The sequence below is a fragment of the Mytilus californianus genome, unplaced genomic scaffold (genome assembly GCF_021869535.1).
Source record: "Mytilus californianus isolate M0D057914Y unplaced genomic scaffold, xbMytCali1.0.p SCAF_27, whole genome shotgun sequence".
In the NCBI taxonomy this organism is placed as follows: domain Eukaryota; kingdom Metazoa; phylum Mollusca; class Bivalvia; order Mytilida; family Mytilidae; genus Mytilus; species Mytilus californianus.
In genome coordinates this window covers 1,480,585-1,552,673 of record NW_026262676.1, presented here as the reverse complement: position 1 = coordinate 1,552,673, position 72,089 = coordinate 1,480,585, and the positions used below count along the sequence as shown (strand labels likewise).

Genomic DNA, 72,089 nt, shown 5'->3' with positions numbered 1-72,089 from the left:
TTGTGTGTCGCTTCTCTTTCTTCCACAATAAATTAATCACCAAGCCTCTGTGTCCTATAGGTATCATGCATAATCGCATTTATCAATCTCGCTTATGATTATTCAGTTTGGGTTATTTTGGGAGGAAAACGAAAATAAAGGCGTCCGGATATTGTTTCCGTCATCGGACGGACTTTTAAGTCATAGACAAGACTTGCGTTTAGACACATAATTTTCATAAGTACTTTGGGGCAGGACAATTATTTTCGCATTTTTCTGTATACTATGATCATACATATGCTATAAATAAAGTGTATTTGCTATTTACTATCAATTCCAAGCTTACTATCCACGGCGGTCACTGATATATTATATAGAGACAATTATTTTCGCGTTTTTCTGTATACTATGATCATATATACATGTATACTATAAATAAAGTGTATTTGCTATTTACTATCAAATCCAAGTCTTCTATCCACCGCGGTCACTACTATATTATATAGTCAGAGACTGCGGTCATTGCTATATTATATAGTCAGAGACTGCGGTCACTGCTATCTTATATACGTGTAGTCAGAGACTGCGGCACTGCTATATTATAAATAGAGAGTCTCTATATAATATATCAATGACCGCCGTGGATAGTAAAATAAATAGCAAATACAATTTATGTATAGTATATGTATGTTCATAGTATACAGAAAAACGCGAAAATAATTGAAATTAACAGAAAAACAAAACATAACGGACTTTGGAAAAAAGTGGGAGGGCTAAAAAAAATTGTCCTGTCCCCAAGTACATGTACCTATGACTTTTGATACCTTTGTTGAAATTCTCCAGTCATAAAATCTTTTACAAAAATTCATCCTACAACAGTTTACATACTTAAAAGCACGCTCTAAATGCCCGCGATTTCGCGGTGTGGTCTAGTCTACATAATTTGACAGATACTGAAATGAAGACAAGATGTTTGGTAGAGACTCTATTGCTTACATATGTTATATTGTGGTAAATAAACTGAGGAGATCCGCAACAAAGGCAACTGCTGTAAATATGGAACAACAAGTTTGTATAGCCTTGAGGTTTTTAGCCTCTGGGTCATTCTTACAGGTGATTGAAGATACGATTGGGTACAATAAAGCAACTGTATCGAGAGCAGTGAATGATGTTACTATGCTTAGGTCGATGCTAAAGACAACTTTACCAAGTGGGCAAAAGACGTTAATTTAAAAAACAGAATGAAATGTGGTTACCACAGACAGTAAAAAAGTACAAAAAAACTTTTAAGTGACTGAAATGAAAACCTCACCAATTACCGGAACTTCTACAGAAAAATTTACAATATTATCCAACTTCACCACACAGATGTAAGACGACAACTAGAACAATTATTTTGAGAAAATTTGGACAAAATATATCTCTTTTGTAGATATCAGTATATCCGCAAAATGCTGAACAATGTTGTGAAAAAGATATCATTGTCTAAAGGAGTGGAATGAGGTAAACAACTGAAGCCAACATCATAGCAAAAAAGTACTCGGAACAGTATGCTAAGCATTTTGGTAATGACAAGCCAGATGTTCTAGAGATTCATTTGCCTTCATGTTTGACAAAGAAATTGGTGTTCAAAGATTACAGCCTCCACTGTATATACAAACCAAAAACAGTGAAGAGAACAAGGCTCCTACAGATATGGAGAATGGAGTTTCCAAATGTCAAAGTTAGGTAGGTATATTAGTTGTGATTTTTGTGATATTTTGGTGTGATCAGAGGTGTACAGGATTTTAAACCCAAAGAAATCCATACAGCCTCATTATGTACCAGTTTCTAACACCTGTGGTAAATTCCGTTCACCCCTGATCTCACAAAGATAACGAATTTATTTCTTAACTGTCTTAGAAAACGTAAATACACTAATAACCTCCATTTAACAGACATAATACCAAAACAAAGCATTGTAACAAAAATGACTATATTACTCAAATTATTTTTTATAATTATAGGAATCCATTTAAATGTATCTAATGTCTGCACACAATTAAGTATTTATTATAATATTTATCCCTGCCACAACTAGGGTGGAGTATTATATACTTCCTCATAATCAACCAATCAGATTCTCATAAGAAAAAAACGATAGCGATTTAAGAGCTATACACGTCTACTTATTTATTATAAGTGTCCAGTGTACTTAAATATGATCGATGATATTTTTCTACCTAGCTTTATTCTTAAATGTTAAATTGAAATAACACCAAGTATTATTGTTTAAGAATCATCTGTCTTTTTCTACCAGTTGGTCATACCAAAGAAGACATAGATGCAGCTTACAGAAAATTTTTAGATCAACTGCGAAAAAAATGATGCTGAAATATTGATAGGGTGTATGCATCCTTTACCTTCCTGTTAACCAGTGGAATTTGTGACATAAAAGGATGGTTAACACCGCACAAAACCCCTCTGTCATATCAAATATAACTTCATTTTCGGTTTCCAGTTAATGAAGCTAAAAAAGTTCGATCAGAGTACAAAGGAGCCCAGCGCAGATCTTGAATTGCTATGAGAAAACCAATGCGAAAAAAAAATTCCAACTGGAATTTAAATAGTTGTACACCATTTTTTTTTATAAAATAAGTGTTGATGCCTTATCCAAAATATAGAGAAATGCAAATATTTGTTCTCAGATATTGTGCAAGACACACAATATAAATGGTGGAAAAGATATGTAAGCCATTTACAAGAAACATCAGCTAGCAAAGAAAAGACGTTATTTTACAGCAAAAGAAATACAAGATGGCTTTTACCACTTTTGCCATGGAGGACAAACAACCACTAGTAGGGAGGTCAGCCAAAATATGAAGTATAGAGAAAGTGCATAAAATTATATTATGATGAAAGCGCACAAAAAAAGAAATTCATTGGTGCCAAAATTTTGGGAATCGGTCTAGCGGTTCAAAAGTTATGACCATTTAGATTTCAAAAATTTGGCCGTTTTTCTTGCGAAGGCAAAAATATCATATTTTGGGCTATTTTTCAGGCCAAATATAACAAATGGGTTAGGAACTGCAAGCAATCTATATGCATTATTGCAATGAGACTCTTTTATGCTTTGATTTAAGCCACTATAGTCCTTTGTAACATCAATATTAAGAAAACTACAATATCTCAAACTTTGTAAAAAAACACTTTGGACTTGAGTTTTTTTTTTGCTATGTGTCAAAGGCATCTTTGAATAAACTGCTATGTTAAGACATTGATATCTTGAAATGGAAAGCAGGCAGAGGTCTGGTTGTTTGCAATTATGTATAGATCTAAACAGTCAACATAAATATATTAACAGTTGTATTGCCAACATATCTGAATTTTTTTTTAGCTGACTCAAAATCATGCCGGCAGGCCCCCCTTTTTTTAGGTAGTTTTTTTTGGGAAAAAATACATTTTTGGTCAGACAATGCTGGAAAAAAATCCCTAATTTTTTCTACTACTTGTTTTGTATTGGTATTTAGTTGTTTCACAAATAAAATAAGCTCTGAAAGCTAATAAAAAAAATTTGAATTAGAAAATCAGCATTTTAACGTAAATTTTTGAGCTATTTTTCGCCCAAAAAACACTAAAATTTACACAAAAACTTAATTTCATAATTTGACAGTAATTTTTCATAGAAGTTAGTGACTGTTACTGTGACTTTACAAGCACCTTTTTGTCATATATTAATAGAATTTAATACAATACAAATTTAAAAAATGGTCAAAAATAAGAAATGTTTTGACAATTTTGAAAATCGCAGATTTTTTCAAATATTTGCGCAGTTATGCAAAAATTAAACGGAAAATTGGAGTTTTTTACACGTTTGGTATCATATTAAAGCTTACAATCTTAGCTTTCAGATGAACCTAATTTCATTGTATTTGGCTGATTGATATTTATCCTAGATGGAATTTGGTTAGCCCTATACCTGCACGAAAAAAAACTATAATTTTGAAAAATCCCAATTTTGACCGAGAAAATAAAAATAATCCATTTGAACTCTAAGAGTTAAGTCATTGCTTAGTCAGACATTGCTATAATGATGTTTTCTCTTGGAAAATGTATTATTTACACTAAAATATTCTCATTATTCAAAAAAAGTGGTAAATATTTTACGAAAAACCTGTTGTTCCAATAAAAAAGGGATATGTCGAGAACTTATTATATATAAAGACCAAGAGCAATGCAGTCTTTAAGTCTAATAGTCCATTGGGATTTGCAATAGTGACCATCTGAACTGTATAATAATGATATATAAACTATTCATCATTTGACTAAATTTATTGAATGTTCTAAAGTATATATTTTCAGGTCCGAGCTGTTTCTTCACCAGAATTTACCATATCTACAATAGACAATATGTACATTATACAAATTAAATATTTTGTATTTGTTCAATTAACTTGAGAGTAACTGCAGTTTCTTACAATTCATATAAAATCTGGTTTACATGCAATCTGAAAAAAGAGACTTTTTATTTTTGAGATTGGCTGCTAACAAAGTGTTATTTCTGGATTAACCGTCATCAGGGATGCTCGATGTCAAAATAAACAAATAAAACTCAATAAAGGTCAAATCAATTTGCTGCAACCATTCTACAAATAAATCATTACAATGATAATTAGTACCCTGGATACATTTCTACAAGAGACGAAAAATAGGTTGAGAACCTAAAAGAAAACTAAAAGAACTAGATATCATTGAGATGGGAGCCATCTCTGTGGGCCCTGCTGTGAATAATGTGTGGTAAAAAAATTGTATCTTTAACATTGGACATGGGGTTGTCAACTGAAACCGAAGTTTATGACCTTGGCCTTTGACCTAGGAAGTTGTACATAAATTTTGACACACCCTCTGGTGTTGGTTTATATACATGTCAAGTATAAACATTGAAATCATAACGGTTCTCAAGATATAGAGCGGACACGATCTTTACCATAGGACATGGGGTTGTCAACTAAAACCAAAGTTTTTGACCTAGGAAGTTATACATACATTATGACACACCCTCTGGTGTTGTTTAATATACATGTCAAGTATAAACTTTGAAATCATAACGGTTCTCTAGATATAGAGCGGACACAATTTGTTAAGGACGGACGGACAGACTGATCACTATAGGGCGTCCGCCATTCGGCGGGGCCCTAATTAGTGCTGAAAGAAAAGAAAACAATCATTAATCTTGCTGAAAATAGTTTGTCTACAATAAAATCCACATATCTCCATTCTGGTATTTCTCTATATATATAGTAGGCTTCTTGAAAACATTGCTGTTGCTGTCATTGACATCATCCCCCTTCTCAAAGTCGTATGCAATATATGACAACCCTGTTTCTGCATCATGCCCTGTGTTTTAAAACTCCTTCCCATCAGCCTCTCGACAAAATCTGTGGTCCACTCGTCTAACTACAATAAAAGCTGGATCCAGGGGTGCAATCTCAACTCGATCCTCTCCATGTCGTTGTTCCCTAGAGAGTGCCCTGTCCTAGTGGAAAACCTTAAGTTAATCAAAATAAATCTAGACTGTTAAAAGTAAGTTTTAAATCTTAAACAAAATGAAGAAATTTATTTATGTCAACTCATATACATGTGTGTCCCAGTAATAATTTTTTTTGTGGAGATATCGTTGCTCATTTTTACACTGTATTTAATTCTTTTTAATCCGTATCATATTATATTTCTGAATCTGTTTTCTATGCTTCGTCAAAAAATTTCTTATTTTTTGCAGTTTGGAAAAAAATGAAAACACGTTATAAATTTTGTGCGTCCAAAGCGCTTTTCTGGATTTACCTTCATCAGGAGCATATTAAGATGCTTGTAAACTGTGATTCCCTATAGAGAACCCTTTATTTTACTTCTATTAAATGGCTTGACTGGTGGTATTATAGCACTATCTTTAAGCATTGTATAAATTATTTTGTTTTTAAAATTTAAAACATTGTGCAGAAGAAATTTATTTAGCTGAGCTGTAGAATTATATAATATTAAATTCAAATCAAACACATACACATACATGTTCAGGATGTGATGCATCCAAACTTTCTAACCAATTCACTGTATGAGTTTTGAGTCCAATTGGTATTTCCCTCCAAGGCGTTGGTAATGACTCTCCACATGACTCTGATGAGACTGTCTAACTGGGAGAAGATCCTTTCAGGCAGATGGATGGACAGACAGTATCATTCCTATAAACACAACAAAACTTTATTGTATAATAGACTAACAAATTCAATCAAATTTCAAATAATCTGAATTTTTATTATTTTAATACAAAAATTGTTCAAAGGAAAACAGATTTTTAATCCTGATCATATATGTAGGTAGTCATAAGGTACATGTGTTATAAGTAAACACAGCATCTGCAATTCTGTTTATTACTTAACTGTCAGTTAATAGGCATCAATATTAAATTACATAATAAAGTAAAAGTGATATATTAAATTCAAAAGTCAAGAAATAAAATCAAAAGTTTGAATATAAATATAAATAAAAGATGCAAATATCAACTAAAATTCTTTTTAAACAGTGTGCATATTTAAGAAAACATCTACAATATTGTTTATTATGACCAATTAGTTAAAATAACATACTCATGCTACTGTTGAAAAATCATAAATATAAATTTTTAATGTACATGTATAAATGTGTGCAAATTTTCTTCCAAACTGTCATATGTATACATTTTTGACAGAAAGCATTTTTGAAAAAGAAAATTTTAGTTCATTATGCCTAATCAATAAGTTTAGAATAATTAATATAGTTAGTAATATACTAATCTATGGTTTAAACAACATATTTCTGTCTCAAAATGAAAAAAACAAATGTAATGTGTTCAAATTATACCAACTATCATCAAATGCAATGTAAAGCACCGAAAAATCCGAGTATTATCAATGAATAAAACCCGAGAAATTCCGAATGGATCACATTCCAACGTTAGGAGAATTTACCTCATTACATATTCATAGCTTGATAAAAAGGCCATGGGGAGCGTTTAAAAAAAATTGCTAGTAGAAAGTCCCTTTCAATTTATAAGTTTAATATATTTAAACAAAAAAATACATCCTGGAAATAATTTAAAATTATTTTTGTTGATTTTATGAAACAAGGAATTCCCCTCCCTGAAATATGGCAAATTTGCTAATATAAGATATAATAAAGGTACTTACCATACGTGATTGGCCTCCGTGGCCTATTTCCAACGTTGTCTGTAATCTCAGTAAGCAGTCCGTCCAAAAAATAGTCGGTAAAAGTCATTTTGTTACAAGTTTCAAATTTCATGTTAGACACAATGGCGGATACGTCACTTCTGGAAGTCAAGAACAGATAACTCTTCTCGCAGATTTTTTGCGTGAAAACCACGCCCTGCTCATACAAATATCCAATCAATTCGTCAAGCCGCTATTGTTTTCCATGTGAAACCATGGATACGTGTGGAAGGAGAGAGTTCTGGAATTGATGAATCCGAGTGTCAGTGGTGTTAACAAAGTCGTAAACGATTTTTTTTTCACATCTATTTCAAAGATTTTTCATATCTATACTGAAAATCGACCGTTAAGTATGACTGACAACCGGATCATAAAACTTGGATATATTTCCAAAATTTTAAGCCATCAATGAAGAAAATCTGACGAGTATTAGCTTGCGGAATGAATTTCAAAATCAGTAGTACCTTTGACACATAGTTTTTCCGTCGGCCATTTTTTTCAAAACAACTCCACTTCAAACATTTTTTATATCGAACCAAATCACTGCAATACCCATAAAACTTATATATTTAGAAAGATAAATGTCTGAACTTTAATTACATATCAATTTTTTGCTCATACAATATATTTTTTACCTTTTTCAAAGCAATTGAACTTGGGTAAAATCCGATATTTTTGCCGTCGCAAGGAAATCATTACGTTACGATAATCGCATTGGCGACCTCCCTACCACTAGCCTCATGAACAGATTCAAGAAATGATAGATTAAGAAATAGATGATCCTGTGGCAAGTTCAATTTTATGAGAATTGGTTTATGAAAAAATATTCATATTGAACCGTTGAAAGAGATAAAGATACCAATTTAACCAAATCATACGAGTTATTTTCTATGTTTCTTGTAAATGGATTACAACATTGTTAGAAGAGATTACAGGATTTGGTGACCTTCACAATGATAAAGAAAATAATTGTTTCAAATATGAAAGGTAAAGTACTTAAATGAAATGTGAGTCAAATAAAGAATTGGATATCAACTCAACGAAAACAAATAATGGAAAGAGATCTAAGGGCATTATACTATCGCCCACTAGAAACATAAACACTGTGGCAAGCTTTAAACCCTCTTAAGTATAACACATATATATTTCGTCCAGCTACTCGAATTTGTTTTATCTGTTGTGTAATCGCCCCACAGGTCTAGGGGGTTTCCTCTGTCTGGTGTGCTGTACTGGTAGAGAGCAGAGAGACCCAAATAGAGACGTACATGGACTGGTAGAGAGCAGAGACACCCAAATGGAGACGTACATGGACTGGTAGAGAGCAGATAGCCCCGAATGGAGACATGACACAAGAGTAACGCCTGACCATGCTCAGCCTCGGACAGAATGTATCCCTTTGCCTTTGCAAACAGCAGAGGTTAAGCACAAGCGGCTATCAATAAATTTTTCTCCAGATTTGGATACCCGTTCGAAATTTTCTCAGATCAAGGTCGAAATTTTGAGTTCCTTGTTTAAGGCAGTCTGTGACCTGCTACAGATACATAAGGCCAGGACTACACCATACAGACCTTCTGCTAATGGCCAGGTAGAACTTCAGAACAGAAGTTTAATGGATGCTGTGAGGTGTTTTGTGGACAACAGCAAGATAGCTTGAATGAACACTTAGCTCAATTAGCAGGGGCTTTAAGGGCCAGTGTAAATAGAAGTACTGGCTACACTCCTAACAAGTAATTGCTAGGACGGGAGACGAATCAACCCGCTGAACTAATGTTTGGTACTGCTGAAGATCACAAGTACACTGGGACTGAAGTATTTCCCAATTTTACAGTAAGTTTTTTTTCTGTTGGCAAACATTGATTACAACTATTTTAATCGGATTTTCGAAAGAAAAAAATGATAATTAATTTAGTGGTGTGCGGGCGGGTGGCAGCCACATGTTGTCCGTGCATTTACGCATGAACTGTTCAACCAAAGTTTTTTTAAATTATAATATGATGTTGCTGACAACAAAATGGTGGTCAGGTTTGGTAAACGGTTTGGTAAACGGAGCATTCCACATTGCCTTAAGTTGTAATAGTCATTTGGTGACTTACAATACAGGGACAGACAAAGGCTTATTATTTTACTATCCCACCTTTGATTAATGTCAAGGTTATAATTACAGTTTTGTAATTGGGATTCTAGTAAAATTCTAAAAAACTTCTGGAGCTCCTGTTGATAAAAGTTTGTCTATAAGATCATTCACATCAACGTTTTTTTGCGTTTTGCTTTTTAGGTTTTTGTCACCTTTATTTTCATCGTTTCTGGAATTTTGGCATAGATTTTTTTTGTGTACTTATCTGCTCTTTAATCTGTGGGAGCTCTTGTTCCATTTTGCGTTTCACGGTACGTCTCACTAGTCGAGCACAGATTCCACAGAAGTCATTTTTCTCGCATGCTTTAGGACAGTCTCTCATCTACCTGTTGTTCCTTATATATAAATGACCATTTTTGACTTATTGCAGATTTTATTGCTACATGTACATTCTCTAACTGCATTCCTTTGCAAAATTTCAAATTTTCGAAAAGAAATATGATTCCGTCATCAGTTTCTTGGTGAGGTTCTTAAATTATGTTTAAACTAACTTTATGTCCTAAAATCTCTGTACTTGTTAAATTGGGTGCAACAGTTGCTGTGCATTGCAATCTTGCTCGATTGTGGTAATAATCCCGTGCACAAGTTATGGTTAGAACCAAGTTTTCTGTCTTGACTTGGCAATGAGGTGGAATTTTCAGTTCATTGGTATTACTGGAATGATTCTGTTCTACGTATGTATCAAAATAGGTAAATGGTTTGTTGATGTATTTGGTCCTTGAATTTGTCTTCAAAACTTTAGCTACTATTTTTCTCAGCATTATTTTAGTTGGCATTATTTTTTGTTGATCATTAAAAAAATTGGTGCATTCTTAACATATCACCCAGAAGAACTCCCTGCTTACTAATAAAAGTTTTTGTACTGTAATTGGTTACCAACTTGTTAAAAAAAGTACACGTTCTATTAATTAAATAAATTTTCAACTGGCCCAAATTTGAACAAACTTTGCCGAAATCATTACTAGGGTATCTAGTTAAAGAAATTTAGTCCGATGATTCCACCTGCCAAACAAGATGGTCGACATGGCTAAAAATAGAACAACGGGGTAAAATGCAATTTTTTGCTTATATGTAAATCTGACATGAAATAAAAATGTTTATCAGGTTAAGATATATTTGCCCTGAAATTTTCTGACAAATGCGACAACCCGTTGTTGGGTTGCTACCCCTGAATTGGTGATTTTTAGGAAATTTTGCAGTTTTTGGTTATCTTGAATATTATTATGGAAAGAGATAAACTGTAAACAGCAATAATGTTCAGAAAAGTAAGATCTACAAATACGTCAACATGACCAAAATTGTCAGTCGACCCCTTAAGGAGTTATTGCCCTTTATAGTCAATTTTTAACAATTGTTCGTATAGTTTTGTTATCTTTTACAAAAATCTTCACCTCTGAAACTATTGAGACAAATTGAACCAAACTTGTCCACAATCATAATAAGGGTATCTAGTTTGAAAAATGTGTCGGATGAACCAGCCTGCCTACCAAGAAGACCGACATGGCTAAAAATAGAACATAGTAGTAAAATGAAGTTTTTTGCTTATATCTCTATAAGTAAAGCATTTAGAGCAAATCTGACACGGAATAAAAATGTTTATCAGGTTAAGATCTATCCGCCCTGCAATTTTCAGAAGAATCTGACAACCCGTTGTTTGGTTGCTCCCCTGAATCGGTGATTTTTTAGGAAATTTTGCAGTTTTTGGTTATTATCTTGAATATTAGTATAGAGTTAAACTGTAAACGGCAATAATGTTCAGCAAAGTAAGATCTACAAATAAGTCAACATGACCAAAATTGTCAGTCGACCCTTGAAGGAGTCTAAGGTACGGCAACTTGCTCATGTTGACAAATTTACTGTATGGCAACTTGTTTTCAACTGTATGGCAACTTGCTAATTTCAAAATATTTATTTGCCGTCTTTTTAAAGAAAATAAAGTATTAGGTTCAAATATCTAATCCCCCCAAGGGTGACCGGGGAATAGAAGTATGGTCACCATTGGTCTTCCTCCGACCGGCAGTAAAACCCGTGCTAAAGTGGGGCGTCCGTTTGGCTGTGCGGGATGTACAAATTTGCAGCCACGTCCGGTCAGAATGGGGACGTTAAATCCGATGCCTCGTGTAAAGAGAGTGCCACGCTCTTTGCACGTTAAGAACCCTTGCAACAACTCTTTGAGGGGTCCGTAGGTGACCTGTTGCAAGGCTAAATTTCTGTCCCTATCCAATATACCCTCATTTCCGGTGGCAGTCTAAATTTCTCCGACCTTGACCCCTTAATCTATTACAGAACCTACCTATTGTATTTATTGTGAACTTGTTCTCGTCCTGAATATGCATGAAATATTTGCCACTGGACGTTAAGCAACCAACAATCAATCAATCAAATATCTAATTATGCATTTGATAAAAATACAATTCGCTTGACAGCATTTAAGATGTTTGCACAATATCAGGCTTGAACACAGTCCTATTACATCTTTTACATACCTGATTTATACAATATGAATACGGCATATACAAAAGCTAGCAAATGTTCCGGTAACTTTCGGAAAGGCATGTCACTGTTTTACTGACCTTTTGTTATGCCCCTGACGTAGCGTTAAATGTTACCCATGTCCGTCCGACCCGTCTAACCCGTCCGTCCAGAAAGTCCCAATAATTCGTTTCCGTTCTCTAATTTGAGAATGCCTTAATCAAATGTTTTGAAACTTACACGAAATGCTTATCACCACAAAAACACAGATCAAGTTATAAATTGGGTAGCGTCACTGTTACCGTTCTTGAGTTATGCCCTTTTATAAATGAAAAAAAGGTAAAGCTGTCGTTTCTGTTCTCAAACTTTAGATTGCCTCAACCAAATGTTTTAACCATGCAACATTAGTCAGCATTTGCATATAAGTGATAAACATTTCGGGGATGGGTTGTGGGTGGAGGGAAGGAAGGAGGTAAGGGCAGGAGAATTTTTCCGCATTGAATATTTAGAACCATTTAGTGAATGAATTCTCTTTCAACTTTCAGATAAAATGAAATATAAATGAATTATCATTCTCTGCAAAAAAAATGTTGTATTGCTACACCACGGCACCATGTTAAGGGAGGTTTGAGTGCTCACAAACATGTTTAACCCCGCCTCAATATTTATGTGTCTGTCCCTGGTCAGGAACATGTAATATAGCGGCTGTCGTAAGTTGCTGCCTGACATATTTGTTTATGATTTTGTCATAAATCAGGCAATTTTGATACGGTATGGGTTTTGTTCATTGTGAAGTGTATAGTAACCAATAGTTGGTCAAATCTATTTCATTTGGACTTTGTTTGAAAGTCCTCTCAGTGAAAACCATTCCAAGTCTCCTTTTTTAATTAATGTTATTGTCTTATTTGTAAAGGGCAGATACAGCCAATATATTAGAATAAAGAACATTAATTTTCTAAAAAAAAACTTCATCTCTATATAATAAGAAATGAACAAGCTCGGTGGCTAACACTGCTTGAATTTAAAAAAAATATTAACCCTAGATTAATCATTTTTGGAAAGAATGTAAGAAGAATCCGATACAAGGGATACAAATCCGGCTGTGGCTACGGCATAAACTATTTATATAAACTTTCTACTTCAACTTCACTGTCTTGAGAATAAAGATGACCTTGTATGAAGTTTTTTTGGTTGTCATCTTAATATTATATACTTATTAATACAATTCACAAAAGCTAGCATCTTCGACTTGTAAGTTTAAAGAATTATAATGAAATCATATCTAATAAAGACAGGTTGAAATATTTTTGAATCCTGATGGTGCATACTCATAAATTTCTTTTGGAAAAATCCACGTAAATTTAAATGTTGATTTGATAGCGTTCATTTATTTATTTGCCCTTGTAAACAAATTTGTTAATATACCAAAATCGGTAAATTCTTATCGTGAACGAATAAGTCGGGTACACCTTTTTACATTCAGGCGTGCTTAAGTTGCACTTTTTTCTTCTTATTAAGAAAAATGATTTTAATTTTAGCATCTATCTAAAGATTAGATTATTTACACACACACAAAAAATAGGGCGTACTGTTGATTTTGAAACTCTATGAGTTCACATTTATATTAAACCAAACAGATAGGCCGAGATCCATACCTTTATAAGTTTCAAAACAGAGAAGGTGTGTTTGAAAACAAATAATCACGTACTGCTATATCTTTTAAGGCAAATGCAAGTCTTACTTGTATTAATTATATAATTTTAATTGGCACAATATCACATTAAAATTTACTAAGAAATATTATACATAGTAATCATGAAAATGTACTACTGTAGCAATGAAAATTCGGACGAATACACTCCTTTTCACTACCCCTCCATCTACTCATTTAAGTTTAGGCCAAACAGCCTTAGCAACAGTCTTTTATTATTTTTTCCCTGTAAATAAAAAGATTGATTGAATTTGCTTAAAGTAAAAAAAATACAATCTTATTTTGAATAAGAAACGAGAAAATTAATTCGAAACACAATTCATGATTTATTTCTCCTAATTTTCAATGAAAACAAAAGTATTTTCTTCACTTTTCTTTTAACAAATTATTCATTTCAGAAATTTAAAAAATAAACAAACAATGTTGAAGACCGTACCTTGACCTATAATGGTTTACTTTTATAAATTGTGACTTGGATGGAGAGTTGTCTCATTGGCACTCATACCACATCTTCCTATATCTATTTAACCCAGCACATTCTTTATGTGTCTGTCCAAAGTCACGAGCCTGTAGTTTGGTGGTTGTCGTTGGTTCATCTCTATCATATTTGTTATTTTTTGTAAATTGTTTTGTTATGAGTTAGGCCGTTAGTTTTCTTGTTGAATCCTTCCACAATTTTCCTGTCGGGGCTTCTTATAGCCGACTATAAGGTACGATTTTTCGTTGTTGGAGGCCAAACGATAGCATATAATTGCTTACATACACTTTATTTGACACTGGTGGATAGTTACCTTATTTGCAATCATACAACATCTCCACTATTTATATTTAAAAAAAAAAACAAAAAAAAAACAGCACCAACAAAAGATGAATGGTCGGTTTTTTTATTGAACTTACAAAATTTCACCCTGACAACAAACAAGACAACAGTCGTTAGTATTATAACGATATATGAATGTATTTATGATAATATGGTTGAAAAAAACCTTTTTGTCTTTAAAAACACAAAGTCAAATAGAGGTACGCAACGACGACTTCTGAACGAAATTAACGGCATATATTTTATAATATTTGATAAGTAGTTTATTTTGTATATTTGTAAGCCGGTAAAGCTTTAATACAGCCAAAATATCGTCACTTGATATTATCTAAACAGTGATTAATTTCATCTTTAAATTACAATATATTGCAGGACGCCGTACAGACAAAAGTTGTAATTTTGCAATTCGCCGTTCAACGTCCTGCAATTCGCCGTACAATAAACAAACAATGTTTTGGTCCATATTCTTTAAAAAACATCTTTATGACAACAGATTTCAGTCAATATGATGTCACGCTATCATAATCTAAAAACGTGTCTGGAAAAATAATGAAAAACAGTTGAATATCTTGCCAATGGGGCGACAGAGGACAATCGACCTCGAAATTTTCAGGTACTAAGTGGCAAGCTTTGGAGTATAACACAAAATATTGTCTTAATTTTGTACTTATCAGCCTAATAATTTAAAGAATTATAAATCAGAAAATCATTTCTTAAGCGGTACCCTCGTCAAATCAGTAGAAATGCTTTAAATTGAATGAATTCTTACCTTGTTTACTTTTTTTTTCCATTTCTCTCCGCTTCGTTAGTACCAAATTTCCGGTGTCGATGATACACAGTGGTTATACTCAGGTGTCGAATTAGGCAGGTTATACAGTAACTCCAATTTTTAAAGATGAGGTTAACAAGGACATAATTTATATTTTTAGATTAGATATTAGATTTTTGCACCTTGCAAAAGTTATGTAATTTTCATCATTTTGTGCCTTGAATATCTGAGCATATATTACATTGATAAATTTCTGTAATGTTTATGGATAGGATGTTTAAAATGTTATGATCAATGCACTATATTTTGTGTATCGAAAAAGGTAGTGATAAGCCTTGGAACATTTAGATATCAAGTCAGTCCCATAAGATTTTGATTGCATTTCATCTTTACCTAAAACAAAGCTGTCTTAATTATCTCCTTGTATACATTTACAAACTTATCGACCCACATGATCCTTTATTTCAAATACAGTAAAAGATACATGAAGTCTAGTAGCATACAATATATTCACTTACTAAATCAAATGTGTGACCAGAAACTCCAAGGAGCCTGAAATGGAAATGATCAGACCATATAAGTATATCTACAAATCTCTACCTTTATCAGTTATTGGGTGTGGACATTCAGGCAGATGTGGATTTGGATGATAAATAAAAGTTCTTCATCAACTTCTTTCAAGCCAATTAAGCCACTTTAGTTGTACTGTTACACTTCTGTCCCAGGTTATGGGAGGTATGAGCGTTCACAAACATGTTAAACCCCAGCAAATTCTTTGTGTGCCTATTCCAAGTCAGGAGCCAGTAGTTCAGTCGTTGTTGTTGGTTCATGTCATCATATTTAGTTACTTGTGTTGTTATAAATTAGGGTTTAGTTTTCTTAATTGAATTATTTCACATTTTTCATTTATAATCCTTTTTAAAGCCGACTATATGGTACGGATTTTTGTTGAAGGCCATACGGTTGCCAATATTTGCTTATAACCACTTCATTTGAACACTGGTGGATAGTTGTCTCATTGGCAATCATACCACATCTCCTTATTCTTATAACATTTGACCTTTCGACCGACAAGACAATTTTCTTCAAAGCTTTTTTGTTATAGCCCGAAACCGTCACACATCTTGCCTTCAGGTAGTTCTGTAGCTCAGTTGAACGGAAATTGTTTATTATGTCAGACATAACGATAAATTGTAGGATACAGGCAAGTTAAATAGGCGATGAATACGTAGTCAAGCGATTGTTGTTTGTGGTAGTGAAGCGACTGATGTCCTGTGGAGCTCTCCTGTGTTTCAAGGGAAAACAACTCATTTCCGCTTGAATATGAAATACCCGGAACAAAGTCGGTAATTAGCACCTGGCCTATTGCGTAAACGACATTGGCTGTGAAACAGTCCATAGGGTCCGCAGATTTAGTACAAGTTTTCCTAATAAGGTTCTCTTGAAAGCAGGATTTATAAATTACTTTTCTGACACGTTTTGTAAGTTTACAAGAAGAAATATTGGAGTTTATTTACTTGGAGCAGATTTTCTTAAACAGTCAAAATTAGTAATATAATATGGTTTTGATTTATAAAAAGGATCTGAATTTTTATATACGTTATTACCTTCTGGTTAAACATAAGTCGAATCAGGGGTATCCCGAAAAATATTCCGTGGAACACACACATCAAATGCTATAGTGTTCCGTGTAGCAATAGAGGAATTTGCTTATCCGGGCGACGTCCCAGCAGGTTTATTCTTTGTATTCATCATGCATTAAGCTACCAAGTTAATGATGCCCTAAAGTTGTAATCCACAAGTAGTAAAGTTTTTCTAGGAAGAAACTTTACATCGACTTGGTTGTAGTATATACAATATTGGATTTGTTTTTACCTGTATCAATTTCGTGTATAATCGCGCTTTTAATTAAACCTTATTATTGACTCCTAAGCTTTACATCACATCGTATACAACTGAACAATTATGATAGATTGACCATTGAGGTCCCATGAATTGTTTTGATTGTAGTAGGACATTATATGCATTTCCCACATTATTCCAGTCCAGTGGGATACAAAAGTACATTACTTAATTTACAAAATGTGATATCTTTGGTTAGATTTTATGACAAAGATGATGGCGATGAGAGATTTTAAATTGAGAATTCAAGGCTGTACATTCAAAAGTGAAGTGCTAAACTGTGCCTAAAACAATTTGTGAATCCAACACGCATAGTTGGTTTATAATGATGATGCATTAAACACCTAAGTGTCTGTTCATATTTTCAATGTTGTGTTTAGTGTACTTTTGTTTCTGTTTGTTTTCTTTTTTGGCCTTGGCTAATGTTAATGTAAGTTATATGTATGATTTATTTAATAATGTTTCTGTTGAAAGAATTGTTTCTTGTATAAAGGAGATAGGAATTTATTCCAAAATATGTATGTGTTATATAAGTTTAAAATAATTTTTAGTTCTTATCATATCTTATTGGTGAAACATTATTTGTAAACAAGTGATTTTGCTTTCAACTAATGTTTTATTAAATTGAAATACCTTTAGTCTGATTAAAAAACGCCTCTTGTAATAAAATTTAAAATAGCTCTCACCGCGATATAGCTCTTTTGTGCTGATGCGCATAAGGCAATCACTAATCAATCAATCAGTCTTACCCATTTAAAATTTGGAAATGTCTATCTGTCACTTCAGTTCTGATCTTCATGTTATGGTGCGTAAAGAATTGGACACTCCTCCGAAGGCCTTTTTTCTCGATATGACAGCTGCTTTTGACTTCATTGCTCTAAAAGGAAATAAATAATTCGAATATAAATAAATTTCCAATACAAAAGAATACCTAAACAATACCATAAATATGACATAACCTACTAGATTTGTACAGCCATTAAAATATTTTATGCAAAATTTGAATTTAAATTCTAACCTGAACAAGTTGAATGTCAAAACAATTCCAGCATGGTATAACTGGCAGCTGAATCCATGAGTGTCAGCTCAACCATCTCCTACAAGTATCTTTGTTGCTGCTGAACATCATGGGCATAATCGTTATGGTAATTGTGCCATACATGTCCTAATTCAAGGTACAAGTAAAACTATTGGTGGTTGATATTAAAGGACATGCTAATTCCAGAAATTTTCATAAATTGAAACATCATATGACGATATTGATTAATTTCCAGCTAGTTTGTTCCCGCACCCGGAGGCGTCCTTCAGCTGGCCCCTAAACAAATATATATACTAGTTCAGTGATAATGAACGCCATCCTAAACTCCAAATTGTACACAAGAAACTAAAATTAAAAATAATACAAGACTAACAAAGGCTAGAGGCTCCTGACTTGGGACAGGCGCAAAAATGTTTATGAGATCTCAACCCTCCCCCTATACCTCTAGCCAATGTAGAAAAGTAAACGCATAACAATATGCACATTAAAATTCAGTTCAAGAGAAGTCCGAGTCTGATGTCAGAAGATGTAACCAAAGAAAATAAACAAAATGACAATAATACATAAATAACAACAGACTACTAGCAGTTAATTGACATGCCAGCTCCAGACTTCTATTAAACTGTTTGAAAGATTATGTCTTCATCATATGAATATCAGGCACAATCCTTCCCGTTAGGGGTTAAATATCATACTATCATAACATATATGAGAAGAACATAACATGTGTCATGCCAACAACTGGTTTTTAGATAAATGTGTTTAGTGCCGATGCAAGTATAGCTTGCATCAATTATTTCGATTCTGATTAGGAAAATTAAGGAAATTTCTATGTCCGATGTGTATAAGGGTAAAACGATTGTGTAGGCTCTTCCATGAACCTCCCTTTTTTGTTTGTTAAGAAGCAAACAGCTGGCACTGTGATTTTTCAGAGGGAGGAGTTTTTGAACAGCCAGCATGAACGGTTGTCATATCTAGGTCAAATATGTCAATTTTGGAATGCAACACATTACAGTCATAGTAAATGAACTAGTAACAACATGTGCATCAGTTAAGAGTTTGGAAGTGTTTTAAGTTAATGAAATACATTAAATGCATGCCATTTTGATAAAATTCATTATTCTGCAGTAGTCAATATACGCATGTGCAAAAAAAAAATATTGGATTTAGAGCATGGGTTTATTCGTAAAGCGAAAGAAGCACATCATATTAGAATTGTAGTTATATGTATGCATATATTCAGATACTTTGTTCCATTTATTCTTTATGTGTATGTTGGATTCTTCCAATTCTTTATGTTTGTTTAACACTAACTTTTTAGCTGAAGGAGTCCATTGCAAACCTGCAAATAAATTTGTTTTTTTTATCAATCACCTAAGTATGTATATATGTGCAACAGCATATAAAGAACTGTACATATAAACTTGAGTGATAAATAAGTGTACATATTGTGATAAATAGATACAAAAATACAAAAAAAAATATGTGTACACAGTAATTCATGCAACCTTATTCACTATCACAGTTCCCACGTACAGGGCGAACAGTTATATCACAAATTACTGAACTCCGAGGAAAATTTAAAAAGAAAAGTGCCTTATCAAAGGAAAAATCTAAAACTCAAACACATCAAACGAATGGATAACAACTGTCGTATTCCTGATACAAGCATTTCCTTACGTATAAAATGGTGGATTGAACCTATTTTTATTGCTTGCTAAACTTCTCACTTGTTTGACAGTCGCTTCAAATTTCGTTACATTGACAGCGATGCGGTGAACAAAACAAACAGACACTATAGGCAATAAAGTGAAACCACGCTTTTTGTGCCTGTTGTTAATTGACATACTTAAAATAGCTAAAGGGAAGTTGTCATTTTCAAGTATAGTTCAAAAATCATCAAATAAAGGCAAAAACTCGGGGTTATTTACTTCAATGTATAATCGTCACAACAATTTGGTATTTTTGGATCATGCAAATTTCTTCATTACGTAATTCATTTTCTGTTCACTCTTCGGTTCAATGCCATTATGATTTTGATTAGACCAAAATCGTGTCTAGTTTATACAAATATATCCTCGGTATTTTGATGGCCTTTCAACATGTTGGAATGGTATGATTTGCCCGAGTCATAAATAGATGAACGACCTTTTAACTCGTAAAATTTTATTTCAGCCCTGGATTAAACATAATAGTCTGCTCTGTACTTTTTTGCAACTATTTCAGTTAATTTACAGAACATCACGTGTTAACCACCAATAATAAGTTCGGTCATGTTAGTACAAATAGGTTTTCAATTACCGCAGTTAGTTACCAACTATCGCAGTAAGGTATCAAACACCGCAGTTACATTACCAAATTTATGTACAGAGAATTTCAAATTTGAGAAGAGAAGTTGCCTATAACATGTTCTCGGATTAATTTGCACTTCTCGTGAGTGCAAATTGGAACCACATTTTTTTTTAAGGTAGAATTATCAAACTTGGCAATAATATACCTATGCCTATAGGTAAAACAATTAAAAAAAAAGTTTTGATATGGCTCGCCCCGTTCGGCATTACGAGTGAAATCAGTGTCAATATCCTATAGGATATTTTTTTTTCCCATAGGATTTTTTAAAATCCTACAGGATTTTTAGAAATCCTATAGGATAAAGTCATAATCCTGTAGGATATTTTTAATATCCTGTGGGATATTTAAATCCCTTAGGATAAAAATATCCTGTAGGAGATAAAATATCCTATGGGATAAAATTAATATCCTACAGGATTAAAATTCCTGTGGGATTTTAAAAAAAAAATTTCAATCCTATAGGATATAAATTATCCTATGGGATTATCATGAAAGACTATTTTCCATAAAAAATGTCCCTTAGGATTATTTATTTCTCCTAAGGGATTTAATTTGTCCTATGGGATATTTTTTCTCCCTTAGGATTATTTATTTCTCCTAAGGGATTTAATTTGTCCTATGGGATATTTTTTCTCCCTTAGGATTATTTATTTCTCCTAAGGGATTTAATTTGTCCTATGGGATATTTTTTCTCCCTTAGGATTATTTATTTCTCCTAAGGGATTTAATTTGTCCTATGGGATATTTTTTTTCCCTTAGGATTTTCTTCTTTCCCTTAAAATTTTCTTCTCTCCCTTAGGATTAATTTTGTCCCTTTGGTTTTTTTTTATCTCCCTTAGGATATCTTTTGTCTTGTATGATTTCTTTCAATTTGATAAATGTTAATTTTGTGCTGTAGGTCAGTTTTATCCGATTTGCTTTTTTTCTATAAATATATTTATGGTGTTGTTTGTATCAGTGTTTTGATTTTGATTAAAAAACAACCGTGCAAGACCCTCACAGGTAGTCAAGTCAAGTAGGAAAAACCTTGTTGTTGATTAAAAAAATCTCAATATACTACATCATGCACTTCAAATATTACAATACTTTTATGCTCATCTATGCGAAAAAGTCAAGAATACAGAATATTAAACATCATTAGGAAAGGTAAATTTAGATCTAGTGACAATAAAGATTTTTTTTAACTTGTATTGATAGCTTACAACCTCATAGATATATATTACTCCAACCAAGAGTTACAAACTATACCTCAGAATATGCAACAGAATACTGTGGATTCATTTGTACGTCAGAAAACAATTTTCTGTTTTGGTGGGTACTGAGTACAAATTATTGACAGTGATATGTTTTGTCCGACTCAATTTTTATATTATAATGTGATTGTTTAAAATTAAAATTGGGCAAATCATTCAGTCAATTAACCACAACTGAAGGTGCAGGGCTAAATAACCATCTTGGAAATGAGAAATGACAATTCTTAATATACAATTGCATACCAAATTTCACAAGTGTTTACTTTCATTAGAAATGACATAGACACAAACTTTAACATTTAGACTATGCAAAAGTTTCAAAGCAAAAAGACCATGACTGAAGTAGAGGTGCTAACACTATCCCTGGAAATGAGATTTGCCAATGTCAACTCAACTGCATACTAAATATATTTGACTTTAGTACAAACAAGTAAAATAAAGGGGAATATTTCAAAGAGACAACCCGACCAAAGGGCAGAAAACAACTGATGTCCACCATTGGGTCTTAAACACAGCTAAAAAGTCCTGCACCTAAAGGCGTGTGTCCGTGTTTCCTAATATTTCATCAAAATGTTTCTACCCAACATCCATTCTATCCAATAGCAAGGACCACATTTCTCATGAATTGAATTGAAAGAACATTTAGAATATTTCAATCCTAAACTATTTATCATATTTCATTTAAAATTAAAAACTTTACAAATATATCACACATTCTCTTTTTTTCTTTTAATACACAAGCTATAGCACAATGAGGTTCATTGGTCATAAATTGAAAATGAAGGACCAGTAAGTTGATGAAAGGCCAACCTAGAAACTTTTACAAACTATAAATTAAAACCTATTCTATTATATTAAGACAAACAAATAATAAAAAAGACAATTGTTTTTGACATAACATATTTATTTTGTATTTACAAAAGAACTATGCAAAATATACATATAAACACATTTCTTTCTATTTGAAAGTTGTTTTTTACACAGGTAAATTATCTCAGATATATATATTTTCATTAAATGTCAATACTTCAATGCAAAAAAGCATGACTAATAAAAGAAATACATGTAAGAAAAGTATGTTCTATTGTCTACAATGTTACATGCATACATTTCAATTGAAGATTTCCATTTCTCATCTTGTACAAAAGAGAAGGTTCAATAAGGCTCGGACTACTAAATCTTATTACAATTCTCATTGAATGACTAATTAATACAATGCATTCTAGTTAAACGATGAATCAATCAATAGGAAAATATGTATCAGTATTGATTTAAGCATAAGAAATAAGCATTACTTTTTCCCTACCAATTAAAACAGGCTAATTTCAATATGTTTTAATCAGCAACTTAAAAAGCTTTTAGCCAGAAAATTGACACTTACCCAATCTACTTTCAGAATACAAATAACTTTTCAAAATTTTAAAAATAAATAATACTAACATTGACTTAACTTGTCAAAACACTTACTGTAGCAATTGAAATATTATTTACAAATTAGTTTTTTATATTAACATTTGTACATTTGTGAACATTAAAGATATAGCACTGCTATACAAAAACACTTAGTTTTCAAAATAATCATGAATCAAAATTCCATACGACAATTGCAAACTACAGTACTGTACATTAATGTGAATGATATTTAGTTTCATACAGTCAACTGCTTAAACATGTTGTCACTTATCATGCTTATAAAATGCTGAACTGTCTTCACTAAAGGACAGCAGCTACAAGTTTCTACGAATTAATCTTTGAAACAAACATACAGAAGTCATTTTATTTATAGACACAAAATTTGGTGCTCATATGACATAAGAAGATTATCTATCAAATGTTCCTAGGAGGTAAATATATATACAAAATATACAAAATATACAAAATAGAATTAGTTTTGAGGACTTAAACCCGTGGTCGGTGTGTAACAATCCTAACTGCGGTGTTTCTCTCAAAAGTCTGGATATGGTTGTTGATCGCAGCCAACAAATTACCTTCCATAGCTGGTTGTTCATGTTGTGGTTTCTTGTAACGTCCCATATTTTGTGGCAAAGGAGTCTTTGGTGCAGGGCGTCTTGTTTTCTCGAGGGTAGATAGGTAGTTGATCCACCAAAGTTCATCTTCTCTGTTTAACTTTCCATTTTGAACCCATTTTGGAAGATCTCGTCTCATCAACTGTATGATACCACCAATCTTTTCCATGTTTGGTTCCACCTTCCTCGGCATGTCGAGATTCTGTAATATATTAGTCAGCTCCAATGTTTTGTATGGTGCTGACTCCAATGGCCATTCTTTCATTGCCAAGAAAACTTTGTCTCCATCCTTTGTCAATTTGAATACGTGCTGACTTTTGATTCCAGCTAGACTGGATGGATATGCCATCTGATCCCGGAAATCATACAGTGATTCTACATGCTTTGCAATAGGTTGCGGTGTGTAAGACCTTTTGATCAGATCCAAAAGGCTTGGGATGGTTGTTGTCTTTTCTTTTGAAGCTTTAACAGAAATCCTACTGAATAACTGATCAACATCCTCATGGGTGTGACCCACCATGAGGAATGTCAGCTTTATCTGTAAAAAAAAAAAGATATAGATTTGTAATAAGTTATTAAAGCTTCAATTCCAAATCTCACATTGTTCAACTAAAATTTCATAAGTGCCAATACTTTTTGGTGCACATTAATAATAATAAGAGTCAACATACTGAATGTATTGCCTGCTTTACTGACCATGGAATTTATTTTGATAGCCCTAAATATGAAGCATTATTACATGTATCATCATTAACAAGGCTCTGATGATGATAATGGAAGTATTAACGACCTTGACTTGCTATACAGCCCTCACACGGTCGGTAGGCTCTGTGTTGAAGACCGTACTTTGACCTATAATGGTTTACTTTTACTAATTGTGACTTGGATGGAGAGTTGTCTCATTGGCATTCATACCACATCTTCTTATATCTATATACATATAAACATCTTACAATCATTCCATAAACCAAATATTAGTATAAGTGACTTACTGCTTATAGTTTAAGAAAAACAGACCAAAACACAAAAACTTAGCATTGAGCAATGAACCATAAAAATGAGGTGGAGGTCAATAAAACTTGCTGGACAGGTATCTACACTGGAAATATTTCTATACACCTAATATAGTTGACCTATTGCATACAGTATTGGCAAAACAGACTATAACACACAAACTAAACTTTTAACTAGTGAACCATGAAAATGACGTCAAAGTCAGATGACACCTGGATATGTACACATAAAAATCATTCCATTCACCAAATATAGTAGTTCAACACAAAAAATAAACTGAACAACAAAAAGCAGAATATGGTTAATATTCATTATAGTCATGAAATAACTTCAATGACTGAAAATCGTAATTATTGGCATCTCTGAATTTTACTGACAATTTTTAAAATTGACTAGTTTCCCAAGGAAGTGCCACTTAGCTACGAATAGATGATAAATAAGTTGACTCTAGACAAAAATACACACATCATGAAGATACATATTATCAGTCCATACATAAAAAATTCTAGATTTTTTTACAATTTGGATATTCATTTTATTATGTTAGAAATCAAACATGAAAATTTGAGTCAAATCAGTGAAAATGAATTAGCTGGGTTTTACCCCTTTAAGTGATTGCCTTAAATGTATTTTTTGGAATCTGTGACTACAACATGCACTTTTGTTTTGTTTTATGAAACATTTTCTCTTTTCTTTTCATAAGTTAGTGATTTTTTGTTATTGTTGATGAAATGACAAGCACATACATGATATATACATGACATATATATCTGCTCTTTGGTAGGGTTGTTGTCTCTTTGACACATTCCCCATTTCCATTCTCAATTTTATGTTATAGCAAAAAAGTGTTTTAATTTGCAACAAACAAATATTGGAACTAAAAATGTATTGCATGCTGTTATGTCTGAATTTATGCCCTTGTGATTTGAAGTAAGGATAACAAAAATGCATGTATGCTAACAAATTCCAATAAAAGTTTCAAATACTAAATTTTATTACCATGGTAACTCCATCTATCAATAAATTAAATAAATGCAAAAAAATTAAATTACCTTTTTTACAATTTCCATTTTCACCAACATTGCTAGGAACATTATCACATATTTATTTTTGTTGTCTTTTGGGGAATTATCAGCTTGAATATATAGTGTAGGAGGTAAACCACCATTTTCCTAAAAAGAAAAAAAAGGGAATCAGCTTTACATATTATACATCATATCATCACAGTTAAAAGTTATCCAACCCTATTATACCAAACATAATATATTTTTCTAGCATATGAAGTATTTTAGTCATAAAAGTATTTAAGTCAAAGCTTATTTTTGAGAAAAGAAGTTTGTTCACCGATAAAACTGCATGAATAAATTGTTTCATTTTCATCTCTTATCATGAGAAGCGCAATTTGTTCCCAACTTTTATAAACTTCTCACATTTCTTTGAAAAATTACAGATTATTGCTTATATTTCCATTACATTTTTGGTAAAAAGCAAAATAAATAATGTTCATGCATTTATATATATATATATATTCCCTTGCTGGGATTTCGAACTCATGCTACTGAGATATCGTGGCACCAAATCACATTGTACTGTGAACGACACACTAGACCACTCGACCACCTAGGCTCTTTATTATATATATATATATATATATATATATATATATATATATATATTCAGAAATGGGAATGTGAAAATTAACCTCATTATCAAACGAGAATAACATAGCGGTCTAGTGCACATGTAAAAACAAAATAAGCCATGAAATATGTTTTTTTTTCTAAAAATCAGTTTTGAATTTGTTTTCCATTTTGTCAACACTTGGCGTTTTAGCTTAGTATAGGGTATGGGTTTTGCTCACTGTAGAAGGCCATACTTTGACCTGCAATAGTCTACAACATTGTCTCTATGCATAATTAGTTCATTGGCAACCATACCCATCGTTCTTACTTTTTTTATATGCAACCCTGTCCAATTATTATTTCTAATTGAATAGTAATGCTAGCTTAGATTAATCTGTAATTTTTCAGTGTCTGTGTCATGTGAAATCTTTGGAGATATGTCTAATTGGCAGTCATACCACATCTCTTAACTTTCATATCTTTGATGTTTAAAATTAATGGACTAAAAGTGGCTTCTATACACTTAGACTTTCTTGTTGTTGCATAAATTGTAAAATAAATGAAAATGTGTTACTGTGGATTAATTATTATTCGTTGGATACCAATTTTCGTGGCTTTCGTTGATACTGGTAAACCACGAATTCAAATGGTCAATGAATTACAAATTTTCTTTAGGCTTTGTATCCAAGGTATGGCAAAACCACGAAATCAAATATCCAGGAAAATGCAAGTTTTCCTCAATCCACGAAAATTGATACCCACGAAAATAAATGAATCCACAGTATTCTCTTGCATGAGAACTTTAGTTAATTGTTTCACTTTAAACTTGATAATAGATACTTACTGTTGCTACATCGCCCAGACATCAAACAATTCAATGTGATATTACAATCAGAGGAAAACTGATCTGTCCATGTAAATGTGTATGCCTTATTTAATCCATGACATAAAACACCTGTAACATGGTGGTGCATTTTTTCAAGTGTTGTTTCATTCTGAAAAAAAAAAAGTTTAAAAACATGTGCTCATAACTTAAACAAGAATGCAATCATAATTCAAAATATTGGCTAACAGGAAGTAGTTATATGACTTATCTGAAGGTGCACTCTTAACATGCTTAACTCATCTATGTTGAGCAGCTGACCAAATAAAGTCATTGATTTCAGTAGTTTCTGAGAAAAATATGACTAGTTGAATTCCTTCCAATATTGAAAAATTCAAAGTAATTGCAAACAAGAGTTAGGTATCTGACAAATCTCCAGATTCTTTTTTATATCACATGTCATCACTGTCAAGCTGTTGACCAAATAGCAAATATGAGGTCATTTTATTTTAATAGTAGTTTCTTGAAAAGTTGGACGAAAGTGTTGTACCAACAGATAGACTAGGTGCTACCAATAAAGCCCCCTTCTTATCTAGAATGGTAAAATATTTGTCTCATATAAAATGCTCAAAGAAAATAAATACTGCAAGAAGTCATTTTCACTACACATCCTGTTAGTTCATATGATTGCTGCTTTGCGTTAAGTTAATCAATCATTTAATTACAATGTAAATATAGTGCAAGATACAATTCAATACAGAGAAAGGTTAGGAGTTTGACCAGACCAAATTCTATTAATTGCAGATGCTAACACCACTTAGATCTTCACGATTATGTGTCATTTCCTAGACATTCATAGCAAAATAGAACATTCAAATGATATACCAAACAAGAATGTGTCCATAGTACACAGATTCCCATATCGCACTATCATTTTCTATGTTCAGTGGACCGTGAAATTGGGGTCAAAACTCTAATTTAAAAATTAGAAAGATCATATCATAAGGAACATGTGTACTAAGTTTCAAGTTGATTGGACTTCAACTTCATCAAAAACTAACTTGACGAAAAACTTTAACCTGTAGCGGGACAGACGGACGGACAAAAAAACAGACGCACAGACCAGAAAACATAATGCCCATAAATGGGGCATAAAAATGGACCTTTTTTGTTGTTTTCATTTTATAATTTTACAAATAAGATGAATCTAACACTGCGAGCCTGCTTTCAACATTGAAATTGATTACTGCATTGAAATATCATGTTCTAAATATAACCCTTATAATAAAAATATGCCCTTCCAAAACAAACTCACCTTAAAATGTAATGGAAACCTTGGTAGATTGGTTTTGGACTGATCCATATTGTCAATGATAACAGAAGTGTACATGCTTGGATGTTCTTTGGATTTCTTTATGTGTTTATAATATTTTTCCCTGCAGATTCTGAAAAAAAAATCAAAAATATATACATTACACTCACTAATGATTAATAGTTGTGGTAATTCCATGACCATGACTTCCCTACAACCAACACATTTTCTAGAAGTGGTGAGTAATCATAAATGGTTTCATTGCCCAACATCATGGTGTAGTGATGTTAGGAAGAATAAACTTTCTTTGTACTTGTGCACAGTAGTGACTTAACTAACTAAAGAGCCTGTGTCGCTCACCAAGGTCTATTTGCATCTTCAATTATGGTCACTCACAAACATTGGAGACCAGAATAGAATTTATGACAATTATCTTATTTTTGCTGATATTGTATCATTGATAATGTTTTCTGTTTATAGTTCCTCTCTATCTTCTTGAGTTTTTGCCCAAACACCAAAAAGGGTAAAACAAATCTTAATTTAAGACTACTTACTCATATCATATTGGTTTTTTTAAGTGTCTATCTATCTTTCATAATTTTCAAGATAATAGTCAAATTAATTGTTGTTTGTTACTGTGTTCCATTATCTGTTTTTTGTTCATTCTTTTGTGCATAAATTAGGCCATTAGTTTTCTTGTTTGAATTGTTTTACATGTGTCATTTGGGGGCCTTTTTATAGCTGACTATGCTGTATGGGATCTGCTCATTGTTAAATGCAGTTGGTGTCCCTAAAGTTGTTAATTTCTGTGTCATTTGGTCTCTAGTGGAGAGTTGTATCATTGGCAATCAATACCACATCTTCTTTTTTATAAAAACAGTAAAAAAAATAACCAAGAGCAATAACTCCATAACAAGTCAACTGAGGGTTTTGTATAAATGGGCAGATCACAACATAACATCTCTCTCATCATGTTTTCCCCAATTATAGCAGCTTTCAAGATAATCAGACAAATTTGCATTTAACCCCCACTGTTCTATTTTTAGCTATGTTGGCAATTTTGGTTGGCAGGCATGGTCATAGGCCACCTTTTTTGTATACTAAAAACCTAAGAAGATTGTTGCAGAGTTTGGTTAATTTGGTTCAGTACTTGCAGTTGAGCTAATAATGTAGATGTATTTGCATCAATCATGAAAAGTACAAAAAAAATCATTTTTAAGAGTGGATAAAATTCTTACTCTTGAAGAAGCAAGTGTGCTCTTCTCTTGTCCTTCAGCTCTCCCAAATCGATCTTTGTCAGTTTTTTGCTGATGGTCTCTTTAAAGATTACGCACTCATTACATTTGCTGAGCTTCTGATACTATAAACAAAAAGATTACATCTATTTAATTCTATGAATGTTTCTTAATTTATGCATGACTGAACATTTTTTAATATGACGAAGGAATTAATTAGGTGACATAAAGCAGGAGGTATGATATATAAAGTCACTGTCATACCAATGAATTATTAAAGACTTGCAACATAAATTTCATTTTTTTATTAATAAAAGATTGAAATATAGTTTAGTTTCATTTTGAAGGTCCAATGTGACCTTTAGTTGCTTAAATCCATGTCAATTGGACTCTATAGGATAGTTGTCTCATCATTCATGTGTCATACAACATGACCTTTATTTAACATAAAGTGCAGAAAGTAATTTTTATGTCATAAACATGCATATATATGTTGACTTTGACATAATTGACAATTTTACACATAATTATTGAAAAAAAATTGATGTTTGTCATGACTTTACCAAAACATATATTTTGTACATATTAAACAGCTTTGTAAAATAAAGTTGATACCATATGTTTTATGTGCATTGGCATCATAACTGTCAAGATGTGTCAGACTGTGATGATTTCCTACTTTTCAGTTATAATTTAGACATCTGCATATTATTTTATCCCTTCATCATGTTCATAAACCAACACCTTTGTTCTGAATATTACTCCATACAAACCTTTGGAATCTTAACATGAGGAAACTCTTCAATCCACATTCCATAGAACCTCTGGTATGATAAATAGGGTGATCCTAAATTCTCACAGGAAGATTTGTAATCTGTCCAAACTTGTAGTATAGAGAGACATGATGGCAAATGTATTTCCAGAATATCAGGCTGATCATCACCATATCTCTTGCATAGACCTGTAACAAAACTCTTTGCTTCAAGGTACTGGCGACTCTTGTATTGTTGGCTACATCTTTTGTCAGAATTGTCTAAATCTTCATTAGTAGACCTACATTTCTTTTTCATGTAGTAATACCTGAAATTTAAAAATGTAAAAAATATAACAGACTGATACCACTACTAATTTATGTGGTTTTATTTTCTCGGATTATTTGACATCAATTTTAAAAATCCTTTTAAGGAAATGTGTTTTTTTGTCATAAAAATCATTTTTCAATTTGTTTTATCTGTGAAAAATGAACACAAATCAAGTAAATTGTTAAAGAAACCACCCTAGACTTGATTCAAACAAATAATTCTACAGATGCTGTTTTGAGACTGTCAAAGTTTCATAAATTACATAGCATATGACCTTTAGAAGTTTTTTATGTCTAAAAAAAACTAAGCCACAGACTGAATATAACATGTATAAGAAGAGTGTTCATCTGTTTGGATATATGTTAAACCCCGCCACATACTTTATGGGCCTGTCCCTAGGACCCTGTAAATTAATGGTTGTTCCTTGCTGTCTGTCATATCTTTTTTTGATGGTGGCTTTAGCATATATCTGGCTATTTGATTTCTCAATTGAATCGCTTCCCATTCTGTGAGCATAAATAGTTTACTATACAATATGGGATTTTCATTGTTAAAGACCTAACAGTGACATGTAGTTGCTTACAACCTCCTCATGGATAGCTGTTTGATTGGTATTTTAAAACAAATGTATATATATACATTAAAAATTAACCAGGTAGACTACAACAGAATGTGGGATCACTACTTTTGATTTGAATTGATTTTGATTTTTTGTGTTTTTAACGTCACTTAGAAGCACCCCTTTTGGGCAATCTTGTGGCAGCCAGTTTTTATTGGTGGAGGAAGCAGTAGCGCCCAAATAAAACAACCGACCTTTGATAGGAAAACTGACAATCCTAGTCAATTAAGATTGGAGTCAAGCACACCCGCACAAGCGGGGTTCTAACTCACAACCTCAGTGTTGACTGGCTAGTGATTACAGTAGTAACTACTAAGATCACAAACCACCGAGGCCCCCTCACTACTTTGATGTTGGGTTGCTGTCATAAGGATGTGTAGCCCATGAACTAATTTATTTATACTTTTAAGGTATTATACCTCCTCCTTTTTATGCCATACACAATCCTCCATGCATATTCACATACTCTCCTACCAGTCAGCACAAAAGTCAACTGTTTGTCTTCTAAACTGGCATCATTGCACCTGTGTACATTATTAAAAAAAAAACATTTGAAAAAAGTAGATCTCGAGACCACACGTTTTACAGTTTAGGTTTTACGAACTGGTGTTAAGATATGGTATCTATGTCAAAGGTACTACACCAACAATATAACATATTTTTACCAAATGGTTTTTGAATGTTTAAAACTTTTCATGAGAAGTGAATTTTTACCTATCTTCAACGTTTTCATAACACATGTCCATTTGGTTATAGATTAAGTCTTATAAAATTGGTCAATAAGAATGAGGCCCTTCATGGGGGTGTCCAAGTAATCGCATAATCACAAATCTTTTGCCAATATAATCTTATAATCATTAATTATTTTTTTAAACAAGATAATCAAATAATCAAAAATACAGTCCTAGATAATCAACTAATCAAATAATCATGAAATATTTGGTCTGGTTATCAAATATTCACTATAAAATCACATTATCAAAAACCCCATTAGGAGGCTCAAGAACCAAAGATTCTCTTTTTTCTTTTTCATCTGATTTGAAAGAAACGAGTAAAATTTATAAAAGATTTCATGTTATTTGTATACATGTATCATGAGACAAATTTTTTTAAAGAAAAATAACATCAGAGCTCATCTATCTTTGTTGGGGAAAAAAACCCCAACAAAATGGTTTTTTTTTAAATTACTTTAAATCAAGTTTTATTAGACTTCTTGTAATTAAGTTAAGGCAGCTTTAATCAACAGAAACATGTACAAATGCATATCAGTATGCGAATGTACACGTATTTGCCATATATATATATATATTCTTATACTGACTCTGCGAAGGCTGTATAGCCAGTCAAGATCATTAAAACACTCTTGTAGTAAATAAAAATCTATTCATATATAAATATACCTTATGTTTCTTTCAATGAAATCTGACTGTTCTTCTTGTGTCTTTTTATAGAACATAGCTCTACAGGTCTGAATTGTCTGAACATTACTGGTGCTTAAACATTTTTTCTCACAGCATGGCGAATTCACAAGGTTGCAAATAACATTGAAGTCTGTCTCCTTATCTTTTAATACATTTGATGTTTTTTCACGTTTCCTGGCTAAAATTAAAAAGAATAAATAAAAATACAAGTATTCAGGAGAAATATCAGAGCCTTACATTTTAAAAAAAACCACTTGCCACTCTTTTCTTTTTAAAAACATGACAAAGATTAGGGAAACAGACTGTTTAAGATATCTCCTGGTCTAAATGGGAACAAGAGTGCACACGCTGAAATGTCTCGCCTTCTTTTCTAACCATTGATTTTATGTTGATAGTCCTAAATATAAAGCTTTACTACAAGTAACACATAAACTTAACATGATCCAATAAAATGAGGTCAAGGTCAGATAAACCAAACGAGAAATACATGTACACCTTACAATCATTCAATAAACCAAACATAGTTGACCTATTGCTTATAGTTTCTAAGAAACAGTCTTAACCAAGAAAACTGAACATTGACCAATGAACCATGAAAATGAGGTCAAGGTCAGATGTACCATGCCAGACAGACATGTACACCTTACAATCAATTGCATTAAATATAGTTGACCTATTGCTTATAGTATCTAAGAAACAAACTTAACCATGAAAACTTAACATTGACCAATGAACCATGAAAATGAGGTCAAGGTCAGATGATACCTGCCAGACAGACATATACACCTTACAATCCTTCCATACAACAAATATAGTTGATCTATTGCTTATAGTTGAAGAAAAACAGACCAAAACACAAAAACTTAACACTGAGAAATGAACCATGAAAATGAGGTCAAGGTCAAATAAAACCTGCGAGACTGACACTAAAATATTTCCATACACCAAATATAGTTGACCTATTGCATATAGTATTAAAAAAAGATCAAAACGCAAAAAATTAACTTTGACCACTGAACCATGAAAATGAGGTCAAGGTCAGATGACACCTACCAGTTGGTCATGTACACCTTACAATAATTCCATATACCAAATATAGTAGACCTACTACTTATAGTATCTGATATATGGACTTGACCTCGAAAACTTAACCTTGTTCACTGATCCATGAAATGAGGTTGAGGTCAATTGAAAATTGTCTGACGGGCATGAGGACCTTGCAAGGTACGCATATACTAAATATAGTTATCCTATTACTCATAATAAGAAAGAAATTAACATTACAAAAAATGTTGACTTTTTTTTCAAGTAGTCACTGAACCATGAAAATGAGGTCAAGGACAATGGACATATGACAGATGGAAACTTCGTAACATAAGGCATCTATATACAAAGTATGAAGCATCCAGGTCTTCTAGCTTATAAAATATAAAGCTTTTAAGAAGTTAGCTAACGCTGCCGCCGGATCACTATCCCTATGTCGAGCTTTCAGCGACAAAAGTCGCAGGCTCGACAAAAATAGTGAAGTCTCATTGATACATATATATATATATGCTAAATCTTTTAATCAGTGACAATATAAAAAACTTTTATTTTTTGACACTGGGACTATTATACTACAGACTTGTAAACTGATTGATCTGTCATGTCTGTTGAGATTTCATTGTCCTGATAGTAGATTATTGATTTTTTTTTAATTGACCCCTTATCGTTTCACATGGTTAATAAGCCTTCAGTACATTAAACAAATAGATTTCGGCATATAAGTCAGCATATACATAGAATACTGTTAAAATTGTTTGATTAAAAATCAAAACAAATAATTAAATGCAAAAAATTAAAATATATATGAATAATTAAACTATTTTATCAAATTAAATACATTTACTAGACATGCCAGAGAGAAATGTTTTACACTGGGATAAACTAATGCTGATTAAAACATTTCTTATTGTTTAGGAAAAAGTATTAATAAAGAAGTCAATATATTAGTGTGTCCGTAGTACATGGATGCCCCACTAGCACTATCATTTTCTAATAAGACTTATGTTCAGTGGTCTGTGAACAAAATAATTTAAAAATATCGTTCTTGATTCAATCTTTTGATCACAAGGAAGCATCTGTCAAAGTTTCATAAAATCTCATAATGGTTATTAGTGTTGAAAAACTTAAATAATACCGTATACATATCAATGTTAAATACAGAAAAAAATGTCCTATTATCCATTAAACATGGAAAATGAGATGAAATAGTTTTTCCAATTTCCCTCTAACTTAGAAAATACTGTCAGGCTTCTGTCCAAGTTTCATGTCTTAAACATACATGATACATGTGATATACATAATATATAAATATCTTAAATACTTCTTTGTTCTTACCTATTTTGCGCTTTGCATTTCTAACATCAATGTAGTCATCTTCAAATTCGGTGTCACTATCTACAAAACAACAATAATTATGTCATGCAAGATAAATAAAATTATTCATGTTCACTCCTCTTATTCTATAGTAGGAGTCCAAAGGACAAGTAATTAATTTGGTGCGTTCTTTCAACTTCTTGTTTTAACAAATAAGTCTTCTTCATATACATGTATGTTATAGAATATTTTTTTTCTAATAGAATAAAGCTGAAAATAGATATTTGTCACGAGAAAAAAATTGTCCAACCCATAAAAGTATATCCCCACTTTTAAATCAAAATATATGAACACAGGAACTTGATGTCTGACATCCAAAAAGCAGGAGAACATAACAACTCATCATTATTGATCTGCTGAACAAATATAGACATTCTGATTTGAAGTTTTAAAAGAAAAGTGTGTAGAAAATTTCTAGTTCATACAATAAATCAAAATGTCAATGTATTAGTAAACAGAATACCTGTATATGACAAATTTGAAGTGTTCACATATTAAAACTCACTTCTGTCAAGTTTGTCAACTATGTATGAAGGCATTCTGTTCGGTAGTTTCTACGAAAAGTGTGATGAAAATATCTATTGAACATACAAATGAGCTGAATAGAGAGTTATTACAAAATAGCCCTTATTCTAGACTAAGAGCAGGGTATCAACAAGAAACATAATCATACCTTCAACATGATCAGCAGACTCTAACTGTTTAAATGTAGTAACTTTTACACGCTTCATGGCATAAATTCATTAGAAAGCTGAAAATAAAGAAAATATATATGGTACTCTCAAACCACTATATTGGGATAATGAGACATATTTCCATGATTAACAAGATGAACAGTACTGTAAGGTGTTGCATTCAAATGATACAGTATCTTGGATGATTTTATTATAGAATGTTATTTAAGGTGGCTCTGGTGTCTTCCTCCATCTTGGATTTTGAAGTAGCAGATAACAAGTGGTCTAGATCTTTAATGAAATGTGCTAATTTTGAATGTAGTATGTAATTCATGTGTAAGACTTTTAATGTAAATATGAAAATTATGTATTTTATCATATTTACAGCTGTAATTTCTAAAAAAAACACCATATTTCAATATCTGTGTTTGATTCATTTTTTTCAACTTTGACAAATAAGGAGAGATAACTAAGATAGGAGGGGAGAAAACTCAGATAAAGTAATTTTATAATAGAAAGCAGTCTTCATGCTTAACCACAAGTCCACAAGTCTTGGCTTGTAAAATTGCTTTCGGGCTTGTAAAATTCTTCTCTACAAGCCAACAGAATCCAACTAAAATTTTCGTAAAATTGAGCTTCGGGCTTGTGGCTTCAAAAGTTTATCGTGAAGACTGAGAAAGTGTTGTGAAATTACCTATTTTAATATGCATGATATGTAGCAAGAAAACAAGTTTGGTGACCCTATTTTTTCTTTTTCTTATCTGAAAGCATGTTATAAGTCTATCTTCTCACATTTTATCTTAAACTTCTATGGTGTAGTTTTCTTTTTATCACACAAAATTGGATTTTCCATGCAGAATCTATACAAAATCTGACAACTTTGCACAACCTGTAGCGTGAAAAAAAGTCTGGTGACCCATACTTTTTATTATATTTTTGAATCAAAGAGCTGATAGCTCTGAGGTGGAAGATGCATAAAAGGTAGCTAAGGACCACCTCCGGTGCGGGATTTTCTTGCTGCATTGAAGACCCATTCGTGGCCTTCAGCTGTAATCTGCTCTTTGGTCGGGTTGTTGTCTCTTTGACATATTCCTCATTTCAATTCTCAATTGTATTTTTATTGAATTCCCATAAAAGCAGCCCACACCAACCCAGTCTGTTCTGTCACATTATTGCTTCCGACATGTTTTTTTCTTCCAAAAATAATTTTCTTTAATAATACTATAGTCTCAACCAAAACTGACAATACTAAACATAAAAATCTACAAATACTGTTGATTCAAATTAAATTTTTTATATAATTCCATATGATCGTCTCAGCATGGTCAACTTTATACATGCAATTATACCAGTAATTGATAAGGTTTCATTTGGTTTTTTTCTGTCAAAGGTAAATACATGTAGTTCACTTTGGGTATTCCAACTTCCTTAGTATTAAATTATCAAAGCACCAAGGGCGCTATAGGCAATTAATTAAAACATAGGTTGTTTACTACAAAAAAAATTGTCGTTGTGAAGATTTTATTAAATTATTTGATTTACATGTTATGTCATTGCGTCATTCTATGTATTTGGCAGATAGCATAGCTTATGGTAACAAGAGTGCACATGCTGAAATGTCTCGCCTTCTTTAATAACCATTGATATTATGTTGATAGTCCTTAATATAAAGCTTTACTATCAACCTTACAATCATTCAATACACAAAATATAGTTGACCTATTGCTAACAGTTTCTAAGAAACAGACTTAACCAAGAAAACTAAACATTGACCAATGATCCATGAAAATGAGGTCAAGGTCAGATGAACCATGCCAGACAGACATGTACACCTTACAATCAACCTATGCATTAAATATAGTTGACCTATTTCTTATAGTATCTAAGAAACAAACTTAACCATGAAAGCTAACATTGACCAATGAACCAACAAAATGAGGTCAAGGTCAGATGATACCTTCCAGACAGACATATACACCTTACAATCCTTCCATACAAAAAATATAGGTGACCTATTGCTTATAGTTTAAGAAAAACAGACCAAAACACAAAAACTTAACACTGAGCAATGAACCGTGAAAATGAGGTCAAGGTCAAATAAAGCCTGCAAGACTGACATGTGCATCATAAAATATTTCCATACACCAAATATAGTTGACCTTTTGCATTTAGTATTAAAAAAAAAAACCAAAACTCAAAAACTTAACTTTGACCACTGAGTGAACCATGAAAATGAGGTCAAGGTCAGATGACACCTGCCAGTTGGACATGTACACCTTACAATCATTCCATACACCAAATATAGTAGACATATTGCTTACAGTATAAGAAAAACAGACCAAAACACAAAAACTTAACTATAACCACTGAACCATGAAAATGAGGTCAAGGTCAAATGACACCTACCAGTTGAACATGTTCACCTTACGATCCTTCAATACACCAAATATACTATACCTATTGCTTATATTATCTGAGATATGGACTTGACTGCGAAATCTTAACCTTGTTCACTGATCCATGAAATGAGGTCGAGGTCAAGTGAAAACTTTCTGACGGGCATGAGGACCTTGCAAGGTACGCACATACCAAATATAGTTATCCTATTACTCATAATAAGAGAGAAATTAACATTATAAAAAAAAAATTTTCAAGTAGTCACTGAACCATGAAAATGAGGTCAAGGACAATGGACATGTGACAGACGGAAACTTCCTAACATAAGGCATCTATATGCAAAGTATGAAGCATCCAGGTCTTCCACCTTCTAAAATATAAAGCTTTTAAGAAGTTAGTGAATGCCGCCACCGGATCACTATCCCTATGTCGAGCTTTCTGCAACAAAAGTCGCAGGCTCGACAAAAAGTGCATAAATTCACCACAATTCAATAAATTGTCTCAAATGAAAGTTTTCTACCATAAATTTTATTGACTAATAGTTAATATGAACAAAAGACAAATATGTAACACATCAACAAGCGACAACCACTGTATTACAGGCTCCTGACTTGGGACAGACACATACATACAGAATGTGGCAGGGTTAAACATATTAGCGGGATCCCAACCCTCCCCCTAACCTGGGACAGTAGTGTAACATGACTATATTTATATACTTGTTGTTTCTTTTGTATAAAGAAATAGCTCAAGACTACCTTAAACGATCTACAATATTCAAAGTAATATGTGAATTCGTTTCTTGCAATTTCATTATTCTTAGTCAAGGATACATTAACAGACTAACCCCTTCTTTGTAGAATTATTTAACAAAATGATGATGAAGAGCTGCTTGCAGTAAGCAAGCTCTTATACCCCACATAGTCCTTAATTATATATAAACTGAAATCTTTAAATAACAACATAAATTATTGCAGAATTATCTTTTTTTCAAATGATTTAATGTTTGTGAGTCATTTATTTCAAATAATTAACCCGTACTAAAAGGTAAACGGACAGAAAGTCACAGGACAAAAAGTCACAGGACATAAAGTCACAAATTTGATAGGACAAAAAGTCACAAATAATTTGTTGACAATTGTTTGAAAATATAAGAGAAAGATCTTGAAATATTTTCTTTTTATTACATATATTCATTTTTAAGTTTAGGAAATTGTTCATAAGCCTTGATAAATGAAAATTTATTAAATTTTAATCATGCAAAGGATATATTACTTGGCACAATGAAGCCATTTAAGTACCAAGCCACTTTGACATTTTGATTTCATAACAATTATTTGATCATTATTGATATTTATTGAATAAATTTTAATTACAAAGTTGCTTCATATATAATAGTTCAAGAAAAAACAAAAATTTAATTTTTTAAATTAGTGTTTTCTTGTTTAAAGAAAAATAATCTCAAAACTGAATTGTGACTTTTTGTCCTGTGACTTTTTGTCTGTGACTTTTTGTTCTGTGACTTTCTGTCCTACATTCTACTAAAATAAGGAGATGTGGTTACATGATTGCCAATGAGATAACAGTCTGATAACTATCCACCAGAGTCTAAATAATGTGGCTGTTGGCAGTTATAAGTCATTTTACATCATTATATTAAATTATAGCCTCATTTTTTATAAGGATGCATCTTTGGACTCAAAAGTTTTGAAAATGATGAGTCTAGACAGATTTTGATCAGTGCATGAACAGGCATCAGACGTTCTTTCAACATTTGTTCAATTGAAATAAAATAAGGGCAATGGGAAGAAAATAGTGTACGCTATTTTTTTTATATATATGGACTATTTTCTTCCCATTTCCTACATTTTACTACTTTTGACAGAACGTCTAGTGCCTGTGGTCCAGGACTCATGGACTCGCCTAAACCTTAGGCTGAGTGAGAACCCTGTATAATCTGTTGTTTTCATTTTTTTAGAGCTTCATATATGGTTATCATAAATGCATAACCTTTTTAAATGTCCAACTTGCCTGATTAGGGGCCCTGAGTCCTTTTCAAAAATCAGTATCCGCATCTGACTTCTAAGAACAGTAACAGTCTTCGCGATAAACTTTTGTATAGAACACAGGGGCGCGTATCATAGATGTTTTGGGGCGGATTTATATATGCCAGTCGACTGGTATGCGTTATACATTGTGTTAATAGCGGACTATGATGCGAGCACCTGTGTACTACGGTACAGAACAGGCCCGACACTGCGACAGCTTACGAAAATTTTAAGTTAAGACTCTTTTGAAATAATTGCCCTGTGAAGATTATTTTTTGCTGGCCCGAATGCATTTTTAAACCCATTTACCAATTGAATTGAATGGGCGTTTGATATACAACTATAGTAATAAGTATAAATGTAATATTATGTGATGAACCTACCCGTTTGGAAAATTTCTTTCAAATATGGCGGCAATGATGTTGTGATCTCGCTGAAATCTCGCTACCCAAACAGGATCAGAAATCGTTCGTCACAACTCGGCCGATTCCGTACCTCCATCTAACACTATAGACTGAGAGAAGCGGAGTCCCCCGAGGTTAGCCGATTAAAATTTTAACTTTATTTTCATTCTTAGGGATGACATCAAAAGATCAATGTAGGATAAAAAAACTTAAATCAAATAGTTTGGGGGTGGGGGGTTAAAATTGCTGCAAGTTTTGTTTATCCAAAATCGATTTTACATATATCCATATTGGTCAATCAATTTTTCCCAAATTAAGTTAAGAGGGGGAGGGGGGGGGGGGGGGGTCAGTGAAAAAACTATGTGAATTAAGTTTTTTTTTATCCTACATTGAACTTTTGATGTCGTCCCTTATTTGGGGGGAATCGTTATTTTCGGTTATTTTCGTAAAAAAAAATCAAGGATGCGCTTCTCACTAAAATCAAAACAAAGAACAGATTTTGCTCGGAATTTCATCACAATAAAACTTTGTTTACTTTATATCAAATATTTTGTTTTATTTAATTTTAATTGCTTCGATCGATGTACAAATTTATTTTATATTTATTTCTCAAATCACATTAAAAAATTACCGTACTGTAAAGGGGTATTAAAAAGATCTGAGACTAATTAGTTTAACATATTTTATTTGCATATATATACAAAAGGGACGAGACACAAGTTAATCAAACTTATATATAGACTTCTCCCATGAACAATTATAACAATAGAATATTTACAAAGCATGCATGCAAACAATACATTATAATATATATATATATTAGAACTGTGAAAAAAATATGTGTGATGATGTGAATGGTTGTACACCCTATGCATGTATTTGCACTTAAGTGTGCTATATTACACAATTAGAAACCTCTTAGACTCTTTAATAAATTCATATACATTCTTCACAATTCTTTCAGTTCAACAGTAGTTAAAGACGTATCACCGGAGGTTAAGAAGTTCTTAAGTTGAGAATTCTCTTGTAACCAGTTCAGATTATTTAATAATTTGGTTCTTATATTCGCATAATTAGGACAAAAAAGAGAAGTGATATGAATATTCACACTTAGCACCACAACTACAAGACGAATCTAAAATAACATTGACTCTGTAAAGATCATAATAGATAAGATAAGATCAAATGTGTGATGGTAGTCTCATAAAAGATGAATTATTTGAACCAAGGTTTTGTATAGTACCACCAATGATTTGTATAGCGAGACTCACTACACAAATCATTGGTATTTTATACAAATCCTTGTTTAAATACTCAAAAAGGCGTAAGCCAAAGCCGACTGTGCAGTCCCTAACCTAAAGGAAAAATCTTTAAATCTCCCTTTTTTTACTTGTAGTAGTATGTAACGGGCGGAAATTGAGAATGGAAATTGGGAATATGTCAAAGAGACAAATTCATATAAAAATTTCATATGAGTCCTTCAAAATTACTCATACATTGATAACAAAATATATTCAGTTTAAAAGGGAATTCTCACAAATTTTGCTGGTTTAAAATGTTGTCAGATATCTACAGGTTCGCTCATTATCGAAATGAAAATACAATTTTTCCAGGAATTAGCGGAAAACAACCCAAATTCACATGATTTATTTCCATTTTTATGCATGCCTAAATATCAAAGTCGCTTAAAATATCTACACAATATTTTAGATGCGGTCTCTAAAAACACCGCAAAGGACATTCTTTATCGGTATGGATATGCACAAGGTTACATCATTTTTTAGATTATGAATTATCGAAGATTTTATTGTTATTATACATATATTTTGAAATATTGCAAACCATGAACTTAAAAATAAACTGAGACTTTACAGAAGAAGAAAAAAGTAGCATAAATTGTTTGTCAAAATTTCAATTCCACAAATAATAACTAATTGTATAATGAGGACTTGATTGCGCTTGCATGGCATAAACAGAGATGTTTTCTTTACAATTAATTATCAGTGTTGATAAAGCCAGTCTTTAAAAACAAGGAAACTGTTTCAAATACAATTATTTGTACTTAATTTTTGAAAATACAACAAAAGGGAACTTCAGACTATGCAAAATTAATATAAATCACTCAAGGGGTGATCAAAGACATCGTCTATTGAGGTAAAAAGGGGAAAATAGAAACCAATTTAGTCAAAATTTTATAAGGAATATAGAATGAGAAAGTTATAAAGTTGTAAAAAAAATATACAATGTTTTTCCCTTTCAATTCTTGCCAGAATTTACTAGTGTAATTTCCGAAAGAAAAAAAAAAGATTAATACTGTGTTTCTTTTTTCTGACAAATGAATTTGACATATTATCAAAAAGGTTTTATGTATTTTTATTACATCGCGATGACCTTGAGGTCATCCCGATGTATTGCTATCGCCTAGATTTCCATTATGTAAATTAGTTTTGGGTTTGTAACCGATCTATAAACATGATAAATACGCGCACATAAACGAGTGCAAAATAACATTCCTTATCGTTTGATATAAATACATCTCTTCAATGAATACTGATAAAAATATTTTTGTTTACAACATAAATTAATAATATGAAAATGTTTTGTAGTTAGATATATATATATAAGTAAAAAATCATTGATAATATCAATGCACACGTACCGATTGATTGATTGTTGTTTGCTTTACGCCGCATTAGCACAGAAAGGCTATATCGCGGCGAGAGCTAATTCGAATATTATAACAATTTAAGGTATATTTTTAAAATCAGACAAAAGGTCTTTCAATAAACTAAAATTCTAGACTAAAGCAAATTGATTATTTACAAATAAAAATCAACACTAAGATAACGTGATAAAAATTAAAATCGTTTTAAATATAACAACATTTTTATATTTTATAATATATTCCAATTTCTTTTAAGAATGAAACAATATTTGTAAATGGAATATTATTAAATAAATCATACATATTATTGACATTGAAATGCTTCTTCCGAATATCAGCAAAGTCAATACAATTGATTAAAACATGTTTAATAGTATACTTGCAGTCACAAGGTATACATTGTGGTTCTACTTCATTCTTCAAAAGACATTCGTGTGTTATTCTAGTATGACCAATACGACATCTAGAAATAACACACTGATCTTTTCTGCACATAAAATTATTGAAAGGTTTACATAAATTAGGTTTAATTTCATGTAATTTATTGCCATCTTTTTTACTCCATTCATTTTTCAATATATTAAAAACATATTCTTTAATATTAGATTTAAAATCGGTATATGGTATATCACAGTTGGATAAAGGGTCACCCAGGGCATTCTTTGCCTCAAGGTCTACAGCTGTGTTTCCAAGGATTCCAACATGACTCGGCACCCATAGAAATAATATTTCTTTAAGAAGAATTTTTAAATTCCTCATTACATATAAGATTTTGAGAATTGTTGGGTTTTTAATTTTAGTATTTTGTATAGCTTGTAAGCATGAAAGTGAATCAGAACATATAATAAATTTGGATTTATCTGAAGAAGCAATAAATTTCAAAGCCAAAATTATTGCTTCTGCTTCAGCAGTAAAGATCGATGCATCAGATGGCAAACGGAGAGTTGCAGCTCTGTCCATGAAGACAGCAGCAGATGCAACTCTGTCACCATCTTTTGATCCATCAGTATAGACAGTTGAAAAATCTGAATAATTGGCTTTGATTTCAGCATAGTGTTGCTGAATTAAAAGAGGATTTGTTTTATTTTTATTGTGTTCACGGAGATCAAATATCATTTTTGGTTTGGGAAGTTCCCATGGAGGACATTTGCAAGTTTCAACTTGAGCAACAGATTTTAAATCAAAAGAAGCTAAATGTGATTTTAAACGTATACCTAACGGAGGAATTTTATTTTCATGTTTTGCAAAAATATCTTCATAAATTGGATTAAAAACACAGCTGTAGGCAGGGTTATCTGAGTAGGCTTTTAGTTTGACAGCATATTGAAGTCCAAGCTTCAAACGTCTGTTAGAGAGTGAGTGCTCATCAGCCTCTACATACAGACTCTCAACTGGTGAGGTTTTAAATGCGCCAAGACAGAGACGCAAACCCTGATGATGCACAGCATCGAGAATCTGTATGTAGGACTTCCTTGCAGAGCCATACACTATAGAGCCATAATCTAGTTTAGATCTAACTAGAGATCTATATAAATTAAGTAAAATGTTGCGATCAGCACCCCAGTCGGTGCTGCCGACAACTTTTAAAATATCTAATGCTTTTAAACATTTCGATTTTAACATTTTGATATGGGGTAGAAAGGTTAACTTTTTATCGAAAATTAACCCAAGAAATTTGGTTTCATCAACCATTTTAATTGGGTTGCCGTACAAAGTGAGTTCTGGATCAAGATGCAATTTCCTTTTGTTACAAAAATGCATCCCGACCGTTTTTGAAGTGGAAAATTTAAACCCATTTTCCGAGGCCCATTTTTCAATTCTTCCAAGACATAACTGTAGTTGTCTTTCTATGTTATTCATATTTTTGCCTCTATAACATATTAAAAAGTCATCAACATACAATGAACCTTCAATATTACTTTTTAAAACTTCAACAAGGCTGTTGATTTTAAGACTAAATAATGTAACAGATAAAATACTGCCCTGAGGGACACCCATCTCTTGATCATACAGATCAGACATGGTTGAATTTACTCTAACATTAAATTGTCTGTTAGATAGAAAATTCGAAATAAAATTTGGCATATTGCCTTTCAACCCCATATCAAAGAGATCTTTTAAAATACCATACTTCCATGCAGTATCATAGGCTTTTTCTAGATCGAAAAAGACCGACACTACATGTTCATTTTTCGCAAAACCATTACGGACAAATGATTCGAATCGAACAAGATGGTCAAGAGTACTGCGACCTTGGCGGAATCCACACTGGATATTGGCTAAAAGCCCATTGGATTCCAGGAACCAAACAAGGCGATCATTGACCATCCGTTCTAGTGTTTTACAGACACAACTGGTAAGAGCAATTGGCCGATAATTAATAGGATCCGTGTGATCTTTACTTGGTTTTGGAATAGGCACGACGGTTGCAAGCTTCCAGATTGATGGTAAATCACCAGATTCCCAGATGTTATTCATAAGCTGCAAAAGAGCTTCCAGCGAGGAATCTGGCAAGTGTTTTAACAGTTGGTAGTGAATATTATCAGGCCCACAAGCTGTATCATGGGCTTTTGACAGAGATGTTTTAAGTTCTTCAAGAGAAAAGAGTTTATTATAATTTTCACCATTTTTTGATTTGAAGTTTAATTTAATTTTTTCTTTTTGTTTTTTAACTTTTTTAAAATCTTCCCTGTAGTTGTTAGAAGAAGAAGATTTCGCAAAAGTTTCACCAAGCTTGTTGGCAATATCCTTTTCAGATGTTAATAAATCATTGCCATTTTTTAAATGTTTAACTGTGGCTTTAGAATTTTTACCTTTTATCTTTTGTATCATGTTCCATACTTTTGTCATCGGAGTGCGAGATGTTATCTCCGAGACAAATTTCTTCCAAGACGTTCGTCGTGCTTGCCTGCAAGTCCGCCGTGCCTTAGCGCGAAAAACACGGAAATTACTCAAGTTTTCCGTCGTTGGTTGTTGATTGAACCGTCTTTCAGATTTTTTACGGTCACCTATTGCTTGATCACAAGCATCATCAAACCATGGTTTGCTGGGATGTTTCGGATTTGCCGAGGTCTTAGGAATAGTTCTGTCAGCAATTGACGTCAAAACTGTATTAAAAGTTAAAATTGGATCTTGTACAGTCTCAAACATCTTTGACTGAAGTTCCGCTTGACAGAGATTCTCAAACAAGGACCAGTCCGCCTTGTCAAGTTTCCAACGTGGTACTCTCTGTTGGGCAGAAGTAAAAAGATGTTTAAGTACTATTGGAAAGTGATCACTTCCACATAGATCATCATGAACACGCCATGAATAATCCAGAAGAAGAGAGGGATTGCAAATACTGATATCAATAGCAGAATAAGACCCGTTTCCAGGATGAAGATAAGTATTAGATCCATCATTAAAAATGCATAATCCTTCTTGAGAGACAAAGTCCTCAATGATCTTACCTTTGATATTATGAGACTTGCTTCCCCACAAAGGGTTGTGGGCATTGAAGTCGCCCATAAGTATAAATGGTGAGAGTAATTGATCAGTGAGGTTTTTGAGTTTAGCTTTATCTATAATTGAATTGGGTTGAATATATATAGAACATAATGTAATTGTCTTATCTAATGATAAACGAATTGCAACTGCCTGCAGATCCGTGGTGAGTTGGACTGTGCTATGAATGACGTTGTCCTTCACAAAAATGGATGATCCGCCTGCAGCACGTTCATCTACCCTAGAAAATGTGCTATACATGTTGTATCCTTTTAAAGATACATTGTCACTTTCTTTTAAATGAGTTTCTTGAAGACAAAATGCAGAAGGTAAAAATGACTGAACTAGAAGCGTTAACTCGAGAAGATTTATTTTAAGACCTCGGCAATTCCATTGGATGATATTAGTCATGATTTGAAAATAGAAACGCGAATACTGTCGAGTTTGCCAGCATTCTTATTTCGCTCACCCTGAGATTGTGATCTTTCGGGTGGCGGAACACTTTCGATTTCCATTTCAGTTTCGTCGATAAGTGTTGAAAATCTGTTGTGTGAGGAGAGTCGTCGATCTCCAGGACCACACGCGGCTGCTTTTACTCCGCCTCGACCCCTACCCCGCGACCTCGAATCAGAAGACTTCTGAGAGGATGTATTTACTGGCTTCTTTGGGACATCCTTCTTTTCTGGAGAACGAAGAGGAGACGGGGCTCTAGTAGACTTTGTACTGGGTGTAGAAGATAACTTTTTAGATGCAGATGAAGGAAGACTTTTTGAGATGGAAGAATCATCTATGTCACTGGGAAGATCCCAGACAGATTCACCGCCCCAACTGTCTGATTTAACTGCATCTTTTTTATCTGATTTCTTTTTTTCATTTTTTTTTAGATAATGACATTGAGCTCTGTAAGGAAGATTGAGTTGACTGAGTACTGGTTTTAGATGGCTTTGATTTTCTTGGAATAATTAATTTATCGGAAGTTTCTAATTGAACAGGCAACATTGTAAAAGTTTCAGCATCAATTGGCCACGTCATGCGAGTTTGTGTATTCTCATGACTGAATGAGCGGCCAACTTTGCTGGCGTACGATGGTTTGTTCGAAACTAGAGGATCACTCGAAACAGAAGCTATCTGTTTAGCTTCTGGGTAACTGATGTTTCTTTCTGTTTTTATTTTAATAATATTTTTTTCTTTCAGGTAAACAGGGCAGTCCCTAGATGATGAAAAATGGGATTCACCACAGTTTACGCATTTTGAAGATTCAGAGCTACAGGTTGTTCCCTCGTGTCCTTCGCCAGAACACTTGAAACATCTCTGCGTACCACGACATTGTTTGGTTCCATGACCAAACTTTTGACAGGTGAAGCATCGAATTGGGTTAGGGATAAATCTGTCAACTCTGATTCCGAAGCAACCTAATGTAATAGATGAGGGAGGAGTTGGAGTTTTAAAGGTCAAAAGATATGTATTTAATTTGGTTATATTTCCATTCTTTTTTATTTGAAACCTAACAACATCAGATACACCTTGGTTTGTTAATTCATCACTAATTTCTTCCACGGTAAGATCACCCAGATATTGACTTCTGTCTCGAATGATTCCTTTGCAACTGTTCAAACTATTGTGAGGAGAGACAGAAACAGAAAAGTCTGTAATTTTTGTCATGGTCAGCAAATTTGTTGATTGACTTTTGTTGGAACATTCAACCAACAAATTCCCTGATCTCAGTTTTGAAACTTTTTTAACTGTACCAGCAATGCTTTGAATTTGTTTATGAATTACAAAAGGAGATATTTTTGAAACTGGTTTTTCATCTGTTCCTTTTATTACAATAAATCGGGGCCAACTATCATCTTCCTGACAGGGCGCAGAGTCATCACATTTTCTTTTTTTTGTTGAAGCTAATTGAGAAGTTTGGTTTTTGTTTGCCATATGAAAGGAGAAAGATTCACTATCCTTGTCATCCACCCACCTCGGAGTGCCTACAAGGGCGATGCTGTGTTTCCGTGGCGAGCCGGGGTCAAGCGCTAATGCTGAAAGCAAGCTGCAAGTATAATGCAGCCTGTCCCCAAAATTAGCACCCAAGATCCACTGCGGAAAGCACCAGATGTTCCAAGAATAGTATACTCAAGCAGAGCGTATCCATCAAGCGAAATAGAAAGCGTACCACTTGATTGACCCATGAGCCATCGCCTTCTTCAGTTATCCGAAATATAAATAGCTTAATTCAAATACATGTGTATATAATGAAAATTGTTACAAGAAAGCTTATTGTTGAGGATTAACTGAAGGGCTCGACATGACCAGCCGATTGATCGAACCGGGTCCATCCGACCTCCCGTTTAGATGATATCAGAGCCAAAGCAGCTTATTGAACTATAGTCTCGTCCGTCCGGGTATTTTCTGACCGTAAGGAGTCTGACTACAGCCCTCATCCGCAAGGATCTCGTCAACCACCGACACGGGTAGCAACCCACGGCCAACGGGTTGGAGAGCCTATTTTATTCAAAACATCGGGCAACTCGTACGATGTTCGGATCACTTTAGTCTGGTCTCTACCCTTCGACCTGTCCAGCATGGGTAACCCTACCAGGAGACGAAGCTCCAGCTGGCATAGCTTTTGGGGTCACTGCGACACACAAGCCCCCCGACCACGGCAAGGATAGCGATCCACCGGGGGGAAATTGGATAGGGACAGGGGCACACGTACCGAAAAATTGTGTTAAAGCATGCGGAAGAATATCTCAAAGAACGTTTTGTGAAAATACCGTCAAGGACCGGTAACTCTGTAATTGATTTTGCGGGAAAATATGAATGCCTACTCGTATCCAATCTTAGAAAAATTGAATTTTTACAGAAAAGTGTCCACCATGCACTTGCATTGCACTATTTTTAGAATAGTAGAATAGAATGATATACAAATGGATTCAAATCATATATATATGTAACTGTTATTTTAATATAATATAAACAACAACTCAGTGTATACTGATTTGTATCACTACAATATAATAGTTATTACGGTGAAGTTGAAGTCATCATCCACGCACGAACTTGTCTCAGAAAAAAATATATCTCTGTACATTAACCTCAGTTTTAGGTAAAGAGATATGTTGTTTTTTTCGGAGACAAGTGCTTTTGACCATCCACAAGAACTTGTGGTCATCCGATGTTCAGTACTTCAGTACTTTGATTACCTTTGTATCTTTATCAATATTTAATCTCAATTACCAGATTAAAATTTTCACACCTCTGTCACGTCACAGGTGTACTTTTACAACCATGTGTATTAACGGAACGACTGAGAGGTGTGAAAATAAAATAGATGTAAGAAAATAGTGTCATTTTTATTACAGGAACAGTTAGAACAACTTCTGTGATGTTGCTTAAATTTAACTCTAAATGGATAATCCACATGCAGGTGTTCTTTACATCCTTGTGTAATCATAAACAGTGTCAGCTAAGTTATGAAAAGTAAAATGAGAGATACAATAGTCATTTAAAAATAATAATAATAAAAATAAAATAATAATAAATTGTAAAAATTGTAAAAAGTTTATGTACAAATAGGTATAAAAAGAGCCAAATGAATAATTCCATACACTATAATTAATGCTCCGTTTTGAAGACCGTACTTAAACCTATAATCGTTTACTTTTACATTGAGATAGTAAAGCAGTTTAACTATTTTGGAATTGTTTTTACTAAAACAGGGAATTATAATATGACAAAAAAAAAACAAAAAAACATTTATCCGATAAGGCCTTAAAAGCTATGTACGAAGTCCTGAAAATGGGAAGGATGTATCAGCTTTCTGTAAAATGTCAGCTTGATTTTTTTTACAACATTATCAAGCCCATGGGTGCGAAGTATGAGGTTTTAGTAATGATGAGATATTAGAAAAGATACATTTAAAATTCTGAAAATTACTTTTAAATCTGAAATCCTCAAACCCAAATTTATATGGTTTACGGGGAACTAGGTCGTCATCCGATCAACATAGATATAAAAGTTCGAGCAGTATAATTTTGGGCAAATTTGATATCCGGTAAACAAGAAAAGTTTTCCTTTATATCATATCAACTTTCTCGCCATATGAACGCTCATTATAACATGCAGACTAAATGGATTATATTTGTCAAAAAAATATTTCAAGATTGTGGTTTGTTATATATAAGGGAAACACAAAATTTCATAAATAAAAATTGGTTAAAAGCTGTTATAAAGCAAAGATTGTTAAACCAGTTTAGTCAGAATTGGAATTCGCTTATCCATAATTCATTAAAAGCTATTAACTACTAAAATATAGTGGGAATTTGAGGAATATTTCAATATTTTGGACTTGAAAGATACCGTTGTTCTTTGTCTATTTCGAACGACTAATAACAAATTGGCATTGCCGATTGAAACAGGAAGGTGGCAAAACGTATTAAGAGAAAACCGTGTTTGCCATCAATATAATAATCAACCATTTGGAGACGAATATCACTATATATTTGAATGTACTTTTTTCCGATCAAAAACGTATAAAGTATTTATCCTCCTATTTTGTGCAACGACAACTGATGTCGAATACACGAAAACCAGTCCTGAAGAAGCTTTGTTCATTTATTAAAAATATTAATTCTTTTGTTTGTCCTCCTGGCTAGTGACTTTTGTAACCTCTCTCCTTGTTTTGTATATATTGTAATAGTTATTGTTGTTATCTCTGTACTTATGTCATGCATTGGCTTTATGAGAATAAAGACATATATAATAAAAAACTTAAAAACTTTATATACAAATTGTGACTTGGATGGAGAGTTGTCTCATTGGCACTCATGTCACGTCTTTTTATATATCTATTTATCAGTAAGAAAATTTGACAAAAAGAATATAGTGTAGTGCATGTTGGGAAAAGTGTCGGAAATTTCTTATTAATATAAAGTAACATAAGAGATGTATATTTGCTGTATTTTAAGAGACCGTATAGGTCTCAAGGGTGTTGAGTGGAGACGGTTTTTTAACCTTGTTTCATAACTCTTTAGTAGGGGAGTGGTAGTGAATGATATATTTTTTAACATTAATAATACTTTATTCCAAAAGCAATACAGCTTGTAGGATACATACATATACTAATAATAATGAAATAATATTGTATGCACCAATAACAGGAATGTTTACAAAACATTTTTGAGTTATTGGAGAAAGCATTATGCTTAAGCAACGAACTTTTACAACATGACAAATGATAAAAAGTAGAGAGCAATACAAAAAGACATAAAAAGAAAACAAATCAGTTCGAGTAACAATATGAGATCTGAATGACCATGCGAATTTTATGTAATTACACAATTTCTTTAGAATAATGAATGTGTTTGTTTTAAAAGTTAATCAGACGTTAACTTAAATAAATACTGTAATATAGGGACAATTCAATTTCGACAAATGCTACGACCAAATTCATCTATAGGCAAGGGCATACTAATACAAAGTGATATTCGTTTTCAACCCACTGCCTTCGAGTAATTCTCTACCCACATCAGTATATCTTCCTTTTCAATTTCAGCTGTAGTGTACATTATTTTGTACTACTACGCAATTGAGGTAAAAATTGGCAATTATAACTGTTTAACAGTAATCTAAAAACTCTTGGGAACTAAATTTTAATTTTATATATATTCGTCAAAACTAAATTCTATTTTTTTTATTTTTCAATTACCTAGTACGTTTTTCGCTACTTTCTACAGATACTAACCAGCCTTATATAAACGTAACTTTAATTCTATCTTTTTTTTATATAAAATCATCGATATGTACAATACTGTGTATTTCTGACTGTCGACAACACATACAATGTAGGCCACTATCAAATTAAAACATTTGAAATAAAAGGTTTCAGCTATTTTTTTAAATTTTTAGGATTATCATTTATTTCAAAAACGTAAATAATTTATATAATAAAAAAAAATAGAAAGTGTTCGTTTTTTCTTCTAATTTAGCCCCTCCCATTTCATATTATGCAGTTATCAGTGATTGGTCTACCAATTAGAATGACCATACCTGATTAATTACCAACCCTAATTGGTCAATCACATGATTGGCTAATTAATTTCTCATTTTAAGACTTGTTTCCCCTGTCAGAGTTCATATCTACGCACCTTTCATTCGAACTCTTAAAGTGAATTAATCTTAACGCAAAGTATGGCTTCGGGCAGTAGCAAAGCCCTTTTTTGGTGGTTCACTAGTGATTCAGAAAACAACACACTGATGTTTGCCTGCACCAACAAACCTGGTCTGTTCCCCGTACTTGAAGTTTCCTTAGGTGAAGTGACAACAATAGACGTGAAGATTTCAACTGATGAAGACGAGGTAAGTACTTTCACCTTTAAGATCTTTATTTCAGCTGCTTGATTTAATTTGAAATAAAGAAAGTTAAAATTGTCAAAGTTAGAACGGTTAATGAATCACTTTAAGAATTTACGTTCGAATTTAAGGCCCATGTATAAGTTTGGGATATACTGGCTCACTTCTCAACGTTAGACCAGAGACATAAATAATACAATTATATTATATGTCTATGGTTAGACTTACTACGTTAATTATAGGAGTGAGTCGCTATTTTCAGTAAATTTGTAAATGTGATAAAATCGAGAAATTAAGATGAAATATATTTTTTTTCTATAAAAATAGCGTAATCTTAAAAGGTATAGATATATTTATTATTGTTTGTCCTGTGAGAGGCTGAGGGGAGGATGAATCTCTTTTTTAAGGGTCACACTGTAAGGTGTCATAAACACATTTCCATCGAGAGTATTATGTATAAGTAAAATGGGTTATGAACTTTTCACGTCTAAATAAAATGTGACCAATTGAAATCATTGTACATGTCTTATATAAGTGTATGATTCTGCTATGAAATATACGATTTATATGATTTATATCTGTGGGTCATGATTTTCGCAAAACTTTGAAAATGAGTTTTTTTAAACCCAAACCTCAAAATGTCTTTGGGGAAGTTTAATTTCAGGTTGGTTATATGGGAGGACAGTTCGTTTCAGTTTCCATGCTATAGATCTTAGCCTTTTAATTTTGTAGTGCATGAATGTTTATTGTAATAACTGATTAATAATCCGGAACCTCTTGGCATTTCCCACCAGATTCTAAAATTATTTATTTACATTGACTGGTTTCTCTCGTGTCGATAATTTCTGCATATCACATGCATTACTTATATCCAATTAAGGTGCCCAGATTTATGTTTAAAAAGCCGCCATAAGTTTTTCCATGCTAGAGCCTAGCTGCGTAAATTGTCAGAAAAAGTATATCATAAGGACTTATGAGCTACGATTCTGCAGCTATCTAAACTAAAGCAGAGCCTATGCATGCAGGTAACACGAAACGTGTCTTTTTTTCTAAAAAAATATTCTGATCCCCAATTTGATGAAAAAAAATATTCTGGTCAAGCAGTTCATTTGACAGAAATAATTTATTCTGAATGCAAATTTCCACCAAACCTGATTAGTGTTACATTTTGAAAAAATAACCAATTGATCGTGTCGAAAACTAGATAAATTTGTTCGCGCTTTGCATGAAAAAAAATTACTAAGAAAAAAAAACATACCCCCCCCCCCCCGCCCCCCACCATCTTGAAGTTAAATGCTTGCTCCCTTATGTTAAGTCTTTGCCAATGGACACCAAATTACTGAAACATGGGCATTAGCTACGAGATATGAAGGAAAATAGAATATGATTTTGTTCAATCATAATAAAAATGAAATAATGAAATAATATTTCGCTTTTTAAAATCATCTAATTTGGTTAGATTTTGTCAAAATAAGCAAAGAAACATCATTGTTGAATTATTCACTTGCTAACTTGACATTAGCTAGAGATTGGTTACACATGCAAGTTGTGTTCAGCCATTAAAAGGAAAAGAATGTCAACACTGAAAGTGAAACAAAGATAAACTATTTCATTGACTGATTCGATCCACAAAAAATCATTCTTTTACAGGTAAAAACGATAATTAACTTTTTTTCAACCTATGAAATGAAATGAAATCAAACCTAAATTCCAATTGCATGAGTTCACTATCTGTTTATATTTATGTTTATGTTTATATCAGGTTATATGACCATCGGCAGTCTTCAGAGGTCATCTTGATAGTTGATAAGAGGGCGTCTAGACTAAAATACACAAGAAATTCTAATATAATATATTTTGGAGCACACTTTTTTAACTGTTTATTTCAGACTTATTGTAATTTTGATATATATACATGCATCATGTGTATAGGTTTTAGTATTTTATAAACCAAATATGAGAATTTGAGTCAAATCAGTCAACATGAATTTGACAGCTAATATGCCCCTTTCAGTGATGAACATTTCTGAGGTGGGGGCCTGGCAAATTTGAAGAGGTCAGAATATTTATTTCAAAATTAACCAATACACATTTTCAAACATCCTGGCACTTTAAATTTTTGAATTTAAGGTGAGATTCTCTGTGGGAACTTACAAAATAAAAAGTAAGGTGGCCAGATTATTTATTTTCACTCTGATCATAATCAAGGCCAGAATATTTATTTTTTGTTGATCTACAAACGCACCAAAACTGCCCCCACCCCTTTTTCAGAATAAATTTATCGCCTTAACTTGTATTTTATGTGATACACACAACATATTTTTAGGATGCACATATAACTGCAAACAAAAAGAGCAGTCAAATTGAAGCCTATATATAAATTTTTTGATATGAAAGTATGGAATGGTAAAATTTCCAGCAAATGTAGCAATCTTATTGATGTTGAAGATTTCAGAAATAAACTTTTATTTTTTCAGGTCAAAAGGAAGGGGTGTAATCTATTGGCCCTCAAAATTACCCCTGACAAAAAAATTGCTCTTTTCAAATTTTGCATACTGAATGATCTATCACTATTGGAAGATTAAAGAGAGCCAAAAATATCTTAAACATATTAAATATTTGTGGCCAGAATATTTATTTTCATATGCGAAGTAAAAGCTAGATTATTTATTTTCACCTATAAAATCAAACATCTAAATGGGGGCCAGAATTTTTATTTTCATATTCTACCATATTCCCCAAAAATAACTGACCTGGCCATTTAAAATAGACCGGGTTAGGGGAATCAACAATATTTTTTCCTGGCCTAAGTAACCTACTTCACATAAGTTCAGGATTCCAAAGTTTTAATAGCATTGAAAGCAACTTGCATTTTTATAACTTCCAGGGTTAGGTCACTTACACAAAATGTATTAATTTACTATGGTTTTAAAAATTAGATCATCTCTCTTTAATCTCACATTTTTTTGCTATAAAAAAATCATATCAATGAACTATCCATACATTAAAAAAAGGATGGACTCTTACTGAATCATGTCAATATTATATGTTATGTTGAAATCTTTTTAAATGGCAAATTTAAGGTTTAGCAAGTTATGATCATAATATTAAGGTTTTGTGAAATTTTAAAATGCAATCATACACGACTTTATTTCAATTTGGTCTGAGTCCTCTACTCAGGTGAATTGATATGAGTTCCCCCCTCCCCAGATATTCAAATAAGTTGATTTGAGATTTCATTGAAATTGAAACAAGGTCAAAGTTAAATTTGATATTCTTTATTTTGAGCCCACCTGGCCCGAAGGGCCAAGTGAGCTTTTCTCATCACTTGGCGTCCGTCGTCATTAGCTTTTTACAAAAATCTTCTCCTCTGAAACCACTGGGCCAAATTTAACCAAACTTAGCCACAATCATCATTAGGGTATCTAGTTTAAAAAATGTGTCCAATGACCCCGCCAACCAACCAAGATGGCCGCCATGGCTAAAAATAGAACATAAGGGTAAAATGTAGATTTTGGCTTATATCTCTGAAACCAAAGCATTTAGAGTAAATCTGACATAGGGTAAAACTGATTATCAGGTCAAGATCTATCTTCACTGAAATTTTCAGACAAATCTGACAACCTGTTGTTGGGTTGCTGCCCCTGAATTGGTAATTTTAAGGAAATTTTGCAGTTTTTGGTTATTATCTTGAATATTATTAAAGATAGAGATAAACTGTAAACAGCAATAATGTTCAGCAAAGTAAGTTCTACAAATAAGTTGTCATGACCAAAATTGTCAGTCGACCCCTTTAGGAGTTATTGTCCTTAAGTCAATTTTTAACAATTTTTCGTAAATTTTTGTAATCTTTTACAAAAATCTTCTTCTCTGAAACTACTGAGACAAATTTAACCATACTTGGCCATAATCATTATTAGGGTATCTAGTTAAAAAAAATGTGTCCGATGACCACGCCTTCTAACCATCATGGCCGACTTGGTTAAAATTAGAACATAGGGGTAAAATGCAGTTTATATCTCTGAAACTAAAGTATTTAGAGCAAATCTGACAGGTGGCAAAAATGTTCATCAGATTTAGATTTATCTGCCCTGAAATTTTCAGACGAATCCGACAACCCGTTGTTGGGTTGCTGCCCCTGAGTTAGTAATTTTACAAAATTTTGCAGTTTTTTGTTATTATCGTAGATATCATTATAATATCTAATATCTAATACTATTAATTATAATTTTAACCTTATTTTACATGATTTCCAAAGCATCAGTAAATACAGGTGAGCGACACAGGCTCTTTAGAGCCTCTAGTTTAATATTGCTATTGGTACAAGGTATTTTAGTCATTAGTGTATTCAGTCTTGCTCCACTCTTGTTACATGCTTATTAAGACAAGTTGAGAACATTTTTTTATTATTTTTTTTTATCTTCAGGCAGAAGAAGAGATATTGGCAGGCCTCCCCCTGCACAGATACAAAGCTGTAGATAAAACCTTCACAACTTTGGAAAACAGGAAATCAAGATCCAACTTTCTAACAGACCTTCAGGATACACTTGACAGTCTTCAACTTCAGTTTGCAAGAATAGAAGGTATTAATCTTATTGATTAAATAAATAAAATTGTTCTCTAATACAATTGATTTATATAAATTTCATTGTTGTTTTTGACAAATATATATAAAGACACAAATTTTTGTTTATTATACCCCACGCAACGGGTTTATGTTTTTGACCCGTCTGTCCGTCCGTCCGTCCGTCTGTCTGTCTGTCTGTCTGTCTGTCCTGTTTCTTGTCATCTCAAGTCCTCTCAAACCACACAACGGAATTACACGAAACCTTTTTAGATAATAAGGACATACTATGTAGTTGTGCATATCGACAGGAAATTGTGATTCAATTTTTTTTCTAGGAGTTGCGCCCCTTTGAACTTATTTACTTTAATGTACTACTGCAACAGTTTGTCATCGCAACTCCTCTGATAACACAACAGAATTTCATGAAACTTTTTTAGATAACAAGGACATACTATGTAGATGTGCATATCAACAGGAAATTACGGTTCAATTTTTTTTCTAGGAGTTACGCCCCTTTGAACTTATTTGCTTCAATGTACTACTGCAACAGTTTGTCATCGCAACTACTCTGATACCTCACAACAGAATTTCATGAAACCTTTTTAGATAATAAGGACATACTATGTAGATGTGCATATTGACAGGAAATTATGATTCAATTTTTTTTTCTTATACTATTTTTTTTTCTTACACATATTTTATTTCTAAAGACAATGTGGGGACGTGGGGTATGTGAGCGCGCTCACTAAGGTTCATTAATTAAAATTGTACTGGATTTGAGTAAATATACACAGCATTATAAAAAATCAGTCCTGTCCTGGTGAGTGACTGTTCTAACTTCTTAAAGCAAAGTTGACCTTGGATGAATTTGACTATGTTTTTAATATAAAAATAGGTAGATGTGATATAATGAGACAATTTCCTCATCAAGAGACCGAATGTTGTAAAGTAAGCAACTATAGGTCACTGTACGGCCTTCAAAGATGAGTAATACCCACATCCCATAACAATTACGTTTTTAATAATAAATCAGTACACATCCAATGGATTTATTAGTATAAAAAAGACATCATAAACATGATAAACAGTCAGAAAAAAATATTATCTTGTGCAATGCCAAAATATATTTAGTTTTAGAAATGAAAGAATTCTGATTTCTTATGGTTATATAGCTTCTTATGTTTCTACATCTTTATACATGTCAGGATTTTGAAAGTAAAGGGTTTGAGCGTTCCTGATGATGATAAATCTCTGTTTAACACTGTGACTTAGATATAATAATTAAAACAGATACATTGCTATTATGATAAACAGATCATGGAACTTGTAAATATATGTGTTTCTTAATTACAGCTTAAGTTACTTAATCATTTAACATGTTTAATGTAAAAAAAAAATCAAATGATTGAAAATTTGGAATTTATTATTTTTGAAAATTTTAGAGGAAATACCAGCAGCCAAAAGTAAGCCAACACAAAAGACAAAGACAAAATTTGTCCATAAGAGTCTGCATGAAGAACTCAGGGTGAGTACTAGATTCTTAATTTTATCACATCTGATAAATGGTGTATACAGATTGAGTACACACAAGGTGATTCAGTATACATGGTATAGAAAACCCCATGTAGTCTCATTTCTCAAATGGTGTGCCTCTTTGTGAAAACAATATATATTATACATGTTATATGATTTATTTTATGAACTTTTATTCAATCTTCAATATTTTTTACTTGTATCATGTACTGTCATGAAAATGTATAGCATGTACTTAAAAACCTGTTTTATTTTATTTTGGCGGTCTTGATTCCTTATTATGATTTATATTCAAGCAGACAAAATCATTTGATTAGTAATATTTGGTGCAGTTCAAATTTTCAAAGTCTAAAATTGTAAAAGGTTTTGAAATGAAATTTTTGTTTTGAAAATTCTTTTGGTTTCACTTACACTAACAGCCTTGACCATTTATTGACCACCCATGAGGGTCTAGAACATGATGCTAATTGAATATAAAAGGGTATTTATGCATGATATATGCCCAAATTGATTTTTCAAAATGTAATACAATGGTCTAGGTCAATAAATTATGGATTGAAATTGAATATATAAAAGGTCATTCTGGACAGTTGTAATTTTAAAACTGTTATTGTAATTGCCCTTTAGGCCTTTTAAAGTGTGCCATGGTACATAGTCTGCATCCCCTTTTTTCGCTACAGTGGATTCAAATTGTGTGTGATTGTTGTGATATTTTCTTGGAAAACCCTTTCCATCATCAGGTAGAAGTTGAAAATACTTGTCAATGAAAAGGATTCAAGAAAAAACTTAAATAGATCTTAAATGAGTTTATGTCCTTCAAAATTAATTGAAAGTTGTGTTTTTATTGGATTTTTATATTAAATTTGCATTTTGATAGGGATAATGTAAATTATTAGTTCAATTACAAATTTGAATGTTACATAAGATAAAATATCAAAATCAAGTTTTCTCTTTATTTCTCAAAACTAGGCCCGTCGCCAGCAATTTTAATTTCGGAGTAAAAAACGTGGATAATATCAGCCTGAATTTGAAAGTTAACAATTAAACAATGAGTTTATTGCCCTAAATATGATGGTATGATATGCATTTGTGTAGTAATGTAGTACAAATTTCTGAATGTATATTTGTAGATCATGAGAGAGGCCCACCCAGACTCAGGGGCAGCACCAAGACAAACTTTTTTAAACACCTCTAACAGACTGTGGAGAAAGAAGGTGATGCCTCTTTTAGGCTTCAACCCAGCAAAACATGTAAGTTTAAAATTCATATATCAGGATAACAGCCAGCTTATTTATTCTTGCAGGCCCTCTATTTTCGACTTATCAGTAGAAAATAATTGAAAATTAAATTGTTCCCAACATGTCAAACATAGATCAAAACTATGATACCAAAAAATCATGAAATGAATTTGGTGCAAAATTGTCCAGAAAAGACTAAATGCTTAATAGAGTATCACTTTTAAATAAGTTGGGTTTAATACAGTACACACATTTGGAAAATAATATGTACATGATGTATACATTTAAAAAAGAAGATGTGGTATGATCATGATGATTACCAATGAGACATCTCTTCACATCAGACCAAATGACACAGAAAATAACAACTATTGGTCACTGTACGGCCTTCAACATTGAGCAAAGCCCACACATGCCTAGTCAGCTATAAAAGGTTCGGAGTTGTGCAACTTTCAACAAAAGCTTTATTATGTAAAATCGACAAAAGTCAAACTCACAACATACCAGAATGCAATGTGTCTAATTAAATGTTTTTTTATAATCAATATATAGAAATGTAGGATAATGGTTTATTAAAATGGCAAACACATTCAACTTATAGTTCAAATATTAATGTGATGTTATATTGGACAAAAAATGTATTGAGATTGATATAATTTTAATCTTATAGTTGCATTTCTGATGACATGAACATGGCAATTATGTCTTATAATTTTGTCACACAAATACGATAACTTTTTCGGCAGTTCTCATGATTGAAAAAAAATGTTTGTGTATAAGAACATGATCTTTTTACTGTTTTGAATGAAAATAGAACATCTCTCAGGACTGTGTAGTTACTAAATGTAATGAAATATTGTTGAAATGTAACACATTTAATTCCAGGAAGGTACTTTTGGTGGTTCATTCAAGGAACAGATTTACCTGTCAACCCTTCCAGAGTGCTGTTTTGACCTGGTTATAGATGTAATCAACTCCCATGATGCTGGGTTACTGCACCAATCAAATAGGAAGGAAACTACCATTAAACCAGGACTTTTTAAACATCTTGTTGGTGTCAAATCGGAAGTAGTAGTGCACAGACATCTAAGTCAACTGAATAGCGGACTGATCAATCTGCCAGAGTTTCGTCAACAGACCAAAGATATAAAGGTAACTTATAAGTAAAAGGAAATAACAAAGAAAAATGATTAAAGAACAGCAGCATTCTGTTTTTGTTAAATATGGTGTATTTCTGTTGATTTATATCTTAAATATCGAAAATCATATATTCCCCTGTTATCATAACAATAATGATAACAAATGGTGTATATTTCCTTTTATCATATTTTTGTAGTTACAAGCATCAAGTAATCTTTTTGTGAAGCAAAGTCCATATTGTTTTTATATCTTAACATTATATAAAATGACAAATTGACAGTAACAAATTGAAAAAATGTTATAATTATTACAGCGTTAGTTTTATGAAAAGTTATCATTTTACAAACAAGTGATCCAGTGCCAATGAAACACAAATAACAGGTTGTTGTAACCTATTTAAGTTGGAGAAGATGTAGTATCAATCAGTAATTTTGAAAATAAAAGAATTGAGGAAATTTTTGAAATTAAAAAAACACCTTTAGTTCTATACACTGTCTCCATAACAGACAAGGATCAATGTCCATTTGTAAATTGTTGACTCTGGTAAAGATATTGGTTAATTAAAAAGAGCTTAACTTTCTTTTCAGTCAATATCAATTTTTGTTTGCATCTTTCAGCTTCAGCATCAGAGTCAAAACAGCACACCAAGTGGCCCAACAGTGAGACGGTTACAGGTATGATATATAAAAAGAGATGTGAAATATTTGCTTTTAGTTCAAATCTTGTTCTGTCTAACATAGGACTAGCACATTTATTGAGATGAACAAGGTGTCTATTTTAGTCATGATATTTCTGCTTGAAATAAAATTCAATTTATATCTTTGTTTTCATTTACATTATTATATTAGAGGTAATCGATGTTCAAATCACTAAAAGAATTCTAGCTGTAATTTATAGATGGTGTTGTACAGTCTGTTTTGAAATATATATATAGAGAGACCTGGATGTAAAGAACTTATCTGTGTTATATGTAATCTTCCATGTTTTAAATCTTTTTATTCCATTTAATCATATATCAGGTTAAAGACTTTAAATCGATTGTTATTTTCTTAAAGAATTGGCAAGAACACTGATTTATAACTTCCAATTTAAATTGCAGAAGCCCCCTTTTGTCTAACATCTTGAGTGAAAATTGTGTACTAACAGAATCAGAATTGTAAATAGTAAATAGTCTAATAATCTCTTCTTTTTTGTTGCCACATTTCCAAATCAATACTTTACATTTATTTGGAAAAGTTAAGAAACAAATTCCTAATTGCAACAATTATTTGAAATATCCCCATCAACACATAACTAAATGAAACATATACATTGAATTTGTTTTTTTGTAGAATGAAATTCTTCGACTGAAGTCCCGAGTTGAAGAGTTGGAAGAGTTGGTTGAAAGAAATCAGACACCAGATCAGGTACTTTTTTTTTACTTTGTGTGCGGCAGTGGTAAGATGTCAATCAGATTGTCAGTCAATTGTCTTTCACACTTTCAAACCTGTTCATACCAAGAAAAGGACAGGAAGTTATTGAGCAACTCGATAGAGTGCTTTTAAAAATAAGAACCACACATTAGTGTTTAATTATCGATGAATCCTCTGTTAGACATAAACCAAACCAAGAAAAAAAAACAAAACATGTAGAGGCTTACAGGCGGTCATCAACAATCAAATATGTCAATCTTTCAATCTACCAAGTTTTATTAAAATATATGATTACATTGGCAAGTATGTTATTTAACAATTGTAGCAGATCAAATACATCAGTTTGCGAATGTAGATGTATAAATACTACTCATTTACATTTTTTTTCCTGTACCAACTACAATATGAAACTGGTTTAAGGCTTTAGCAGTTTTAGCTGTTTAAAATTTAATGAACATAGACACTTGATGAATTTAGGTTGCTTTTCCTAGATATGTATTTTCTCATATACACTGAAGTGACTTTCTATGATTTACATCACATAATAATATATATTGAAAACTCTTTAAATGTTTTTGTAGGATGTGTATGAATTTGATGACACTGACCTCTCACTCAGAGAACAAGATATGGAGGTTACAATTGAGGTAAGCTTTATTTTATCATAGGTCACCCTTAATTTTGTGAAATCATGTTAATTGTAAAAATTTTGTATGCATTTATAACAAAACGTGGTAAACTAATATCCAGATGTTACAATACACATTTTTATGGACAAGCACATTTTGAATTTTTATGGTGCTTACTGATTAAGCGTAAAAGACAATCACCCTTGATTTAATAAAAAACTCAATGCATGTGTTATGCTGAACCATTATAATAACCCATAAAGCCATTAAGAGTTTGATGTTCTTTAAATATTTTTTTTCTTCAAATTTTTACTTCAGATTTTTCAGAAATCGAGATATCATAAAAAAATATAAGTGAAATTTAAATGTCACATCGATACCCTCATCCATTTGATTGTAAGCCAACAACTGATATGACAATATAATACTATTCTAATGAGAAGTTTTCAATTTTTGTTATATGATCTTTTATGAAAGAATTTTTTTTTATCTTTTAGAATGAAGAGTTGGATGTCATTCCTGATACACCAACAGGTTCACAAGTTAGAACCATTCCAGAAACACCATCCACTTCCAAGGTAAATTATCTGATTAAGATGCCAGTAGATAAAAGTTAATGATACATTTAAAATGTGTTAGCTATGGTGCCTTAATTATCTTCTTGTATCACTAAAAAATTGAGCTTTTTTATGAATTTGGTTTTCAGTTCTAGCTACCTAATCATTAAATGCATATTAACAACTGAAAGAAAAGACATTGTGCTTTCATTGGTGTAAAATAGTTTTTTAAACAATTTATTCTGTACAATAAAAGTCAGATTTATAGTTTAACATATCTGAATTTGGTTTATTCATGTAAAACATCATTATTATACACCTTTTTATTGCCAGAACAATATTTTGTTCAACCTGGCAATATGAATCTTGATCCAGTTTCAGACAGAAGTATAAACTTTTGACATATTGAAGTCAATTAACATCCTTAACATAATTGATTGTTAAATGGGACATTTATTTTAGGCAACCAGTAGCAGAAAAAGAAACAAAGAAGGAGAGCTTCTAAACATCCTTGACAGACTCCGTGAGGTATGAATGCATGGTTTTAGTTATTTAAGCCAAGTGGATCGTAATTTTTCTTATTTCAAGCAAGTTGATAATTGCAAGCTTTTATTAAAAAGTTCATTGATTATTTACTACATTCTAAAATACACAATTTTAAGATGACCCATATTAATCTATATGCAAACATATAAATAGCAATCAACCTTTGTGCATCTATTAGATATATGTGTAATTTGTTGAGTATAAGAAAAGTCTTAATTTAAGAAATGTGGATCGTAAACAAAGTTTAAAAAAAGATGTACTGATACCAAAAAGATAAGTTTGAAATTCATTTTATTTTTTTTATACTCAATCATATGGAAATAAGCAAATATCTATTTGCAAAATCATCACATATTTTGTACAAGTTAGTCAGATGACAATTACAAGATATCATATTGACGTTCTCTTTTACTTCTATAATAATCATCACCCGACTTTTAACATGTTTAATATGATACTGTTATGCCATATTTTTATGTTTGTATTTGTTTTATTTTGAAAGCGTGCAGAAAAAACACAAGAAGATGACCAGACAGAAGAGATTCATGTAATATATATTTTTTTTTAAATTAATTTTCTCATCGTTTATAAGAATAAGAAAATGTGGTATGATTGCCAATGAGACAACTGTCTACCAGAGACCAAATTACCTAGATTTTAACATTGATAGGTCACCATATGTTTTTCAACATTGTCTATAGACAGTTTTGTCTATTAGCTCAATTTGGTTTAAAAGAAAAAAAATAATAGTGAAGTAATCTATGGTAAGACATCTTGTCAATAACATAACTAAAATTTAGTTATTATTTATGAAGTATGAAACCTTATCGGGAAATAAAATTATCATCTTGCAGCTAATGGCCTGTAACTTGTATGGATTATTTCAACCAGAGATATTTTTTTTCCAATTATTTATTGCAGTCTTAAACAAATAATGCAGCAAAAATGGTTGTTTGTCAATTTAGTATTAAAAAAATACTTCTTAAACTATTTTTAGCCTAACAATGTCCAGCATTTACACTTGCTAACATATCTAGACAGATTAGCTGAGAGTTGTCTAACTCTGATCTCAGTTTAAAATACAATTTGTATGGGTTCTGCTGTGTGTAATTTACACATTATTTAGACACAACAAAACTTCTGTGCTGTCTTCCACAAATATGAGAAATTAATAAACTATTAATATGCATTTTACCTTCAAAATTACTGCATTACTTTTCTATTCTTTTTAACAGTATTTGTTTGTGAAAATATTTAAAATAAATTCTATATTTTAGGTCTTTACTAAAGGTGAAAAGGTGTCTGCCTACTATTCCAATGATAAGAAATGGTACGATGCTGTTATTACTGCAGTTTTAAAAGACGGTTAGTTATTATTTTTCATAATTATAAGTTATACCATTGAAAAATAAATTGTGGTATGAATACAAGTAACTAAATGCATGCAGTCAGCAAATCATCATTTTTTTATAATTTGGGATATTGTCAAAATCTGTTGATGGATTGATTTTTATTAATGTTAATGTCCATTTGCAAATACTTCATGCATATTGAATAGAACTGATGTTTACTCAAAAAATTATAGTAACTGCTTGAACTATTCGTGCATTTCCACTTAAAATAAAATTCATGCATGAACTGGTTCATACTATGAAAAACAATTATGTAAATTGTAATGAATTTTCAAATATTAATTTTTTTTGTGTAACTGAAGAAGAGCCTTTGTAGCATATGTATCACAGAAGTTCTCTAATTATACATTAGATTTAAAAAAAAAGTGCTAAAACATTTTCATAATAGACATTGTATAAACAAATAACCTCAAAAAGAGAAACCTTAAGCAGTTCTGGGCAGGACAGAGGATTCCATGCTTTTTACATACCCCATTTGCCAAGAAGCATACAAATGGATGAAATCATTACTCCTCTCATATAATATTCTGTATCAAAAGCTGCATCAGTTTTCAATTAATAATCTGCACACCTTGAAAACTTGATTTTCATATAGATATGTCCTTTTAAATTCAAACATGAATACTTCTAAAACAATATTTAGTTGTTATCTGTTTAAATTTAAATATGCTCTTTTCTTATTTTACAGGCTATCGCATCAAATATGTGTTAGATGGGTTTAGAGAAGTGATTAAAGATACTGCATTGTTGAAGAAAATGTGATTTAAAGAACTATGACAAAAGACAGTGTATAAGAACTTATGTTAGAATGATGTTTTTATTATTCATAGTGACAAACAAATATTTTGCTCTGTTTTGAAAGAGAACAATTTATTTATTTATTTATTGCAAAGTTTAAACTTAACTTTTCTGTTTTGTATTTGTGCTTTACCATTCAGCTATCTCGATGGTTCTTAATGTGATTTAAAGAACTGTGACAAAAGACAGTGTATAAGAACTTATGTTAGAATGATGTTTTATTATTCATAGTGACAAACAAATGTTTTGATCTGTTTTTAAAGAGAGTAATTTATTTATTTATTTATTTATTAAAAAGTTTAAACTTAACTTTCCTATGTGTATTTGTGCGTCACCATACAGCTACCTCGTTGGTTCTTAAAGTTATAATACCTGCACTCTAGGAGTGAGCGCTATCCAATCTTTGTGCTTATTTGCGTGTCTGCCTGACCAAGTAGTCCAACAGATATTTCTCAGAACATGCATAACAAAATGACTTAATATTTGGTTTGCTGCTTCTTAGGGATGAGTTAACCGTATTTTACTTATAAATGGACTTAGTTTTTCTGCCAGTGAACATTACATTCACTCTGTGGTTAAAGTTTTAAAAATTTTAATGACTTTCTTAAACTATCCTGGATTTGTACCAAACTTGGACAGAAGCTTGTTTATGTTCAAAAGCTAGTATCTACAAGGAAATTTTTTAAAAATTTATTTCCTGTTTATCCGTATATTACCTTTTAATGGACCTCTTTATTCTTCCTGTTAACATAACATACAGTCTGCAGTTAAAAGTTTTTAAAAAATTTATAAGATTCATAAACCATCCTGGATTTTTACCAAACTTGGACAGAAGCTTCTAACAATCAAAAGATAGTATCTAGAGGAAAATATTTAATAATTTTTTCCCCATAGACAACAGCAAAAGTAGGAGAGACACTGGGTTCCGCAGAACCCTTTCAAATTTTTTCTCCCATAGGATCTTCTTCCTTTGGTTTTTTTTAATCTCCCATAGGATTTTTATCCTCCCTTAGGAATTTTTTTTCTCCCTTAGGAATTTTTTTTCTCCCATAGGATTTTTTTTTCCCTTAGGACTTTTTTTTCTCCCTCAGGAAATTTTATTTTCCCTTAGGATTTTTATTCTCCCTTATAAATTTTATTTCTCCCATAGGATTTTTTTTTCCCTTAGGACTTTTTTTTCTCCCACAGGATATTTTTTCTATTATGAAATCCCTTAGGATTTTTGTTAATCCTTTAGGAAATTTTTTATCCTACAGGATTGTTTTACAAGTCAAAATATCCTATAGGAAAAAAAATATCCTGTAGGATATGCTTTTTTTTTTTCCTAAGGGATTCTTTTACTTCTAAGGGAGAAAATTTATCCTACAGGATATTTTTATATTCCTAAGGGATTATAAATCCCATAGGATTTTAAAATCCTGTAGGATATTAAAAATATCCTACGGGATTATGACTTTTTCCTATAGGATTTCTAAAAATCCTGTAGGATTTTTAAAAATCCTATGGGAAAAAAAAATATCCTATAGGATATTGACACTGATTTCACTCGTAATGCCGAACGGGGCGAGCCATATCAAAATTTTTTTTTTAATTGTTTTACCTATAGGCATAGGTATATTATTGCAAAGTTTGATAATTCTACCTTAAAAAAAATGTGGTTCCAATTTGCACTCACGAGAAGTGCAAATTAATCCGAGAACATGTTTCTTGATAATAAAATATTTGTAAAGGTTAGATTATAATAGTTTTTCTGTAACAATATTTATTTATTCGCTTTTTGTTTTTAAAATCATGTAATAATAAAAATTACCGAGAAAACAAAACAAAAAAATGGCTGGACGTGTTTGTCACAATCCCTTTGATAAGCCTGCACTTTGGCAGAAGAGAACTTTACTGTTTAAAAAAAACCTCTTTCACTCTCTGTAATAGGTGACTACTCTTGATTCTCAAACAGACTTACAATAGCATATTCAATGCACAGGTCAATTGGAATGTCAAATGTTCCTTCCATAATGACATTTTTTGGAATATTCTCTGGCCTCTTGATTTTGGTTGGTTTGAATTTTTCACATATTATCTAGATGATCAGTGGGATTACTGATTCAATAAATGGATTACAATAACCAAAACACAGGTATTATCTGGCCTTAGATTTGTTTTTGTTTGGTTTGAATTGTTTTCTGTGTGACAGGTATATAAACTTCCTGGCTCCCTGTGATGGTTTTGTTGTTAAGTTGGAAGACCATCCTCACATAAGACTTTATAACTATTGCAAGATTAACATGCTTATTATTATTGCAAGATTAAACTGCTTGCAATTGAGTATAAATATCATGACGATCAGTTTGGTTTTAAACAAACAAAAAAAGATTCTGGGTGTCTTTCAGTACAGATAAAGATTTTTTTAATTGGTCTCCGGTAGCCATTAATCTGGAATGAATAACTTCATTGCATATTTTGTTAAATTTCGTGATTTACCTTGTTTTTTCATCAAATTTTAAGTATATTTTAGATTGAAAAAGTATGTGCGCACCCAAGAAACAACTTTATATTTGGTGAGATTATGCCAATAGTTATAATAAAGCTTTTGTTAAATTATTTTGTTGTTTCTCGGTTGCGCAGGATGTTTCCACAACGGAAATAAAGACAGAAAACTGCATAAATTCTGTATTTTTTTTTGTGAAAACAGTACATATTATGACGTAAGGTCATCAGATAAAAATCTTTATGTTTTTCCTTTACATTTCTTGACCTTATGCATTTCTAAACATTATGATCCAATTTGAAATGGTTCAAACATTTTATTTTCTTAGGCCTTTGCTTACAATGACAACAATAACAAACTTTCTTGTTTCTGCCTCTCCTCACAACAGTTTCAACAGCTGTAAGGGAATCAATCGAGACAGAAGTCAATACCTTGGTGACCGTAGAAGAAATATGTGAGCAACTTTCCAGTCAAGGTGTAACTGATGTTATAAGATTTCAAATGAAAAAGAATGGAAATGTAATAAAATTGAATGCATATCTTCAGACATTTAGAACTCCAACTCCTCCTTCCTCTATTACTTTAGGTTGCTTCGGAATCAGAGTTGACATGTTTATCCCTAACCCAATTCGATGCTTCACTTGTCAAACGTTTGGTCATGGCACCAAACAATGTCGTGGTACGCAGAGATGCTTCAAGTGTTCTTGCGAAGGACACGAGGGAACAACATGTACTTTGAATCTTCAAAGTGCGTAAACTGTGGTGAATCCCATTTTTTCATCATCTGGGAACTGCCCTGTTTACCTGAAAAAAAATATTATTAAAATTAAAACAGAAAGAAACATTAGTTACCCAGAAGCTCAAACAAACCACCGTACACTAAAACAGACACTCTTCTACACTTTCATATAACAACATAAAAATATACATAACATTTTTATCAGTTAGCACTAGATACCTTTCATTTCACAACAAACACACATGCTTTATAAATAACACACTCAAAAGTAGACCTAAAAAACTATGCAATAAAAATTATTATAGTTGCACTTTAACATCAAATATTCTAACATCTATACACTGACATAAAAAAGCACTAGAAAACAGTCCTACCACATATCTGCTAAATATCTCACACACATCTACTCCTACCTCTTTCCTCTGTTTTTTAATGAAACCTGTAAAATAAAAAACCGGAATTACTAATAATTACTACCGTCTCTCCTATAACCAGTAGTATGTCCGTATATTTGTTTTTTTTTCATTATTAAGAGGAGGAGGATGTGTTCATTGAAAAAAAAACAAAACAAAAAGAATGCATAGTCTGATCTTGTTTTATATCTTGATCATTAGGGATTCAATAAAGAAGGAATATAAAGAAAGTAACTTTTTATCAGTTAGCACTAAGTTCCGTGCAAGTAATATTTGTTTAATAAATAATTGTATTCGTGGAAACGATCTTTGTAAATATAAAACCAAAAGTTATCTAATTTGTTCTACACTATCACCAACTGAGCAAAAAATCTTACCTAAAAACGGATTGGCTCCATTTCTAGCAAGTCTAAATCGTTGTCAATTACCATCTTATCTTCAAAATCTATTGCGTAAACTTGAACTGCACCTGGAGTTTGCGACAGTGCTGGAGCTGTTGTATCAACTGGTGTTGGTGAAGGCACGTTGATAGGTGGTCTAGCCTGTATTAATATACAAATGAAATATGTTGTTATTTTAAAATTTCTTGTATTGGTAATCAATTAATATTTCTAATAGAATCTTACAAAAACAAATGTTCAACAACACGCCGGTACTTGTACATACGATTTTGAAATGTTGAAAAGTAGTGCCATATTCTGTGTTACCTATAGTGACGGGTTTTTGTTGGATACTTTATTGAACTGTATGTCATCGAGTGATGTTAGGCACATAATATTACCTAATTGTTTCTGGAAAGATAGATTTTCAAGTCTTATTTCCTTCCGTAGACTTTCTGGCAGGTATCACCGGCAAACGTGCCTGCTTGCTGATGTGTCTTCCGCATGACTAACTATAACAAAAGCAATGGAATTGTCTAAAGATCACTCCTTTTTCAAACTTATGATATAGTATATCGCGTATTTTCCTTCCTGTTTGATAAGGTATAATCCATAGTCGAAAAACTGAATAAAATTTCAACCATTATTGAAATTCGATAAATTATTGAACTCGAATATTATTTGATAATGATAGGCGCAGAAATCAGGCTGCAGATGCAACCAAAACGATATATCTCATTAACATTGTCGATAAGAAAATCAGAAATCTCATTCTGCATTTGTATGGAACAATTATATGATGTAATTCCATTTCACTGGTACATTTGTATAACACAAATTACAATAATGTAAAATCGACACATGTTTAATACTGCTTAAAGATTTTGTACCAAATAATTACCTGGTGTACTGTTCTGTCGTGCCTTCTCAAAGAATCTTTGGAACTGAATGTTTTTGTACACTCTCCACACCCTAGTTCATGTTT

General features: G+C 32.1%; 3 protein-coding genes across 4 annotated transcripts; 1 reads left to right on the top strand and 2 right to left on the bottom strand.

Annotated features, from left to right (window-relative positions):
* Positions 1 to 23,281: 23,281 nt before the first annotated feature.
* Positions 23,282 to 25,876, bottom strand: LOC127732778 (uncharacterized). Its single transcript, XM_052241963.1, has 2 exons — positions 25,763 to 25,876; positions 23,282 to 24,234 (listed from the first exon to the last, which is right to left on the bottom strand). The coding sequence occupies exons 1-2, from the start codon at positions 25,802 to 25,804 to the stop codon at positions 23,569 to 23,571; spliced, it is 708 nt and encodes a 235-aa protein (XP_052097923.1). The 5' UTR covers positions 25,805 to 25,876; the 3' UTR covers positions 23,282 to 23,568.
* A 1,271-nt stretch (positions 25,877 to 27,147) lies between these two features.
* On the bottom strand, positions 27,148 to 41,098 carry LOC127732756 (uncharacterized). Its single transcript, XM_052241948.1, has 9 exons — positions 40,745 to 41,098; positions 35,916 to 35,993; positions 35,204 to 35,263; positions 32,804 to 33,002; positions 31,823 to 31,927; positions 30,476 to 30,782; positions 29,706 to 29,827; positions 28,471 to 28,600; positions 27,148 to 27,327 (listed from the first exon to the last, which is right to left on the bottom strand). Exons 2-9 carry the CDS (start codon positions 35,971 to 35,973, stop codon positions 27,148 to 27,150), a joined length of 1,161 nt encoding a protein of 386 aa, XP_052097908.1. The 5' UTR covers positions 35,974 to 35,993; positions 40,745 to 41,098.
* Positions 41,099 to 53,975: 12,877 nt separating this feature from the next.
* Positions 53,976 to 67,396, top strand: LOC127732776 (uncharacterized). Of its 2 annotated transcripts, none has more exons than XM_052241961.1 (13): positions 53,976 to 54,280; positions 57,682 to 57,838; positions 59,265 to 59,347; positions 60,486 to 60,605; positions 61,479 to 61,745; positions 62,351 to 62,407; positions 63,065 to 63,139; positions 63,727 to 63,792; positions 64,272 to 64,352; positions 64,794 to 64,859; positions 65,380 to 65,424; positions 66,168 to 66,242; positions 66,978 to 67,396. In XM_052241961.1, the coding sequence occupies exons 1-12, from the start codon at positions 54,275 to 54,277 to the stop codon at positions 66,234 to 66,236; spliced, it is 1,092 nt and encodes a 363-aa protein (XP_052097921.1). In that variant the 5' UTR covers positions 53,976 to 54,274; the 3' UTR covers positions 66,237 to 66,242; positions 66,978 to 67,396. The 2 variants fall into 2 exon arrangements, with proteins under 2 accessions (XP_052097921.1, XP_052097920.1); XM_052241960.1 differs by having other exon boundaries at positions 53,978 to 54,280; positions 66,155 to 66,242.
* The last annotated feature ends 4,693 nt before the right edge of the window (positions 67,397 to 72,089 follow it).

What these genes read in the sequence shown, in the direction of transcription:
- LOC127732776 (XM_052241960.1), top strand. An exon ending in GCTTCAACCCAGCAAAACAT is followed by an intron (nt 60,606 to 61,478) that starts GTAAGTTTAAAA and finishes ATTTAATTCCAG; the next exon opens with GAAGGTACTTTTGGTGGTTC. An exon ending in GAAATCAGACACCAGATCAG is followed by an intron (nt 63,140 to 63,726) that starts GTACTTTTTTTT and finishes ATGTTTTTGTAG; the next exon opens with GATGTGTATGAATTTGATGA.
- LOC127732778 (XM_052241963.1), bottom strand. Translation starts at nt 25,804, where the DNA reads ATGTTCCTAGCAATGTTGGTGAAAATGGAAATTGTAAAAAAG. An exon ending in AAATGGAAATTGTAAAAAAG is followed by an intron (nt 24,235 to 25,762) that starts GTAATTTAATTT and finishes TTTTTTTTACAG; the next exon opens with ATAAAGCTGACATTCCTCAT.
- LOC127732756 (XM_052241948.1), bottom strand. Translation starts at nt 35,973, where the DNA reads ATGAAGCGTGTAAAAGTTACTACATTTAAACAGTTAGAGTCTGCTGAT. An exon ending in TATGGCATAAAAAGGAGGAG is followed by an intron (nt 30,783 to 31,822) that starts GTATAATACCTT and finishes TTTAAATTTCAG; the next exon opens with GTATTACTACATGAAAAAGA. An exon ending in CTCATGTTAAGATTCCAAAG is followed by an intron (nt 29,828 to 30,475) that starts GTTTGTATGGAG and finishes TTTTGTTTATAG; the next exon opens with TATCAGAAGCTCAGCAAATG.